The sequence below is a fragment of the Dermacentor silvarum genome, chromosome 2, assembly GCF_013339745.2.
Source record: "Dermacentor silvarum isolate Dsil-2018 chromosome 2, BIME_Dsil_1.4, whole genome shotgun sequence".
In the NCBI taxonomy this organism is placed as follows: domain Eukaryota; kingdom Metazoa; phylum Arthropoda; class Arachnida; order Ixodida; family Ixodidae; genus Dermacentor; species Dermacentor silvarum.
Genome location: NC_051155.1, coordinates 172494291 through 172546871, shown reverse-complemented (window position 1 = coordinate 172546871; position 52581 = coordinate 172494291). Strand labels below are relative to the sequence as shown.

Below are 52581 nucleotides of genomic sequence, written 5' to 3'. Positions count from 1 at the left end.
AATCCGATGTTTCTTAACAAGAGCCACAACCTTTGTACTGCGCCAATTAGCGCCTATCTTCTTTCTTTCTTTCTTTCTTTTCTTCTTTTTTTAATACTTGGCCCAAGTTAGCTGAAACACCTTGTATATAGACCGGCCACTAGCGCGGTCTGTCACTGCGACCACGTGACTTTTTGTACCATCTCCCTCCGTCGAAGGTTCGTCAATAGGAGCGCACGACAGAACTCGCCGAAATCGCCGCACCGACTGGCAGTGGGCGATTGCCGCTTAAGCCTTCGCAGACGGAGGGGCAGTATGGGAACTCTGGCAAGATGAGTGGCATCAGATCCAGCTGTGGAAGAAGACGACGATGAACGCGCGAGCAGTGGCTCGAGCGCGTCTCTGTGACCACGTGACTTTTTGTACCATCCCCGGCCACGCCACCGGATTTTCCGCTCCATTAGCCATATTATGCTTTCGCATTAATTATAACCTTGTTATAGTGTGTAACCGGCCAAACATTCTGCGTTCCATGGCAGCATGATGCGCCCTGTCTCAACTAGTTAACACCCTCATTTGCTTCATTTAGAAGCAGCTCCTTTTAACCACCTTTCATCTATTGCAGAACGTAAATGAAATTTTCGCTATTCTTTCTTTTACGTTTGTTTTATACTCCTTCAAAAATTATACAAAACATTTACGGCATTGGATGCGCAATTTGAAGCCGGCTTATTCATTAGTTTAATTCACGAAGTTCGAAAATTTCACTGTAAGCGATACCGTACTGTTTTGATTTAATTTTCTGTTACTATTATGTAATGTTTGAAAAGGAGGTGTGATGTATGTTTTGCTGTGGTATTACACAACGCCTATGCTGGGGAATTCATGTCACGAGGGCATGTCTATCTTAAAGCCCCCGAAAAATTATACATATTTCTTCTCACACACACGAGTGCTTTCGATCGCTATCTCAGTTGTTTTAAATGTCCCCTGATCGGGACGTGGTTATTGTGCCAAATAATTCTTTCAACGCTTTCTTCAACGACTCGATAAGATGCCGTTCTTAAGAAACCACGTCACGTAAGGAGTATTCTATAAATGATGCAATCTGTTTTCTGTCTGTAGAATTGCGGGGAAAGCAAAAGCTTTATTTCATCTCGTCTGCGGAACTTCACGGGTGAGGGCAATGCTGCACGTCATTTCGGGTGACTGACAGAAGTACAGCGTGATACGTTGGCCTTATCCTTCCTTTTCTCATATCCCGTGAGCCCATGTAGAGACCGGTTGCAGCCGGTTTGAGGCGCTCAGATCGCCGCGCTCTCTCTGTTCGCTTTCATCAACGCTGTTCCCTGTTTATAGCCTTTTGCTTCCTCCGCCGCTACTCTTGTTGTTCCTGAATCCAGCTCTTTGCAAGCTGGTTGCGATTCGTGGCCACAACAAAGTCATCAGGCTCTTCCGGCCCATGTCCTGTTTCATGTGGAGTGATAGGAAACATGAACGATGGCTTCTCGACACCGTCTGAAACTATTGACCTTTTGAGCAATATTGGTGTTGCGCAATATTGCGCATCTGTGGCCATGTACGTGTTCATACGCACTCAACATGCGCGAACGCTTGACTATTCGTGCACGTTGGCTCCGGTTTGAAACGTTCCTCGTTCACGCGCACTTTATCAATTGATTCGTTCATGTGACCCTGTCAATTAAAGTGCTCTATTTTGCCTGTCATACTTGCAATGTTTATATAATGAAACTTAGACATTTGAGTGGATGACATTTGAGTGGATTTATGGCAGCCACGTCCATAGAATATAGCGCGCAGTTCGTTTATCCTATCCTTCTGGCGGTTTTGTGACGCTATCGTACTTTCATGTGCTGAATTAATTTTACTGCGACAGCAGTTAAGTGCTCGAAAGTGAACTTGCCTTTTCCGTCTGTTCATACTGTTAGATAACGACGACAGCAGTTGTCATCAGATCGCCTTCTCATCCTGAGCAGCTTCACCACAGCCATTGGCCGAAAAAGAAAATCCACAACCACGGGGGCTTGACTCACGTCACTGCAGCAATGTGCACTTGGGGAGCCTGGCGTGCTAACAACTGCGCAATCGCGCAACATATAGAGCTAGGAAATTAGTGCGAGATGTTGCATGCGCTCCGCAAGGATGCTGAGAGCGAAGATGTCTGTGCATGTGTTTCGGAGACCACAGCGGGCAATACCGCGTGGACGAGGATGAAATTACGCGCATTGCTCAGAAGCTGTTCGTCACAAGATGGCGGTGTATACGGGAGCAATTCCAACGCATTTTTTATCCTCGTCCGTGTCTTACACCTGGGTTAGCTGGGCCGCACCACCCAAAGACCTGCGCCAGAAGACTCCGTGCCTGCTCCTGGTGCGCCACCTCGGCCGCATCCAGGGAGACGATGGCACCCGTCGCCAATCAGCCACCGATGATCCTGCATCGCTTATTGTCTAACCATAGCCTCCGAGATTAGACTATATTCTCCGAGATCGGACGGCATCTCGGAGGCTATGGTCAGACAATAAAGGCTTCTTCTTCCTCACGCTCGTAATAACCGCATCAACGACACAAAAAAGGCGCACGAAGACGAGAAAGTTACCGACATTTTTTTTTATCTACACGACATTTTACTTCCTCTATTATCGCAGAATCTATTATTACCCGGTGAATATTCTTTCAATTATATTATTTCTTCAATTCTCGTTTTAAAGTAATACATTATTCTTGGACCGCCCACTCCCAGTCAAGCACTTCTTGTTCGTTCCGCCGTAGTGAGCGAGTGCAAATATTTGAAGAAGAAAGCAAGCAAGTGAAATCGAGATGCGGGTCTCCCTGTGTGGAAAATGCTGATATCGCAGTTTTTATTTCAAAACCGAATGAGCCGCTAAAGTCGGCTGTTTATTTTTTTTATATTTGTTTCTATACGCAAATATGTAGGCTTTCTAGTCGTTCAGAAAGTAACGCTTGGCTCAGGTGTTCATCACCATTGTATCTGGCGATTGAACGGGTTTGTTAGAATTTCCAAGAACGGTGTTCCCCGGGCTTGAAAATATCTTGCACTTAATACCTCCAGTTATCAGCTTTTAGTTTGTGTTCATTCTTCCCTCTTCGTACCGGAAGTCCTAGTGATTCGTAATTTAAAGCTTAGTGAGGTAAGGTACCCCGTATCTTTACCCACCAAAAAGCAGTGTATGCTGAAGTTATTTCATGAAAATGTTTTTATACGAAGCGGCTACTAGTGGAAACGAAATCATCATAGTTTAAATCGATCAACGGCGAAAATGAGTTTGTGTAATTTACGTTAGATAATGGAAAGGTTTCCGTGGGAAACCTTGGCAATGCCTTTAGTGACTTCTTTTTTTTTTTTTTTTTTCTAGACCAGTGCGCTTGCAACCGGTCTCATGTGGATTGCCTTAGCAGTATCGAACAACTGAATAGGCGCTTTCGTTCCCAAAAGGTAGAAATTAAATCTAACGTTTCCTTTTCTCACAGAAAACTAGTAATTAAACCTCGTAATATTGACTTGCACGCCCATGCTACTAAGTACGTGACTGAGATAAGTTCCTTCTAAAAACATATACTTCAAGTTTGTGGAATCACTGACGTGTACCACTGGCTCAGGAGCATTACAGTTACGCAAATGTCAATTTTATTATTGGAAAAACATCCTACTAACACCATGGCAGCGTATCTTTGGCACGGGTTTTTCAATTGAAACTGGACCCCTGCACGAACCCATTCTGGCAAGCCCTTGACAATGAAAAAAAATTACGCTTGGAACTGTTCCTGATTTTCTCTAAGCCACCATTTCACTGCATAAAATACTAAATATGTATGGATAAATAATTTCTTATGGATTCCACGGAATTTCCTATAAATGAAAAAATCACATCCGAGTGAGAATATCAGAAAGTAATCATAGGCAATGAAATCTCCGAGCTTAATCTTCTACTTTCCGTGTCCCAGAGTGTAGCTTATTATAGCTACCCGTACATAAAGTATAGGTTCTTATTTTTCTTCTTTTTTTCTTATTTACAGTTAACAAAAAGTTTAAAAATCGGATGTGGCATGTAGGGAAATTCTGCTCCTTGAGCTGGACTACTTTAACGGTTGAACAGTATTTTTGTGAAAAATTAAAACGCGTAATTGACTGATCATGAAATTTTTGCATATTGCATGCTTTTAAACTGTAATTACTTAACGGTACATATTGTAAGTAACCAGTTGTAGCCGGTGAGTTCGCAAGGCATATCTTCTTTGAACGAATTGTGAGGATGACAGCAGTTTCGAGATGTTGGCGTTCCCAAAATATGCGATGAAATACATTGGGGTTCCAATTGTTTTTTAGCTTTAGTGTATAAAATACATTTTTTAAGTAAATGGAACACCTGTGCATATTTACCTCAAGTTTAACGGCATTTATGTCATAAGTGCTACTAGTTTAAAAATGTTTTCCAGGTATATGTGCTCTGAAAACTCACAGGTTTGCTCAAGTAATCAATAAAAGGGCGATTAGTGAAAGTATGTTAATTAGTGAATTATAAATATGTTCTTTGATTTATTTTGCAAGTAATGTGGTCCTCTAAGAGTAATCCAGCTTCGCGTAATCCAGCTTTGGGCGTCTTCGAGTGATCCGAAATTATATTAACGTTAAAAAAATTATCGGTATACTATATGTAGTCATCAAATTTAATTTTTCCGAAAATTTGAAAACTCGCCTGTAGCAGATAACATAATTCTAGTCCTTGAACTGGTTTATTCAGAGAGGCGAACTTTACTTGCACAAGAAATGAAAACACATATTCAAGTAATTAAAAAATCACCAATTAACTTTATATAATTCATTACTTCACGGCAAGTATTGCAATTCACGAATTGTAGCCAGTGAGTTCTCAAGGCGTATCCACTTATAATGAATTTCCTGATTGACACCGGTTTGAAAATATGCGATTATAATGTGTTTTTCCGAGCATGAAAGAAGCCCGCGAATAGACGCAAAGTGCCTCGAGCGGCCAGTCGTGCGGCAATTCTGCGTGTATTCGCGGGCTTCTTTCACAATCGGAAAAACACATTTATGTAGCACGTATTGAGCAACAGAAAGCTGTATCGGGAGTTTTTCATGTTGCTCTACAACTTTCTCATTGGCACTTTGATAATTAGGACGGTACTTCTCGAGTAAGATAATTAATTATAATTTATTAATTAAATCTCAGTAACGAAAAAATTACTGGCGGCTACTCCACTGTACTGGAAACAATACGCCCTAGGTTGGCTTCGCGAAACACAGTTCATCTTTTTTTAAATACTGCTGCGTGATAGCTGGGAAACCCTGTATATTTGATGTAGTGTTTTAGCCGCCTTTTAAATCTATTCATTTCGCACTAAGATCTATACAACATCTACCGTTTCCTTCTCTTTGGAAACAGCATAAATATATTTCGCGTATGTTATTAAAACATTTCCTTCAGCGTTTAGTTTTATAGACTTGTAGGTGCATCTCAAAACACGTAGCTACTGTTAACTTTGTACCCTTACTGTGACGCCAGTGCAAGGCGCAGTACGAGGGCACCAACATACCGGACACATCAAAATACATCAGGACACAAGAAACTGGTGAGGATTCTGAAAAAAACGAAACTAATTTATTTGAATGCCTAAAAGTCTGCAGCAAGAAACAGTTTAAGACTATGACAAGAATGAAGCCCTAGTACATATACTTGGCACAATAAGCGAGCCATAATTTTGCGAACGAGTACTGTGGCTGGAACTTGAAAAATAGACTCGAAGAAAACATCAACGTATAATATTATTGCGATAGCAATTATGTGGTCACTTCAACCGGATTTCTGCCGTCGGCGTCGCTGTCGCCGTCGCCGTGAGGTTCCGTATAAAGTCCAAGGGTGATAAAATCGTCGCCGCGTGGCGTATGCGCGAGCGAAAGCGCGCGGCGGACGCGCGCTATCACGGAGAGCGAACGCACGGCGGAAAGCAAACGCGACCGTCGCGCGAAAGGCTGTGGGGGTATGGGAGGGAGGTAAGCGGGGCGACGCTGTGCTCCGGCACCAAAGGCGTATCTTGCAACTGGGCGTAAGGGGAACTTTCCACTCAATCTCCCACGCGAAAGCAAGAAAGCGAGAAGGCAGTGCGGGAGAGAGGGGGGCGCAGCTTCTACTCTGCCAACTGCGCTCGTACTCTGCCCGCGGCTGTGGCGGTCGCCCGCACCGTCTGTTATCTCCACACGGCTCTGACCTTTGTATGCGCTGTGCATTCGCCGCTCAGTTTCCGTTGAAGCGATAGACCGCACGAACCTTCGCCCGCTGCGACGCTGCCAGGGTTTTGACAGTCGTTGTCTGCGGTCATTGAGTGTGATCTATTCATGTTTGCTTGTGCGCGCTGACACCACGCTTGTTAACTCAGTTAGTAAGCGAATGTGTTCAAGTTTATGCAGCCGATAAAACTACTATCCCTACTCCGAATAGCTCTCTACTAATTTGCTATCGCAATTGATGCTTCGCCTTTCGGGCGAAACTGCGACATTTTTCCTTTAAAAAGGTACATGAGGGCAAGTGTAAAAGTCTTTCCAACTAAGTAATAGCTTGATTCGCACCAAACACGCAACTTTTTGGAAGTAAAATGTCAGCCAATATTGCTTCCAGAACTAGTAAATTAAGCTCCCAGGATCTTCGCTGAGAGCGCATTTGTTGATAGACTCTGCCTGGCTAATCCACTGTCTTGGTTTTCTATACATCCTATACCAAAGCGTGCCCACCCCTTGGTCACACACCTTCCTCTTCTGCCCACCTGTGATCGTCCTCAGGATCAGTTTGTCCTACGACAACTTGTCAAACCGAATGATAATGTGCACCCTTCCACGCAATTAAGGCGGCGCCCTCCGAGAAATGCGCGAGCACTCGTAAAAATAAATTCATGACTTGACTAATTACGCTGCGCACAGGGCCACGTGATCAATATAGCACGCGCGATGAGTAGGGTCATATCACGCGGCTGTCGGACGAACGTCATGGCAGCACGTCAGTTGCGTGTCGTGCTGGTGCCCTGCCTGTTATCTTGGTCGCGTTGTTGTTCACCGTGTAAATATTAGTCCGGCACCAACTGCGACGTAAAGCATTTTCTTTATTATTATTACTCCAACGATTACTTGCTTATTTCACTTCAGAAGGTTCTATCCAATAAGTTCTCGTTGGTTTGGCTCTGATTTGTTGACGGAGGCTTGTTTATGATAGCGAAATGCTTGAGCCGTCGTGTTCTTCCGCATACATGAATCTTGGCGCGCTAGTGGTGAGTCAACCGGAGAATTCCCAGCTGTCCGTAGAAAGGCTAGCTAGTCAGATGTGTGTGAACATGGCAGCTTGTATAGAGAGCCACTAAAATGGTATATCCGTCGTTTATACGTTAAACTGACGAGTCCTCGGTCAGAGGAGTAGCTGCTGTTCCCAGCTCGTCTTCCCTGGAAATCCGTGCCTTTATCCTTGCCTGCTTCGCTAGCAACCTGCAAAGAAAAACGTTCGGCAGGTGTTACACTTTTGTAAAACGAGAAGGGGAAAGCCTGCTGCACATATGGTAATACATTAAGTTATACAATCGAAGTTAGACTTCTTTGTAAGACATATTGGTAATGCATTAAGTTATACAATCGGGGCTAGACTTCTTGCAAGACATAGCGAGCCGCAATGGGAAGTACACGTGTGGCACTAAGGCGACCTCCTGATCGTCACATATGAACACTTAGCGTAGTACCTGAAGTGCAGCATGTTAGTGCACGCACTAGGCCACACCTTTAGTCAGCGAGATGGCTGCGACGTGCGTGTGCAATCACGAACACACTAGACACACCTTTAGTAAGCCAGAACCGTGGAGCAGACGTGGCTTCAGCGAAGCGTGCTCGTCTCGCACCCTGGAGGCCCGGGTTCGATTTCCACCCAGATCGAAACGTACCAAATTTTCCTTTCAGAGCCACAATTTACTTTGTTTACAGGAAACTCCGTGAGAAATGTGACGTCAAGCCGAGCATTTCTGCAGCGTCGGCCATGTTTGGTCACGGTGCCGTTTCACCAAGGTCACTGCCAACATAGACACTTAAGGCTTTCGCCTTAAGCGTATCCATTTAAATATAAAAGAATCCTGTGTTTCTGCAAGAGCACACGACTCAAGAATGTTGCACAACCGTTCGGGAAAACATTTAGCACAATTGGGTCGTTACGGAAGGTTGCACCTAGGTCATGTGCACCGAAGATGAAGCAGCAAAGTACAGCGCAATGCAAGGCGATCTACATCCGCACTTCCATCGCCTGTCGGTTAAACTGCCTGTTTTGCCATCCTAAATGTGAATGCAAGGCGAACAAGGTATATATAGTTTTCACCGGATGTCACAGAAGCAGCTTCTCGCCATGCAAATATTATAAATAGGCGGCCGTGATGAAGTTAGTGTGCCGTATTATCACGCTTACATCGTTTTGCTTTTTGATGGTCAGCATTTTTCACTGGCGTAGGCTGGATAACCGGTAGACCATTAGAGTTACAAAATGGATACCAAGAGAAGGGAAGCGCAGTCGAGGACGGCTAGGTGGGATGATGAAGTTAATTTGCAGGCGCAAGTTGGAATCGCCTAGCGCAAGAATTGGAGATCACAGAGAGGCCTTCGTCCTACAGTGGACATAAATGTAGGCTTATGATGATGATAATTTTTCACTGGGCTATCACTGTCATCAGTTTGTCGTTCAGTGCAACATTTTGTTTGAAGCTGTGCACGCAGCTACTCGACGCGTTGTTCTCCGAAAGCAATTGCGTATTTCGCGACCGCGCGCATGAAGCAGCGACGTTCGCGGTTCAATCTCGCGCGCGCAGGGAGAGAAGCGTGGAGGCAACGCGAAGGGGGTGGGGGGGGGGGGGGGGGGGGCGTTCTCTGCGTACATTGCGCGCCTTATCTTGAAAGCGATCTGCAGGCCGCTCATACTATTGTGCGTGCGGTGTTCCCATCGCTCAGTTTGCGTAGAAGGAGTAGACAGCACGAAGGTCAATTAAATCGCTGCTACCACCGCGCTTCCTCACGCCAGCGTTTTGGCAGATAAGGTCCGCGACCATCGAATTTTATGTGTTCTTGTTTGCCTGTGCGCGCTGACACCATGCTTGTTAAATTAGTTAGTAAGCTAATATTTCCAAGTTTATACGGCCGATAAAGCTACTATTATTAATTCGTATATATGTCGGCTAATTTGCTATGGCAATCGATGCTTCGCCTTTCGGACGAAAATGATGCGTTTTTTTTATGCGTGGCACATTTCCGTTGCAGTTGGCTGAGCTCAGCACTTCCCGGGAATCCATGTTTTCACGTTACTGCTGTCTATTTTTGGGACAGCAGGCGGGACCTCTGACGTCGTTTGCGGGGTCTGTGATCTAGTAGACATGACCTGTGACATTGTCATTGCTGGTGCGGAGTGACTGCTCTGACATTAACACGCCGCGAACTTCCGTTTAATTGTTCAGCGTTTTGTCGTCGTTCATAAAGTGATATCTTCAACTACGATATTCACAGCATGACCTAGGCAACGGGCTTGTTTGTTTGCTGCACCCAAATCTCGTGATGGGCACTTTAAGAGAAGAGGCGCCTCAGAAACCTATTTCCATTAATAATAAAACTAAGTGGATGAATTTGTGTATTGTACATAGCTTAGTCTCCCGTTTTTGATTGTTTTAGTTTATGGAAACATGATTTGTTGTTTTTCTGAGCCCCCTCAAAGTCGAAAAGGTATGCACTCCTCTATAAGTTTAGAGCCTCGTATCATTTTATTTTATTTATTTATTTATTTTCAATACTGCCACTCTCAGTTGAGAGCATATCAGGTGGGTATTACAAAGAGACAATCACTGTTTAAAAGAAAAAAAAAAGAAAAAAAGAATCGACCTCTTGCAAACATGCGCTCTTATACAGGGAATTTAAAGCAAAGATCACGCACAAATTCAAATTAACATTTCAGAAACGTGCTTGCTGCGCACACGAAATGAAGCACAACCACGAGGACTAAGAAAGCGTTAAGAAATAACCTACATTTCATTTTTCGTTATTATTTAAAGAAAATCTGTAATCACAACCGCGATTTTCGAGAACATTGTCAGGTGGTTTCCCAAAATGCACATGACAAAAATTGCCGAATCACGCTATGTTGATCTGAGAAAAGGTGTCCAGCTAAGACAAGTTTACAGTTTCTGTCATCGGAAGCTGCTGTTTTAGATCTCCTGGATTTAACAGCACGGCTTATGCAAGGGTGAAACCTAAAAAAAATCCTGTCACGCTGCTTGAAGTATATGTTGCAGCTAAGGCCCAGAAAAGCGGAAGACGGAAGGGAGGGGGGGGGGGGGGGGGGGAGGGTGCTACATAAGTGCATGCTATAATTGGTGATTGGACGCAAAGACGCAAAATCCCAGTCAAGATTTGGCAGGCACTGCCAAATCTTAACTGGGAGCTTACTACTGCCGTTGCAAAGAAAAGTGCAATAATTGCATTCTACCGGTGCTAACATAAGGCGTAGAAACTTAGAGGTTAACAAAGAAGCTCGAGAACAAGTTAAGAACCGCACAAAGAGCGGTGGAACGAAAAATGTTAGGCCTAACGTTAAGAGACAGGAAGAGAGCAGTGTGGATCAGAGAACACACGGCGATAGCCGATATTCTAGTTGACATTAAGCGGAAAAAATGGAGCTGGGCAGGCCATGTAATGCGTAGCATGGATAACCGGTGGACCATTATAGTTACAGAATGGATAACGATAAAACGGAAGCGCATTGGAGGACGGCAGAAAACTAGATGAGGCGATGAATTTGCAGGCGCAATCAGCTAGCGCAAGACAGGGGTAATTGGACACAGGGAGAGGCCTTCGTCCTGCAGTGGACATAAATATAGGCTGATGATGATGATGATCAATATACTTAGGTATACACTCATCGTTAAGCCAGGTATAAAGTATAAGCCGACAAGTCTAAGCGTTTTGCGAGCCGAAGAGCTCGCTCTTCCTCACTCTCCGACGCTAGCTTCGCGCGCTTGGCATTCCGGACCCTCTCCTGTGAAGCAGCTCGCCGAGCGATACCCGCGGGGTGCTAAGACGCCGCTTGCGGGGTGGTCAGACGCCGGCGGAGCTCGGCGCGGCGAGTCACGTGATGCGTTGCCAAGTCTATGGCGCGGCTGCGGTCAAATGAAGGTCAAATTGCTGGCAACGGCGAAACTCGGCTCGACTAGGTTAGTAAAGCTTTCGCTTTAAAAATAACGCTAACCAGAAGAAACTAACCGTATTTAACCTAGTTAGGAATTAGAAATTCACGCCTACTGTGCAATATAAACACGATTGTATACGCGTACACACGAATGCCATTGTTGAAAAAGTCCCGAAAGCAAGCACTCAGTATAGGTTTAGAGTTCGCCAGAATGTACTATTCAATGAAAATTGTTAGCTTGCTGTCCACGAGAAGACCCCTCAGGGCTGTCAAAGCGCATCACTGTTTAGCTGGGTGTGACCATGCATGGACCAAATATTTTCGTTACAGGATTATAAAGTCTGCCCAAGTGGCTCACTTTAACACTCTAATCGACTCACTGTTAGTCGTATTCGTGGAAACGTTAAATTTTCTGAGAGACACTGATTTCAGTGTTATATTTTACTTAGCTTGTAGGATGTGTTACGGTGTTTTGTGTGAACCTTGCGCTTGGTCTGGAGTAGGTTGCCAGGCGTGCGGCCAGGCAAACGACACAAAGATGCATTAAAGAGCTTCTCTTTCTCTCTTCTCTCTCTCTCTCTCCTCTCTCTCTCTCTCTCTCCCTACACGAGAAAGTCCTCCAGAGAAGCGTTTGAATTTCAGCGGTTTCAACCGACTACGACTCGTCACACATTAGACTTGCTGTTGTGTTTTAATTTAATGGTCAAAACTAGAACACAGAAAAAGAAAGTGACAAGCGATACAACTTCATTATAACACACCTACAGGATCGTCGTGAAGACCTTTAATGATTTCTAGAAAGAGTGGGGGCAATCAGCCTCGCATTGGTTTGGACGCGGTCATATAAGGCAACACCCAAAGTTGCCTGGCAATGTAAATTGCATTATACCGTCTGTTACAATAGAGAACACCCGGCCATCTTTTTTACTCATTATTTACGTGCATCGCAACAATTGTCGTCAGGCTAACCAAAGCAAGAAATCAGTCCTGGTGGTCCGCTTTCCGTTTTTTCGATTTGTTTCATGTGTGGCAGACGCACGGCCAAGAAATTTTAATGATTAAAGCCAGATAGGACTCCCAGTATACCCATTAAAAAAGTGAGAAGAAACTATACCGGCTGCAGCTCGGTGTCGCGTTTGTCAAGTCATACTCGTTCCTAATTAGAGGAGGCGGTGCCCTTAACCTCGCAGCACACACTCGCTGTCAAAACGCTGAAGTGAGGAACCGCGGCAGCAGCAGCGAGCGGATTGACGTTCGTGGTGTCTCTCGCTTCAACGCGAACTATAAGCGGCGATAACACAGCGCACACGAAGCTATTAGCACTTAGCGCACTCTGTCCTTATCGTAGAGTGTTTTCAAGATAGGGCCCACGCGGCCGCGCCCGGTTGCGCCATACGAAGCCGCCGCCGGAGTATAACTCCCCCCTTCTTCCCCTCCTACCGGTGCCTTGCACATGACGGAAGACGGCGAGCTTCCTCCCGGCTTTCCCCCCTTGCGCGTGCCAGATTGAATCATCATCCCCAGCTCACCCTCGCACGCTTTTACTCGCGCATACCGCATACAGCGCGCGGTGACGATGTATCGCCCTTGGACTTTACACGGAACATCACGGCGACGCCGACGGTGACGGCAAAAATTCGCCTGGAGTGCCTACGCAATTGCTATCGCGATAAAAAGTACAGGTAGTAATCAGATAGCGCCAAGCTATGCGAGTACGCAACCAGAGCGCGAGCAGACGAATTAAATGCAGTTATCCTAGCCGGAGCGTACCAGACATACGCGAGTCTCCCGAGGTCCACCGGGCCCTAGTTCAACGGGCCCGTGCTGTCGCTGAGATCGTTCTAGGGACCCCGGACTAGGGGTCCCTCCCACACTCTTACTACCTTTTATTTTTGCAATAAAATGTTTACTCTCTCCCCCGGACGATGTCACTGGATCGTAGGGAGCCTACATGCAAGCGCGCTTACATGTAGGCTCCATACTGGATCGCCGTTCACAGCGCCGCCATCGGACGCGCACGAGGCCAATAGTCAGTTACAGTCTAAGAATGAAAAAGTTGGGCGCTTAATTTTTAAAAAAAATGTGCGCTCACTAACACAAACACAAAATTCCATAGATGTACCAGCACATTACATTATGCTTGTTTAGATACCTTACGTCGAACGAGGTCGTGTGCTTTGTCCGTACACAACTGTTTTGTCCGTACCGATTGGCCCTTCTGGCCCTGGTTTCCGGATGAACGCTCCACGTCTATGCAAAGTTTGTAGATGATGTTGACATTCACTGCTCAGCCAAAGGTAAAATTTTAGTTTGAAAGAATTATCTTTTACTTTCCAATTCGCCTAGCATTACGTTAGCGGAGCAAAGTCATTAAGCTGTGAACGGATTCCAGCTGGGTAGGCTCCCTTTCAGACGTGAAGGGCAGCTGCACTGTATTTTTGCGGGTGGAGCTCGTTTGTAATTAGGTTGTCGCCTACTATATGGAGGTCTGTTCTCTGACTGCGCTGCTGCTCGGTTCGAGCTAGGTCATGGCTGGATCTAGAACGTCGCTTATAGCACCTGTAGCTTTCACTACGCAGCTTGCGTCGGAGCCGCCACAAAGAACAGCCAGCCATGACCGCGCTCGAATGCAGTTCAGCAACGCTGCGTTGCAGTACGACGCCAGCTGTTTTCCCCGCCGCAGCATTGCAACATCTAAGCCGAGCTCCTACGCCAAGTCAGTAAACCGCGGCGTGCGAAACAGAATCTTACGGATTACGAGTAAAAAAAAGAGCGCGTCACTTAGGTGCTGCATGTCTATTCGAGTGAGGTATGCGCAAGGCAACATTGATTTTGTCGTTATTAATAAATACGTTTCAAAACGAATTGGCAGTCTCGCCCGAAAGGCGAAGCACTGACTGCGATAGAACGGTTTAGCCTTGCGCTTGAATTTATTAGGCGGTGTTCTAACAACACGTGCGTTCGACTAACGCGGACGCAACATACGCAGGTGCAGCAAAATTACTGGTACCCTTAAAAGCTTTACCACGCCGCGTAGACCCTGTAATGGAATCGCACAGGCGCTACTACACTGCCCGTAAAGAACCATGCCAGTAGAATTGTAAACCTTTCAGGTTAGAGCACTGATATTGTTTTGCAGATTTAATATTTAATACCCTGAAAATATTTAAGATAAAAGGCACGCTCTGTGTATGTTATGCTTCATGACATTTGTCTGTGGGTTGCCATTCTCAAAATTCTGAGGAATACTTTAGTCAAGAACGTAAGGCCTGGTATGAGCAACATTAGCGATTGAATAGTGCAGTAATATAACCCGCATATTCGGCATGGATAAGCCTATAGCATACCTCTATATAGTGTTCAATTTTAGCTGCACCAATTTTTTTTAAATTGCCTGTGGCAGATAGTGCTCAGAATTATAATCCTTGATCTTGAGTGTACGACGAAATCCATGAGTGTTCCAGTTAACTTTTAGGGGCGAAGCTCCTTATAGCGGCACCCGTTCGTCCCCGTCGTCGTCGTCGTAGTAGTAGTGTGTAACCAGTCTGAGAAAAATGAGAAAAAATATTCCGAAGTTGTGTCCGTAGTGCGGAATCGAACCAGGGACCCCTCGCTTCCGAGCGCGCGGCGTTAGCCCACTACGCCACGAAGCGGACATGGACACACGCACCACGATGGCAATAAATACCCAACATTAACGAAAGGCCGCGTTTCTAGCGCGTTTCTAACGCGTTTGTGCTAGCGCGTTACGGCCCGTGTAAGAAACTGGTGTAAGACGCTGTGGCCTCTCCGCCTTACCTTCAACGCGTTTCGTACGCGCTGCCCAAAGCGGTGGCAAGTCAAGTTCAAGTCGAGGAGCGTTTATGAATACGGGGGGTATACTCTCTCAGCAGTCATGTGATGGCGTCGGCAAACGCGGTGCACGTTCCGGCATGTGTAAATGGCTGCGTAAGACGCTATGGCCGCTCCCCCTTACTAGAGATCTAGTACACTGTACTAGAGAGTACTGCACGTTTCTAACGCGTTTGTGCTAGCGTCCCCTTAAGCGGGAGATCCGATGATTCCCTCCGGAGCTTCGTCCACTCATCATCATTCACCCCGTGGATATGCTGTGATTTTTTTTTCAAGCACAAAAGTAACTGGAACACGAATGCATTTCGTCGGGCACTTTGAAAATTAATATCTCGAAACTGGTTCAGTCCTGACAATTCGTTCCAAGTGGATACGCCTTGCGAACTCAGCAGCTATAATTCTTAGATTGAAAGATGTGCAATAAAATAATTATTTAAAAAGTTAATTAGCATAATTATGTTAATTATTCAATTAAGCGTTTTGATTTCTCGTGGAAGTAATGGCCGCCTCATAAAGTAGTTTAGATCAAGGATTATAATTGTGCTATCTGCCACAGGCAATTTTTAATAATTTGGTGCAGCTTAAATGAAACACCCAAAATACCGAAATATATGCGAAGCCCCATGGCAACGCCGACGACGAAAATTGGCTTTAAGTGTCGATATAGTTGCTATCGCAATAAAATTCGGCACTTTGGCTGCTCTTTTAACGTTTGACATATTTTACGCAGTCGCACGCCGCCGCACGAAAACGGCTGAACTCCCAGCTTCGCTGTAAGATACACGCCAGGCTAACCAAAGCATTTTGACAAATTAAACAAATTACGGTAAGATGACTGTCGATGGTAATGCGATTAGCATTCGAGTGACACACCGTATTTCTGAAGTTGCGTTCATTAAACTTCTGTAGTGGTCATTTCTGAGGCTTCCGTTGCCTCGGCTACATGCGACATAATTCAGTATCGTCCCACTTTGCTACGGCACTTACTTGCCTAGGTCGCCCACGAGAGAGAGAGAGAGAGAAAGAAAGGAAAAGAAAGACAAGGAGGTTAGCCAGTGTAAATACCGGCTTGCTACCCTGTACTGGGGAAAGGGGTAAAGGGCCAGCATGGCGGCATTACGATGACGCTGACGCAGTGATGAAGGTCAAACGAAAAAGAAAGAATGACGTTTGATGAAACGACAAAGGCGTTATGGCGATGACGGTATAATTAAATTACGATTCTGAAATGAAGATGCTATAACGACGACCGCGCGCCGATGAAGACATGATGACAGTGGGATCATGACGATGGCATAACGATATATAGTCGTATGACGAAGTCTGAGTGAAGACGATGGAACGGCGACAACGACATCACGATCGTGACCACGGTGTGACAACGAATGCATGACAACGACAATGTGACGACGGGGCAGTGCCATCCATGGCTTTACAACGCTGTGGGGGCAATTGGTTGAAGGTGAGTGTGTTACGACGCTGACATGACGACGACTGCATCAAAAGAGTCTTATGACAAATCTTGAACGACGACGGTGCAATTCGACTATGATGGCATCGATACCACGAGCGAAGTACCACGACTGCTACTTGGGTCACTGTGTGTCCGTAGAAGGCATGACGATGACAGCACGACGATAGTCAGGTCACGAAGATAGAATGGCGACGATGAATGACCACGATGACATTACGAGCACATACATGACCCAAGCCGGTAGACAACTTGTGTCGCTGAGTCGGCGTAAGAGGCATTACACTAACGGCATGGCGAGAGTCATATGATGAAGCTGGAATAACGACGATGGAACAACCACGACGGCCTCACGACTACATGCCTAGTGGCCCTACGAGGCGGACAACCTAGGTTTCTGGGTTGGCGCAAGCGGGCGGGCAGATGTGCGGGCGGACGGACGGACGGACGGACGGACGGACGGACGGACGGACGGAAAGACGGACGGAAAGACGGACGGACCGACAGACAGACAGACGGACCGACAGACAGACAGACGGACCGACGGATGGACGGAAAGACGGAGGGACCGACGGAGGGACCGACGGAGGGACAGACGGAGGGACAGACGGAGGGACAGACGGAGGGACAGACAGACAGACCGAAGGAGGGACCGACGGAGGGACAGACGGAGGGACCGACCGACCGACCGACCGACCGACCGACCGACCGACCGACCGACCGACCGACAGATATGCTCATAACACGTGAACTAGGCAAAGAATGCTAATCGCATTTAAAAGACGAGATGTTTCGGCCCCCGCAAGGGAGTATCGTTCACAAATACCAAGACGCTCAAGGGATTCCATTAGCGAGAGAGAGGAAAGGCAGGGAGGGAGGAACCAGATGCGAGTTTGCTACCCAGCACTGGGGTGGAGGAAATAGGGTTTGGAAAGAGGACAACGAAATATAAACACTCATTCCATGTAGACTGATACAGCGTTCGTTCACAACGTCATTCTTTTTAATTTCGTGGTAATATGTTGATTATTAGCTAATAAAATGGTCTAGGTCCTATTTTTGAATTGTAAGCCCAGACCCTAGCGCGGGCGCGCGAGTGTGACGTCTCTGACATCGAAATACTTTTTTCGTATTTGGGCCCATTGTGGCTCCCTAAAAGTTCTTTACACTTTCCAAGTTCGGTATTTGGTTCTTTTAGAATACCATGTAGTTCATCTATACAATTAAATAATTAACTAAGCCCGAGCAGACGCCGTCAAAATATGGGACGTCACGACTGGCTGGTACAGTCTTCAAGGTGGCGCCGCCCCCTGTCTTTTGTTGTTGCACCATTTCTAAGTTGCCGAGCCTGTTCTCACAATTAGGGTGACGCCCTTTTTTTTTTTTTTTTTGTAGCGGGGTCATTTACTAATGATGCCTTAATAGCTTTTTATCTTTAGTGTCCCTTTAAGCAGGTCCGAACACGTGACGCATGCGGCGATCATAAATAGCCACGGAGATAGCCGTCACTGCTATCGATAGTTCTTGTAGTTCTAGCGTTTTTAGCCCTGTACCTGGTTCGACGTAAGTGTTGGTCGTGTGTTGTTACTGGGTGTTGATTGTGAGCATGTGGGTGCACCACGAGCACTGACCGATTTTTCCTCGCACGCCTGGCCAGTGATACAGGGCAGAAGCAGAGCGTTTGGTCCTTTCCAAAGTTCTCGCCGTCTTCTATGCTCTGCGGTAGCGCCTGCTCCAGGGTTTCCGGGAGGAAAAACACCACCACAGTGGCAGCCAGGGACAGCGCTCCCATCACCAGCACAGGCGTGTACGTGTCACGCTCCACCTGCAGAAGCAGCAGTGCATGGCGCTTTCACAGTCTTGTCTCTGTTACACATTGTAATCATGGAAAATGGTATCATTCTTGACAGGACCACACGAAACAAACGGCGTTCACGGAAAATGAAATTGAGGAACAACGGGCGAACGAAAGAAACCTCAGCCAGGAGCCGAAGTTTCCGAGATACGTTGCCCTGACGAAGACAGTCCTCTCGGGCTGAGGCTTCTCTTGCTCGACCATTGCGAATAAAATGACTTTTAACACATGTGGCGCAGAGCTTCATTACCTATGCGTTAGAAATTTGTTGGGCTGATAAATGTTTTTCTTAATAAAGCATTTTTTTTTCTTTCTTTTTCTTTGTCGTTACCATGTGGGAATCTTCGTGTCCCAGGAAGGTTGCACGCGCGGCAAACGTCGCGTCGGGCGCAGGGCCAACAGGTTTAGGGGGAGGGGGAAGCCGTCGTTTCGCAGGCGGCGCACGGGAATGATGATCATGATGATTTATTAGTATCCCCATTGAAACGGGGTGGTGGCAAATGGTCACCGGCTAGCCTGTTTGATTTATTCAGGTATGCTGTACATGTTTTTCATTCTAGCGTTTTGGATACCTCTCCTTAATCTTTTATTTTCTTCCTCAAAGCTCATCCGTCGACATTGTACCGCTACCTATGTCTGTAACGGATTTGGCCGTATCAATCTCCTCCCTGATTTTTTTTTCACCAATACTCTAGGCGACTCTTGCTTATCTGGACTACTGACCGGTTGTTACTTCCGTCCACTTTAAATCCAAGCGCTTCGGGAAACTGTTCATTACGTACGGGTCACACTGGCAGAATCCCTTTGCATTCCATTAGGATGTGCTGTGTAGTCTCCGAATTTGTGATGCAGCACACGCATGCCTCGCACATACACGTGAATCGCAAGCGCTATCAGCCCCACCAGGCGTCTCACGTGAGATCCGTACGACATTGCCCGAGGCTCTTTGGCCACCAGCAAGTGACGCGTGCGGTAGGCACGCGCCACTTGCTGCCACCGCTCCAGTTTTCCCGCACGTGGTTAGTCAACCACATTCCGGCCATGGCAGTCGCCACAGCCACCCGTACCTCAGCTGGTAAGTCGAAAGCCCTTCTTTACCTAGCGTATTATTCTCTTCGAAGGAACCCACAGTGATGTAAACTATAGCTAGCTAGCCTGCTCAAAGTGTCAGTTGCAATCGTAATAAATGTTTTCCGAGTGTACGCGTGGTTGTCGTCCATTGTTAGTGATTGTACTGTGCAGCGGTTGATGGGCAGGCGCGCGCCAACGGCGATGCGCGGTGTGCCGAAGCCTATAACGCCGTTGGCACGCCCTTATCCCCACATTTTGGCGCTCCCTTCGGAAGGCATCTATTGCGATTGCATCCAACACTTCCGCAGTCGCCCGAGCAGTCGCCCAGTGGCGCTGATAGCGGTTGCGCTCCCGTGCGCAACCCGTGCGAATGAGGTTTTCCCCCGCTGACCGAACCTGCTTGGCACGCCCACCCAGCGTTTGCCGCGTGGGTGACCGTCTTAGGATAGGGATTCCCACAACCGTGGCCAGTGATATTTTTTTCGAGAGAGAGAGAGAGAGAGAGAGAGAGAGGGTGTGCGTTCGCGCAACCGTACATTATGTGCTTGCTCACCAGCGAGGCCACTTGAATGCTCGTGAGTCCACCGACGTCTCCGATGAGCTTTTGAAGAAGCACCGCCCTGCCCCGTATCACAGTGGGAAACGCCTCTGGCGCCAGCTGGTTGGTGATGTTGTACGCGCCAGCCATCGACATGATGGCGGCCACGGCTAGGATCAGCGTCCACGTGCTGGACTCTGGTAGAGAGCGTGAATAAATGATCCCGTTCGCCGGGGCTGTGTTTTGGTGGTGACGAAATGCAATGCAATAGCACTCGTGTGCTTGGATTTAATGCACGTGAAAAGCACACAGCTGGTCAAAATGTCCCACTTGCAATATTGAGCACGCACGGGCCGCACCCATTGTGTTGCAGCGGCGTTACCGTATATTCAGTCACATTGCTGGCTTTGTAATACCGAAATGAAACAAGTTATGCAACACGTATTTCAACGATTACATTAGTTCAAGTCAGAAGACATATCTTGCGAAATTGTTCTTTTCATCAACGAAGGCCTTTTTAAGAAGATTTTTAAAGTACCGGTTGATTGCTAGCATGCCTAAACGTAAGCCCTTTTCATAGATATTTAGTACCAACAAGGTCACAGATATCTGCCTATAATTTCGACGTCTTTTATGGCAGCAGGCAAAAAAAATCTTGAGAACCACGTTATTTACAGATTGGAAAAAAATCTGGACTTAAGACAATATTGTGCCGTCTTCCTTTTTCCTAATAGTTTTACCAACATAACATAGCGGAGATACTTCGTGGTAATTAGTCAGAATAAATGCTATTCAGGCACAGTCTATAATTAAATATTTTTAGAGCCGTAGCCAAAACAATTTTTTTTTCAGAAGCAACCAAAATGCGCATTTGGCAATACCAGCAAAAAAAAAAGCGCTTCTGACTGAAGGGACGCTTGCAGATTTTTTTAGATTTTTTCTGGGGACAAACTTTGGCACTCATGCAGCAAAATATAATGTTTCATCATAACTTGAACATGGTAAGTGAACACACCTTTAATTACATGTTCGGTATGGCAGGGAACATTTTTAAAAAATTATGCAGAAACTCCAATGGCGTTGTCTAAGTATGCGTAAGCTTTGTGCCACTTGCTCATTTCCACGCAGCCCGGTGTCATCATCAATCTTATGGAACTTGATCCGACCAGTATGAATTCTTATCAACCCTTATCAGTTGCTATCAACCTTATCGGAATTGATCCAATCCTTATCAACCCTTACCAGTCATTATCAACCTTATCGCAATCGATCCAATCTTTATCAGGCCTTATCTGTCCTTACCAACCTTATCGGGCTTGATCCGACCCTTCTCAACCCTTATCAGTCATTATCAAAATTGCTCCGACCATTATAAGCCCTTATCGCTCTTTAAGTGCACCTTATCCATGCGCGCCGAACCATTCTTAACTGTGATAAGACACATATAATCCCTCATTACTCCTTATCATCTCACTGACTGCTTATCTGTCTGTGTTGAGCGACGCGTATAAGCCCTCAGAGATCGGTGGCATTTCTGTCAGTGAAGGAACACCCAACGTAAGGCACATCCCGCGACCATTGAAACGCATCGGGCATGTACATTTTGGCAAAACCGGAATTTTTCTGATGTCTACAATGCTCCAAGACGGTTCCACATGTGGTCCTAGAGATGGCTTTTATTCCATAATCACCAAATCTTTCAATAAATCCTTTATAGAAACTGTTCTCCTTTGACATTTATTTTTTACCGCCGGTACAACACATTGATAAGTATCGGATATATTCACCAAAACTCGCAATAATACAGACACGCAAAGAAATTTCTAAAACGTCACAGAGGCGGTCAAGCTTTTTATTTATTTATTTATTTTACAGTGAAGCTCTTTATGGCTAGGCTTCCGTGAAATTTTCATGTGCGCGAGCAAAACCTTCGGTCTCGTATATAGGCCGATCCCGGAAATAGTACAATAAGGGGCCGTCGGCCATGCCTATACGCTCACACCACCCTCTCGTTGTCGTCGTTTCAAGCTGATGCGCACCTCGTTTCTTTCCGATTTCCCGGGACAGCGTCACCATTATGCGTGTCTCCTCTCCACCAGTGGGCGATCTCGCCGCGTTAGGAGGGTTCCGTGAAATTTTCATGCGTGCGAGCGAAAAAATACGGTCTCAAAATTCAAGTAAGAAATGTGTGTGCGCATGTGTTTGTGCCTTTCGTCGCGATGACAGCCGCCGCCGCTCAATGAGTTCGTACCTTTCATCAAAATTCTGTCATGTGTGCGAAACAGCTTCGCTAGTCATTCACCTTCACGCAGTGGAATGGCTCATAAATTGTTCTTAACGCTTTGAACTCACTGCTGTTAATTTGTGTAACTGGAACATTACTTCTTACCACACTGCTTGCCCTCAGAAAACATTCTCCGCAACGTGAAGTATCAGGCAAAATATGTTTCTATCAACGCTCCCGCGTTAAGAAAACTCCTGCGGGAAAGTAAATATTCCCATGAAGTACTGTATAGTCACACTGTATATGGATGAGGTTTTCGTAGACTGCCATATGTCGCGCCTAATCCTAGCAACCCATGCAATTGTTCTTTTTGGGTCTCTCAGAAAATGGAACAATTGCCAACGATTCCTGGAGTTGTTTGAGCAGAGCAGCACACAGCAGCCAGCCATATTGCGCGACAACGCTCAGCAAACTAACACCCGCAAGAAATTTATACCAACTGCCGGTACGTCCCGACACGCGAGCTAGGCGTGGAAATGGTGGTTTTGGCGGCGAGCGCCCCGTCAAAGAATGTTCCTATACGGAGCGACGAGCGAGAAGCACATCGAGGCCTTGCCGCCTTCCAATTATATTGGGTCGATCGCGTCCCGCAAGCAAGCGGAGAAGTGTATATGGTACTTGAAGAGTACACGACAACAACGTTCCCGGGGCACCGCCGACAGAGCCAATCATTTAGCTACACCAACAGATGAGTGTTTAGTTTCATCAACAGCAGTAGCACAAGGTACTTCTCTTAATTTTTCAAAGCAACTCATCTTAACTACAAATGGTTTCTCGCAATATGTAGTGATATTAGACTACTTCTTTATGTAAGCACCGAATCTTATTTTAACCTCTTGAATATAGTGAACAAAAGTTGGTCTAATGCTTAATTAACAAGAAACAAATTGTGACACCGGCTTTTCATGAAGTAGGGCGTTCGGCGGCTGGCAGCTTGGGCAGTTTTGCTTAGCGTGTAAACGCTCTAGTTTCGATCGAAGGGTGAAGTTTTGAAATTGAAAAGGATTGGCGTTGCGCTGAAGCTTCTCAGACAGAGTTCGAAGATTATGGCTCCCAAACTCAAGTTTTCCGACATACGGCAGTGCCACTCGTTTCCCTGGCGGAGAGAGACATCACCATGTATCAGGTCGACGGCACTGTGAAGCGCTCGCGATGCCCGCGATATTTGCAAAATTGCTTTTCGCCCCGTACAAAACACTAGGTGGGCTCCCCCTTACGGGAGCCCATTGGCGTCGACCGCGGCCCGGGCCCGCTCGACCAAGGCCCGCTGGGCCGTCGGGTCAGAGCAGCCGAGCAGGGCTGCCTCCCAGTCCTCCCGGGAAGGGTTCGGGGAGGTAGGTTTGGCGTTTTTTGGCACGCCCACACCATGTGAAAATCAGAGGAATTTTCCTCATAGTGCGGGCACTTCCTCGTGCAAGCGTAGTCGAAGTGTTTTAATATTGCCGGATCGGTAGCATTTCTCTAGTAGCAAGCTGCAAGCAGTGGAGCGCTTTAGCACAGGCGTGTACTATTAGCTAGCCCATTTGTAAAAATCATGCGACTCGGCGAGTTGTGTTGCCAGAGGAGGGCCGCGGCCGCTGGAATCGCTTTGGTTCTCGGTCGTTTTTTACTACTGGTGCAACACGGGTACTTTCAACCACGATCAAGCACTATACGAATCAAATTATTTAGGTCGCGATGAAGAATGGTAGCTGTTGCAAGGTCCAACAATTCTGATAAAAGTTGGTTGAAATAACTAAGCCTTACGGTGCAGACGATAGCCAGCGATCGCGATCTACTGCATCCGGATCGTGCAAAATCTTGCTTGAAAATGCCCGTGTATAGAAGTACCCGATCCGGATTAGACTCCGGTTCTTTCGCTCGAAGCACGGTTGAGAGCACTGCAATACGATAGCGCAGGAGCGCAGTCACGTGGTTTTATTTCATATTTCGCGGGCATTCTTTAAACGCCGAAAAAAGATCACCATGCAGTTTGTACGTACGATGCCACAAAAAGTCGGATCGGTAGCTCCTGAATCCGCTCTACAACGTAGCAAAACGTACTTGAACCTAAAGTAAATATTAAACATTCTTGCATAATTGATTTTAGTTAGCTAATTAAGCAAACTATAAAAAAATACTCTAAAGGCGCCACACGACGGCAAACCATCTGTTGGGATCAAACCAACTCCCACCAAAGGTCGTGGGTTCGAGTGCTATAATGAACTCTATCTTAATTAAACCTGCCTCAATTAACTTCTTAATTCACTCGGCCTTCAATTCATTTGGTCTTAATTAACTTTACCTTAATTGAAGTCATAAACTGCCTCGATTGGCTAACTTGGGCTCACTTGACTAGTGGCCACGCCAACGCAGGTTCTTGCTCCTCATGAGCCATATAATGCTTTGACATTAAAAGTTGGCAGTTTCGCCCAAAGGGCGAAGCATTGACAACGACAGAAAGGTTTAGCGTTGGGCTTGAAATCCTCGGACATCGTTGTAACTATATGCGGGCGCGACATGGCTCGAAGCAGCACGCAAGGCAACTTCTGCTGGGCAGTAGGAACATCGGCCTGGCAGCTATCAGGTGTCTGAGAAAGCTAGAGTTACTCTATATGCACCCTACGCCCTGCGGGAGCCATATATAGTAACTCTAGAGAAAGCTATAGATATAGTCAAGAGCGCCGCCAGTGGCGTTGTAGGGGTCGCACTTCGACGCTGCACAAGATTAGATTGGAGCCACGGGAAATCTGTCGACATTAGTCATGGCCGAGTGAAATATTACATCAGTAAAGAGCACTGGCTCTGGTACCCGTGAAATTGCATCCCTTCCCGGGTACCACAGCCATCCGGAGCTTATTAATCCGGAGCCCTCCACTACGGCGTGCCTCATAATCAGAACTGGTTTTGGCACGTAAAACCCCAGAAAGAAGAAGAATTGCATCCATTTGAGGTTGTGAGCCACAATATTGTTGTTTCGCATTTTAATTAGTTTAGGATAAAATGCAGACGCCGTGAATGCAATGCTTTATGACTTCTTTGCGCTCAGCAGTTGCCAAAATTCTGAAGAATAAATTAGTCAAGACTATGAAACCTGGTCAGAGCAACTTTTGTGTTTGAATAATATAGCCATCTCTATCTAACGCATCAACGAACCCATATGAATCGCCGCACCAACGCCGACGATGACACCGACAGCATAAATTTGTCAGGAGTGTCCATATAATTGCTCTCGCAATAATACAGAGTGGAACGCTTCGGCGAATTGTTAGATGTCTCATCTACCACGCGGTGCAATGCTGATTTTCAGGTTGATTGCATCGATGAGGCAGAAGTGTGAGGGAACGAGATAATTTCAAAGTATTTCACGAAAAATTGGTACAGGTTTTTGTTTTTCACCTATAGCTGTATTTGCTCCTTTTATAATGTTTTAAGTATTCGTTGTCTATATAAGCATTGACAGCTGGCTGCCTTACGGTAAACTTAAGACGTCGGGAACTTCGTGGGATCGGTAAATGTTACTCCCCATGAGGGGCGAAAGGTTTTGGCTGAACAAACAGAGGAATCAGAAACGAGCACAGTGTAGTGCACAAGGCCATTTAGAAAGTCTCGTAGAACTGTGGAGCCCTCGGAAAGGAGGAAAGCAATGCAAAGACTACGCAAACAATCGAAGTGTCTCTACCTGGACGCAGAAGGCCCAGGAGGAAACAGGCGACGGCCGAGAGGAACAGGAAGCCGGTGTTGGACCATCGACGACCCACCGAATCCATGAGCACGAGACTGAGGACGTTCACGGGCAGCTCGAAAGCGATGGCAATGGCGTAAGTCGAGTATATGTTCAGGTCGAGTCTGCCGAGCTGCAGCGTGATCACATTGTAGCACAGCGTAATCACGAACCTGTGCGTACAAGACCATGGTGCACACGTTCGTCTATGAGGGACGCACATACAATCGCACTAAACTTCAAGCTAATGATTCAATCCAGAAGGGTGAAGTTGTGATTGAAAACTGCCCGATTCAACAGTAAATTAACATAACCCTTCAAGATGCTGAGAGTCACTGATTTCTGAGAGTCACCCAGCCACACGTCACTAGTTGATTCATTTGTTTTTGTCATATTATATAACATTCCTTTGGAATTACATGATGGTTCTTGTAACATGGAATTTCCTGTCGTTCTTTTGCGTCGATATTATTGCTATATTACAACTAAGCTCGTGTCCTATATATGGAAGGTTTTTCACAATTGTACAACCCGTTAGAATCGTTCTTTGCTTACTGATCATTCCCCTCTTCCTAATGTAATGCCCAACCAATGTCGTTTAAGAGTTAGCGACCTAGGGTTATGAAGTATGAGCAGATGATAATCTTTATCCGACAGCAATGAGCTTAAGTGTTAGTGCGATTAGAAAATAATGGGAGAGGGAGGGATAGGGGGAAGTTGTGCTCTTTAACGAAAGGTGGTAAATCAAGCTCCTGTTCCTGATTACTCGCAGTAAATAAGAAATTGTGGGGACAGAGATGAGGACCAGGCTTGTTCGTTTGATTATTACTGTCGTGATTCCTAACACATTAAGCACCAAAACATTCCGTTTTACTTAGAGAGCACACGAGTCTTTCGTTCAAAATGTTAGTCGAACCGAAATTTTCATTACAGCAGCTGTTCAGCCATTCTCTACGGGCTATACAATATGTGCATAATGAATTAATTCTCCAAACGACATTGTCATTCAATCATGTTACAATGGTTCATTCAATTACTTCCCGCTATCTCGCATGCAACACCATTTTCGCACCATCGGCGCGCGAAATTACTTATATTCAAGCTCAACTTGTACTTAAGCAGGCCCTGACACACTTTTTGAACATAATTAATAAACGTTGCCGATCTGTTAACGAGGTTCGCCAAATATTATTTCCCTGCATGCAGCAGGTAAGTTACAATATCCCGTCAAAAGCAGTGAACAGTCGCTTGCTCTAGCATTCGCATCGTCGTAATCGAAAGTACTTGGCCCCATAGAGTTAATATACTGACTCTAGAGGACAAGCTGCCCATAGGGCTCATGCACTGAAATCGGTCACCGCAAGAGCGCCGCCATTATGATACGCTGATGTTGCCAGCTCCTGAAACGCTTGCTAGACTTGGCGCTAGTAATCAGTTTTAATCTGGCAACCTATAACTTGTAGTGTGTGTGCAGCCGTGTGCGCGTGGGTGTGGGATGTGTTGGCCGTGCAGCTGGCATTTACCCAACACAAGGATGACCCTGTTAAAATTTCCGCCGGTATGTGGTTTTCAACGGTCACGCACTAGCGAAAATACCGTATAGCTGTTAAAGCTTTCCTGTTTGCTGTCGCTAGTATCACTTGACGAGCAATAGGTAAAAAAAAATGCTGTACTGCGATGCTTTTCGAACGATTGCGATGAATCACGAAAGCTGTCGACTCGCGTGATATTCTGAACAAGTCGTTTACTTACGTTTGCTTACGAAAGAACGTTTACTTACGTGTGAAGGGAAATGCCAGAGCCATTTGGAGCTTTAGTCTTGCACAAAAGGCACGAAGGTGCCATCGCGTCAACCGATGTCGTCGCGCGATCACATGTCAGAGCTAAACTATACCAAACGAAACCATAGAACACCCATAACAAAACTACCACGCATCCGAAAACGCTAAACTATACCAAACGAAACCATAGAACACCCATAACGAAACTACCACGCATCCGAAAACACAAATAAAAAATATCCGAAACCGAAACTCGCGTTATTGAACGAATGAGTACATCGTGAATTGCATAAATTACGTTAGCAAACGCTTCCTGTAAGCTTAATATTCGCACATCACCTTCATAAAGCCATCAGGTATTCGTTTTTTATGACACAACTTAAGGCGATCTATAGTTGTTTTCAACTCTCAAAAGTAATTGCGCTGGCCACATTGACGCGTTACAAGATGGCGCCGACAAGATGACAGCGCCCTAGTGGTCCCCCCCTTTTCGGCCCAGCTTTGCCTCTAGAGTCAGTATATTAACTCTATGCTTGGCCCATTAACGCTACTGGCTCATTTCCTTATCGCGAGAACATTCTCAGTAATACGAAATTGCTAACATTCAATTAAATTATAGAAATATATTTATGTCTGCGATCTCAAAAAGACAGAAAAAATCATTTTATCTTTGCACTGCGCGTAGCTGCGTCTGCTGTGCATGGCCTCAGAGATGGCAGAGGCGTGCTGCGTAGCGTACTCTACCGCGACCGCCATGGGGTGCCGCAACGAGCCCTTTCACCACCGCGACACTTCAACTTTTCGCCGGGGCTTAGCCCTCTTGGCTTCTCCGCTGAGTAGCTTCCAGCGCGCTATAGCGGGGACGAAAAGAGAGGGAAAGCGGGGGAAAAATTTGTGGCACGAGATTAGTGGGACGGCGTACTTTAAAAGTGAGGCAATTCTATGATTAGTTACAAAAATGTTCCAGGGTCCCTTTAACTCTTTAACTGGCAAGATGAGAAAGATTTGACGTAGAATGGTTTTATTGTTTTAGGTTTTATTTACTTTGCTCAAATACATACCGATTGAAATATTGAACGGTTTCTCTAAAAACTAAGCGAGATAGAGTAGGTCAAAATTATTGTTGACCAGGTGGTGAAAGGTAAGTGTGTGGTGCAAAACTGGCCTCTGGCACTTGTTTTGGCAAGCTCGATGTGTGCTCTCGAGATGTACCCTTTTGGAGTTTGTTTAAACGTTCGCACACACATTTATACAAGGACGTGCAACCAGTCCATCGTGTACGTCTTGCGGTTGCTGCGAGACACTTCAACACCTGATATTGGAGTGTCCCGCTTTCAGTGCGCAGCGCATGTCACTAGTGAGGAACTATCATCTCCTGGGCCTGCGGTGTACCACACCAGACGAATGTTTGTACCCAAGTGGTTGTGCGTCTGGACGTGCGCAGGCTCATCGCGGTCTCCTTACTTTTCTAGAAGTAACGAACTTAGGGGCACGTTTGCAACCCAGGAACTATTTCTTCTATTTTACATTCTTTAGTAGCGTGACCTGCAGTGACGGGCCCTACTGTGTGTTTTACTTTATTCTTTGAGATTTGTAATCTGGCTCTTTCTTTCCTCTTTCCTCCCCTTCTTCCTATGTTCCATTTCTATGTTTGTCTCCCCCTTTCTGAAGAGTAGGCAGGCGTTGTGCCCTTTCCGGTGGCAGTTGCCAGCCTTGCTCCTCACTTTCCCTTTGTGTTTATGTTTACAAATCAAATAATAATAATAATAATAATAATAATAATAATAATAATAATAATAATAATAATAATAATAATAATAATAATAATAATAATAATAATATGGAGTTAAGAAATAAGACCTTGCTTAAAAACGGGAAAAAAATCACATTGGCGTGAATATGACCCCCCATGCGATAAGAAGATAACGACGAAGCCTTCAGGTTTTGTCACCAATGCATCTGCTGCTGCGCACGCTCGACATTTTATTGAATACCACTGTTGAGCAGGTACATAAATAAAGGTAAACTGAAAGGCGCAGACTAACATATGCATTTGTCTAGTTTTTTGCAAATGCGTTTGTTAGGTCAACAATATTGTTGACCTACAAGTTAAAGGGTTAATGGCGCTGCGGAAATTACAGTCTCAAGTTCTGTGGCGGAAATGTGCGAAACCCGCAACTTAGGCCCATAGCACGAAGGTTAGAGTACAGAAGATGTTTGTTGCCATACCATGCAAAATAAATAAATATTGTGAGTCGCCGGATTCTGGGTGATTTCACGAGCAGCAGCGTCGTCTGAAAGAAGCTTGGCAGTTTCCCCGACGGCATGAGTTCCTCGTCGTTCTCTTCGCTTGCTCCTTGTTGCTGCATTTAAGAATGTTTAAAAAAAAGCCTAAGTACCATTCATCGGTTCGACCTCGGATTCATGTGCACAGCCACTTGGACGTGTGTACGCAACACTCCGAACATAATTTACTGACAGTGCTGGCGAACTTTCCCAGTTCTGAGCAAGAAAAATTCGCGCAAACTTGATCTTACAACGATGGAACACTGAAAAAGCAGAACACATGCAGGAACTAAGGAACACGGAATACAGGAGTAAGAATGAAGACCCGAATTCTGCACTTCCGACTATCGAATCCTTGTCCGCCGTTACAGTGTAAGACCCATTCAAGCGGCAAGCCATAATATGATAGCGTCTGAGGTGCGCAAACACCGCAAAACACTTTGATGCCAAATTTAAAAACATGCATTTATAGCAGATTTTTTTTCCTCGCTTGACACACGCTCACGTATTGCTTACATGTACATCTTTTTTAGTGACCAAAGCAATTTTCTAGCGCACAATTAGAGTTAAAAGATAAGCTTAAACAAGCGTTGTCGATACGTTGATGTAAAAGTCTTCAAATGCAAGTCGTTATTATTGCGCAGTGGGCACAGCCTTCCTTCATCCATCTATACATATACTTAATGATCATACTGCTTCCTTAAGCCAAAAAGTTTTTGAACTGCTATTATAAAGCTGGGCAACCCCGCTCCAGTAAAGTAAAAGCAAGCATGCATTTGCAGGGAACGGCCGCCTGGCGCTAACTGCAATGCTACCTTTACTCAACGTTTCGGCAATAGGGCGTCCCGACCTCCCGTCTGCCTGAATGTGAGCTTATACCTTGAATAATTAAATAATAATAATTCAGATATGCTGTGCGGAAATCCGTACTTATAACTTACTCGAAACTTACTCTACGCTGCTCGTTTTCGTACACTTATTTGAATTATTTATTTGTTTTAGCTTGCTGGATGGGGAGGGTAGGGGAGGGGGGGGGGGGGGGGGGAGCTTCGAGTTGTTGTTTAATTCGGTCTCGCGTTGCCACCCGCTAGCCTACTGGTCAGCTCAAATGATACAAAACGACTATCCAGTCCAGAGTACGATCCCCGGAACAAGACGAACTTTTCTTCAACCGCGAAATTTGCTTTTAGGGGACACCGAATTTGATCCACTGGGGTATTGCGAGGGCTCAGATGGGCGGCAGTTTTTCCTAACGTGAAGCTTACTTCACTTGCGGAGTGCCCCCGAACCTGTTCGAATAATGGCACGTTTGATTCGTGGTGTGTCTATATGCTTGCAAGTTCACAGCAGGAAATGCGAGGCCACCTCGCACACCGCCAGACGTTGCGTAGGCATTGGCAATGTTCATCTTACGAGCAGCAGTTTGTTGAGGGTTTCCCTGGATAGTTTCTTTCCGTTAATGCGAGAAATCCGCTCCAGGGAGGCCAGCGCTTCCTCCTTGCGGCCAACAGATAGAAGCCACCTGGGGGATTCTGGTACCCAGAAGCTGCAGGACCAAAATAGTGGCGTAATTACACGTTTACGCATGGACATGTCATGGCAACTGGTAAGCAAAACGCATAATGAGGGCCAGCAGCTTGGCTATAGTCGGTCTGGTACGTTATAAGCAGTTGGGAATCAGCGCTAAATAGACGGTAAATAGATGGGATACAAATATGAGCGGTTGAGTTCGGCTCCTGCTCTGTGTGCGCGTCTATTTAGCACTGATTCGACAAGCAAAATGGTACTTAAAAACGTTCGGCCATTACTAGACTATAACAACAATGAGCACTTGGAACCGTGGCCTCTTCTTCTACCATCTAATTACGACAGCAGGTTTGTTTGTTTGTTTCTCTGTCGGTCTTGTTTGTATGTGTGTGTGTTTGCTTGTGTTGTTGTTTTGTTGTTGTTTTTTTGTTTGTCTGTTTGCTTGTTTTTTGTTTGCTTTTCTTTTGTTTGCTTTCTTGATTTCTTGTTGTTTTTTATTGTTTGCTTTGCTTTGCTTTGCTTTGCTTTGCTTGCTTGCTTCAAGCACGCCAGCTACGTAGACTCGGCTAACAGCCGTAAACAAAAGTTAACCATCAAAGAACTGATTATCGGCGTTTGTGGCCGGTTCCCTCCGGGTTGAAATAAAACGTCACTGCAACTGCGCCGAAGCACTATATTGTTAGGGCATTTAAGGCGGTTCTCATTAAGAAAGTGAGAACAAGCTAGGCACAAAGAATGATGACAGGACTGGCCCTGATACATTTGTACAAGAAAAGTAAGCCAATCACCGTTCCTGTTTTTAGCGAGCTTTACTTTCTCATTATTCGCGTAATTAATACATGTCAAATTATTTCCTGAAAATGCTACTAAGCAAAAAGCCTAAGGTTGGCGATGAAGTCGAAAAAAAGGCACAAGTGGTGCCGTACCTTCAGAGTTATCCACAACCTTAAGAAGGTGGCGAACATGTATGGAGTGCCTGTGGTTTTTTCCGCCCCTAACAAGCTTGCCCGTCTCTGCCCCGAAGCACAGGTGGCGCTACGAACACAGTCCAACTAAAGTCCCTATATAGTAAAAGTACCTCCATATAATCTTTCCTCCGTCGTCTCCTCTCGTAAAGCGCTTGCTTTTTTCTTTATTTTTTTGCTTGCGAAAGCAAGTCGACGGTGGCAGCCCTAGAAAGTCCACGTTGAAACTTTCAGGCCGGGCGCGCGCCGCCGCCGCCGTCGTAGACTGCGGCTGCGCATAGGTACTTTCAACATGGCTCTGAGGCGGAATAAAAAACAAAATACAAAGAAGTCAAAGCGCGCGCTATCATCGTCCAATCGGAGATACAGGATAGAGCGAAGCGGCGTTGATCAAAGGATGGCGGTACTTTTCTTATATAGGGACTTAGTACAACACGTTAAGCGTTACGTGCATTGCTCCACTGGAGTGGTTTATCTGATTCCAGCTCAGCTGTGGTAAGTTCTACATTGGGCAAACTGGGCGCTCCGTCAACGACCGAACGCGAATATTTTAAGGATGAATACGACTGCGCACTTGTCTGCTAACTTGTCTGCGCATTGCAGATCTTGTCCCCGCTGTGAGCCACCGTTTTTTTAATCTCAGGATCCCAGGCAGAAGCAAGAACAGAACCGCATGTGAACTGTTGGAGGCCTATCATATCCAAATCACTGGTCTAGCCTGCGTGATTCAAACTACTGTTACGCTTTATTATTCGGAATTGAGATAACTAAGCATTTAAAGGTCATAACACTGCCTTCGGCTGACCGGCGCCGTTTGTGTGTTTTTATGCGTTTGCGCATGTGTATGTTTGCGTATATATAGGATGCCAGCTGTTTCGGAATAAGCAGTTGTGAGTGTAGCGCTCGTCTTTCCTTTCCTCTCGCCTCTCACTGTTATCTTTTTTTTTCGAGTTTTTGCGCTACAAAGTACCATGTTCAGTTATATAAACCATAGCGTCCCGTTACCACGCTCCCTTAGTACCCCCTTTGTGCCCACATATTTATAGAAAACACTTTTTCGTGCCTGCTCACGCACTCACCAGACAAGTGCTGCGAGCAAGAAGTCGATGACCGTGGCGGATAGAAGCAGGGTCCTCCAGCTCTGCACCAGATAACCGTACCAGGGAAGCGCGGCTGATAGGCACGACCAACTCATGGCGAAGATCAGCGTAATCAGGGACCTTCGGTGGGACACCGTGAACTCGATCGCTGCGAGTGTGCGCGCGGTACATTAAATGCTTGTGCTTGTAGTACGCACCGCGCTAGCTAGAGAAGGCATTGCGACGCCTGTCTCGTGATCTATCGTGAAATCGACACTGAATTCCGGACAAGAGCTGGCGTCACCGCTTGTTTTACGCTAATAAAAAAATTATGGGGTTTTACGTGCCAGGAACACGATCTGATGATGAGGCACGCCGCAGTGGGGGACTCCGGAATAATTTGGACCACCTGGGGTTCTTTAATGTGCACCTAAATCTAAGTGCACGGATGATTTCGTCCCCATCGAAATGCGGCCGCTGTGGCCGGGATTCCATCCCGCGACCTCGTGTTTAGCAGCCCAACAACATAGCCACTAAGCAACCACGGCTGGTATGTTTTACACTAATAATTTCCCTTTCGGCGGCTGCTCTCAAATGTCCAGAGCGGAAATGTCCCGTCGTGAAGGGCACTGGTTGTACTGGTCCCCTTGGCGTCTTTGACGATGGACCATTATATTATCGGGAATAAGACGCGCTCACGCAAGTTAACTATAAATCAAACCAGAGTGTAAGGCTAAACGTGCTTGCCGTGAGACTGTCATTATCACACCAGGTATTAGCAATGGAGTAGGATACCTATGACGAATGTCGCGCTGCAAACGGTGCCGGCCCCAAGACCAGTAATGAAACGAAGAATCGTAAAGCCCACGAAGCTGGAAAACAGGGCGCTGAATGCGTTGCCGCTCCCACCTAGGGCAAGAAGTATCAGGATGGTCTTCTTCCTTCCCAGCCTGCGAGTATCAACTTGGTCTCAATTTCAGGCCGCACGAGTAGGCGCGGTCCCTTTTACATAAAAATATGCAAATACACTAACATATATATATATATATAGTTTATTTTGCACAACACACGTAGCTGAAAAGCAGAGCGCCACTCTTCAAATATAGCAAATTCTATACCGCTTGTGTATGCGTTTCCCCTATGTCTCGTTCATTGTTTCCGGGCTACGAAATTAGTTATGTACACCACTTTATATTGTTCATTTTATTTTATTTATTATGACTTTCTTTATTATTATAGACTGAATAGTTTACTTTCAGTGTTGTGGAACATATTCACCAAACTAACTTTAAGTGCAATCAGGGCAACATCAATTCAGTCAAGCCAGGAAGGGGTACTCTACAATTAATCACATCCATGTCATCAGTCAGGTAATTGAGAAAACTGCCGAGTGAAATAAACCTCCCTATATGACTTTCAGGGATTACGAAAAGCCGTTTGATTCAGTGGAGATACCAACAGTCAGTAAAGCATTGCGTAGTCAAGCAGTACAGGAAGCATACGTCCATATATTATCAAATATTTACCAAGACTGCACAGCTACATTAATTCTTCGCAGGAAAATACCGATCAAGAAAAGGGTAAGACAAGGAGCATAATCTCTCCATTGGTATTCACTGCAGGCTTAAGCCTGTTTCACGTGGTGCGATATTACACTGCGTTCCTCACAGGTACGATTTCCGCAAATGCGAACTTCGTTTTGCCGTTTCACATGCACTGAGCGCGGCAGCTGCGATTTTTGCATTTGCAACCACCTGGCGGGAAATTCAGTTATCCTTAGCCTCAGTTTGCTTCGGTGGAAACAAAGTAAAACTACTTAGAAATTGTTTTGTGTGTGTGTGTGTGTGTGTGTGTGTGTGTGTGTGTGTGTGTGTGTGTGTGTGTGTGTGTGTGTGTGTGTGTGTGTGTGTGTGTGTGTGTGTGTGTGTGTGTGTGTGTGTGTGTGTGGTGTGTGTGTGTGTGTGTGTGTGTGTGTGTGTGTGTGTGTGTGTGTGTGTGTGTGTGTGTGTGTGTGTGTGTGTGTGTGTGTGTGTGTGTGTGTGTGTGTGTGTGTGTGTGTGGTGTGTGTGTGTGTGTGTGTGTGTGTGTGTGTGTGTGTGTGTGTGTGTGTGTGTGTGTGTGTGTGTGTGTGTGTGTGTGTGTGTGTGTGTGTGTGTGTGTGTGTGTGTGTGTGTGTGTGTGTGTGTGTGTGTGTGTGTGTGTGTGTGTGTGTGTGTGTGTGTGTGTGTGTGTGTGTGTGTGTGTGTGTGTGTGTGTGTGTGTGTGTGTGTGTGTGTGTGTGTGGTGTGTGTGTGTGTGTGTGTGGTGTGTGTGTGTGTGTGTGTGTGTGTGTGTGTGTGTGTGTGTGTGTGTGTGTGGTGTGTGTGTGTGTGTGTGTGTGTGTGTGTGTGTGTGTGTGTGTGTGTGTGTGTGTGTGTGTGTGTGTGTGTGTGTGTGTGTGTGTTGTGTTTGTGTGTGTGTGTGTGTGGTGTGTGTGTGTGTGTGGTGTGTGTTGTGTGTGTGTGTGTGTGTGGTGTGTGTGTGTGTGTGTGTGTGTGTGTGTGTGTGTGTTTGTGTGTGTGTGTGTGTGTGTGTGTGGTGTGTGTGTGTGTGTGTGTGTGTGTGTGTGTGGTGTGTGCGTGCGTTCCTGCGGCGTGCGTGCGTGGCGTGCGTGCGTGCGTTCGTGCGTGTTGATAACCCCCCGCCCCTGGAGTCCCACTTAGCCCCTTACCCCCTTTTTGTTTAAACCCTTTTCTTTCATTACGCAATTGATTATGCAACTAAGATGTAAGGCGAAAATCGTCTGAAACTCGAAAAAGACGGCATTTTTTTACAATTTTTTTTCCGTGCAAGAAATATAAATTTTTCTGTTTAGATGGTAATTGGCAAAAATGTCAACCCCCCCCCCCCCCCCCCCTGGAGAAGATCCTGGGTACCTACTGAGCCAAGGTATCTACACTGTCCTACAAAAACCGAATTTACATCAACGCTCGTCGCCCCGTGTTCTACATATAGTTATCGAGAGATGCAATTGCGTATGGCGGAAGCATGCGACTTATGTCTATCGTAGGGCACAATCATATCTGCTTTGATTAATGCTAGCAGTCAACGCAATTCTTAAACTCCGCTTCTTTTGTCAGGTGACTTCTTCGTGGGCTTGGCTGACAGATCGGTGGCGCCATCTAGGGTGACAAGTGCTAGGTAAAACTCGACGCGGCATATGTGAGCAGTAACATTTTGCACGCTGCATTGGGCTCGGGAAAGTCGGGAACTAAATTCGAGGGTTTTTTCAAGGACTGTGTGTCATGGGGCGTCCGTCGTCAATATAATTTCGCCCCCTCTTTAGAAATGGTTTAACGTGGACATATTTTTCATTTAAACACAACTAGGCATGCGAATAAAAGCGTGCGCGAGCATTTGGCGAAAATTGCTTTGGCTACAGCAGCAACATAAAAATATACGGGTGCAAAAACCCATTACAATGCCTACCTGTCTGCCAGAAATCCGGAGATGAGGCATCCCACCATTGAGCCTATCCAATAGGCGGTGTGAGTGGCGTACATCTTCCAGTTGTCACCACATATCCACTCGTTCTGCGGTGCAAAATAATAAAGGCTGAAGACTAGCCGCGTCATAAATGCTGCTTAGAACAACAGGGATCGTATTCCTTAAAAAAAATATGGGGTTTTACGAGCCAAAACCACGATCTGATTGTGAGGCAGGCCGTAGTGCGGGACTCCGGAATAATTTCGACCACCTGGGGTTCCTTAACGTGCACCTAAATCTAAGTACACTGGTGCTTTTCGCATTTCGCCCCCATCGAAATGCGGCCGCCGTGGCCGGGATTCGATCCCACGACCTCGTGCTTAGCAGCCCAACACCATAGCCACTAAGCAACCACGGCAGGTAAAAGTTGGTATTCTCAAAACGTTATCATGCCAGAAATATCCGTAAGACCAGGTGCCAGCTAATTATGGTGCTCGACACATATCATTAGTGAAGGCGGGCAGCCAATGAGGAAGAGAACTTACAAAGGCCCCAGTCCGGGCTCAGGTCATCATGGCCATCAAGCACATGTTGAAGGCACGTGTGCACAAGAGAATGTTTTGGGCACATGGGTGCAGGAGGATCACTTCGGACACCGGAGACGGAACTCAACATCTAATTGATAGTATATTAATATCTAAGCGTCGATAGCTCACTATTACCAGGTATTACATTAGGTGGCTTCCTGGGCCAGCTCGTAGAAATGAATTAACATTATACACTACGAAGAGGAAAGGTCACTATATTGTGTCTTGTCATTCTTGGGCTGCTTAATTATGGACATCATTCGACAACACTGCATGTGTTTGGCTCCCGGAAATTTTAATCCATGCTTGTCAGTAAAGTTGACGACCATGACAACAGAAGTAGAAGGAACAATTTAAAGGGGCCCTGAACCACTTTTTATCGAAGTGGAGACAGACAATTGAAATGAAAATAGGCTATTTGAGAAATACTTTGCCGCAAAAAGTACTTCAACGCGTTCAGCAGAAGCGGAGTTATTGGCAATCAAACACGGCCTCCGCTGTGCTCTCCTTCCTCTTTCAAAGCCTTGCACTGCGAAGGCTACAGCGGAGTGGCGAGGGGTCACAACACTAAGCCTTCGCAATGTCACCGTGGCGCGCAGTTCAAATTTCGTTTTGGATGTTAACGTATACACCACTACCTCCGATTTTGCTGCCTACGACGCACTAAACGTAAGCCAAAAGCGGTTGTCCACAGTGAGCAGCCAGTAGACTCGTGGCGGCACCCAGCGGCGGCCGCGGTGTAGCCGACCACAGCGACCAATAGCAGCCGTGGAATGTGCTTTATTACGTACTAAAGCACACGGAAGAGAGTGAGGATCATGGCTTCTGTTGAAACGAGAGCATTCGAGAGAAAGGTGACTTTGCGCTCCACTTGCGAGCTCCACGCACCACCTACGACAGCAAAACTTGGCTCAGATGTTAAGAGCAGCGTATGCTACCCGCGGACTATTATTTCACTAAGCCCGAGGGATGGTTCAGGGCCCCTTTAATTCAGTATGGCGTTAAAAAATCAAGCGGCGAGCAGCCGAGTTTTCTCGAGGATGCGGTTTCTAGGGTTGTTCTTGAAGGATTAATAAAGGATTCAGACGTGAACATTGAACAGATTCATAGAATTGGTAGGCCATCTGAGAGTAAGTGTCGACCGGCAATATTTAAGTTATTAGACCGCAGACACAAGACCAGGATACTTAAAAGCTGTTCGGCGCTTAAGGGCACAGACTACAGTATTTCGGAAGACTTCTCTCCTAAGGGCAATCACTCCGAAAAAAGCTCTGGCGAGTACAGTAGAGAGCAGATCAAAGGGAGACAAAGTGTTCTTGTCCTTAGACAAAGTAAAAATCAACGGCAAATTCTTTCGATGGGATGATGCACTGAGCAAGGTGGTGCCCGCGGTGCTCACAAAATGAGCAAACTATACCACTCTAAAAATGGCAATACCGGTTCCAGTGACGAACGCAGGCCAAATATGTCTACAGTACCCACCGATTATATATAATTTTCTGTTATGAACGTTAATTCAAGAAGTATTGCGAATAAATGTGACGAACTTTAAACCCTTCTTTTGACTTATGATCCGGACGTAGTTGCGATTTAGGAAACGTGGCTGAACAAAAACATGCCTGATGCTGACGTTCTACCTAATACGCACAAAATTATTCGCCGAGATCGTGGCTGTAGGTATTGCAATCGTTTTAAAAAACGAAATTCCTTTCTCGCTTGTGCCCCACAATGCCAAAGTAGAAATGGCGTGAGTTTCTGTTCAGTTATATGTCGCTGCAACGTTCTTATCGGTGCATATTATAGGCCACCCAATGCTGCTATCACTGTCAAGCTCAATGGCACATACCAGGGACAAGAAAGAAAAGAAAGGAAGGAATGAAGACAGAAAGAATTAGAGAAAAAAATTAGCAGTGGCTTAGCTCGGCTATGCCAGGATATACGTAGCGTTCGGCCACATCGTTCAGAACCGGTAGACCTGGTGCCATGGGCGGGTAACGTTGCCCATTGGTAACGCTAAAGAGGGGAATCTTCTGTTTAACCAGAAAGTTCTTGCACGTTGTACGAACCCGCGCCACGGTTTCACCCCACTCAGGCGGCGCCGCTAAACTCAATGTTTCACGCATGGGACTACTTACCGGCGTCAAGTCTTTCATGTGCCACATTCTTTCACACACGTCACACACATATCCAAACGGATTGTTTATGAAGTCCGTCTCGAAGGTCCGAGTCGCACTGGCGCTTTCGCTAAGTTTCACAGTATAGTCCGTCAATCGGCGAGCCTTGACGTCATCGACGGCGTCTTGTTGCTGCTGCTGAGATGGTCGGGCACGTCGCTCAGCCTCCTGGTGACGCCGCTTTGCTAGACGTTCCTCCATTTGCTCCGATGTCTCCGCAGCACGTTTAGCCTTCTTCTGTTCGTTCTTCCTACGCTCAACCGCTAATTGTCAGGCAACTACTTCGGGATCCGATGAGTTAAGCTTCTCCGCTCTTCTGGGCCGCTGAGCAGCAATTTAGCTCTCCTTCTCCATGACTATAGACGATAAAACGATCACCGGAAGCTGCGCCTCCTGACAGCGCCCCCAATGTGGAAATTTCAAGCAGCGTGGTCGCACCGTGGTGCAGTCTCCGCTTTGTTTACATTGTTTCGCCCGCGCTTTCCTTCGCTGCTCGAGCTCACGGCGCTCCGTTTTCGACGGAGGCAGATCGCGTGCTTGCTGAACAGCGATGCAAAGACTGCAGTGCGGTCTCAAGAAGGTTGCCGACACCGACAGCTTTTTCGTGGCGGCAACCTCAAGAAAGGGGAGCGCCTGCTTCCACACGTGTATGGCGTTGAACAAATTGTGGGCGGTGATGTGACAGTGAAAGCCAAGTGCGTGTCGGAGTTGTCCAACAAGGTTGTATACGACATCGAGTTAGAGGTACACACCGAGTTCAGTAATTTAGTCACTTTTATTTCGCTATGGTGAAGTCACAAAGCGGTCGTGTATGCTTGCAGAGATGTGCAGAGACGGTGACGATTGCGGTTGGTTTCGTTGGTCGCTGGGCGCGCACACACGGCTGCTTTCATTTTGGCTCCCAGGGAGGGGCATCAGCACTGTCAGCACAGAAATAACACAAATTAGGCGCCAATAAGCCAATAAAATTAATTAACGATGTAAGTACTACATATGCGCATAATGCCTTATATCACGCTGTATAAATATCATGCCTTATTCAATGCAGATGTTAGAGTCATGGCAACTCATTGCATTATTGAGCAAGGTATCTTTTCACTGGTCATGAGAAATCACTCGTACAAACTGCTCCGCGACATGAACCCAGATCATGGTAACCAGCGATTACCTTGGGACCAGCAGCGCGAGCGCAAGAATTAGTGGTACATGCCTCATCAAAGAAAATCTACTTTCTCGTCAGGCGAATGTCCCGCCGCAGCTGAAGTAAGCTCACACCGATGGCAGGCTACTTACTACACCAACCAAGATTCTTGGCAGGAAGAGTGAAGCAGGAAGAATGTGCAAGGTGGCACTTACTTTAAAGCATGCTTGGATATTGTGAACCTCGAAAGCATGGCCAAGCAACAAACATGGCGTGAACGTCTCGGGCAGCTGGTTTCCGATCTGCCGCTTACCGACGCACGCGATGACCGCAGCTTGCATTAAATACGGATTGCCGCCACACCAAAGACAAGAAGTGCGCGGCCCCTTTTGTTGTCTGCACAACTACAAATTTAAGTTGCAGCGTTTGGAAAAGGTATATAATTCTCTTGAGCTCGTCTTTGCCAATCACGAGTGAACGAACAGTATACAATCAATTAACTTTCGGGGGGTTTTACGTGCAGAAACCACGATATCATTATGAGGCACGCTGTAATGGAGGGTCTCAGGAATAATTTTGACCACCGGGTATTCTTTAACGTGCACAAAAATCAAAGTACACGGTAACAAGTGTGTTCTTGCATTTCGCCCCCATCGAAATGCGGCCGCTATGGCTGGGAATCGAGCTTACCGGCGCAACACGTATGCATTTACCGCTAAGCTAACACGCGGATGTCACCGTAACATTCAACTACGCGACACGTCTAAAAACAAATGACCATGCGTTAATTACAGGCATATTACTATTGCGTTTTTATCGAGCGGCCGTGATATTGCATGCGAATGCGAAAGTACGTGACTTACTTGACTCGGCGCACTGCAGTTATCCACGCTTGTCGTCTGCCCATCTCGTACCACCTCCCCGGAATTCTGTAGGACTTCACGGGCAGCTTTCGGCCTTTCGAGCCTGTTGTGGCAATCAACACAGCGTGCCACCTTTCCTGGTTGATGAGGTCGCGCTCGCCATCGCGAAAAAGAACGCGCACGATCGCTCGCGCCGTAGAGAACACGGGCGCGCGCTGGCCCAGCGACGACCGTCGACGCTTCCATCCTTCCTCCAGGCGAGCATTTGGAGCTGGTGTCGCGCAGGCAAACTTTAGGTTGCCTCGTCTATAGACGTTTTCACGAGAGCGCTTCCGATGGTCTGGCGTGGAGAGTATGTGTCAGTGTGGCCTGTTCAGTCTGGACTGTGAGCTTGCTTTGCGCTTGCATTGCGGAGTGGTAGCTTTCCTTAGATGTTTCCGTTTATTTTTGTCACCAATGACTTACGCTCGTAAATAATGGCATATATACTCATCAAAGGGCTAGAGGCCAGCACTGTGCAGTTTATGGGTGCACAAACAACCAGCGGAAAATAACGATTTTGGGGTCTAAGTGTGTCCACAACACAGCCTAATGTGAACCAATGCACACATCAGTAAAATAATGCATTTTGGTAAACCATTTTCGGCATATTTCCAGGTTGCGAGAATTGTCAGCTCTTCGATGCAATATTTTCTGGTATGTAGTGGCAGAGGCTACATTTGTTATTCTTTCAAACACGACTTCATTCCAGTGCCTAATACGGGGGTCACACGGCGCACTTTTGATCTTGATCGAGCCTGATCTGGATCGAATTTCTCAGGCGCGATTAGCTTCTTTGCTCAATCTGCGGAAGGGAGCGAATTGTGGTCGAACATTTCGATCCAGATTGGGCTCGATCGCGATGAAAAGTGGCCGGGTGACACCGGTATGAGACAAATTTTGTACAAGTAAAGTTCCTCTGTGTAGACTAAATTGTGAAACTTCTGCAGTGCGGTGTTTAGATTAAAAATCAAACCAGGCTTTTATTTCTTGCTTGTTGAAAACGCTACAATCTTTATAGCGTTTTGACAGAAACATGCGAATAACAGGTTTACTGAAGCGATGCCATAGCCATTTTCCAAGGCTAAGTGAAACGTCACAGTACAGGTGGTTTCTAAGAATTTTTATAGACGTGCTGAGATTCCAGCTGATAACGCGATAACCAATGTTTGTTAATGCCACGCCGCTATTGGAAATTGCGAAAGAACCAAGCAATAAGCTGCATTTTATTGCAATTTCTGGTTGGTAACGCAGCGACATGAATTAAACAAAAACAAAAAGCACACGAACGAATCAGAGTCCTTGAAAGCTAACTAACAGATGATTACAAATCACATGCAATGAAGCGACAACCATCCCTATCACGATGAGGAGTGAATGAGATCGGCAAAACGCAACACTAGATAATACAACGTCGCTAACTGTTACCGTTACCCTGTATTTATTTTAATAAGCTACCAGTCTGCGCTCGTAAACAAAGCAATTTTCACACTTCACCCGAAAGTGAAAACGGTACAAGCACGAAAACAAACACTTGTCCTAGACCCGCGCACAGACGGAACCTTGATACAGGCGGTAATATCTATATGAATACAGGAACGATATTCATATGGAGCGAAGGACAGTTACATCGCATATTCTAGGTATTTTTGGAATCCACCTGTCATGACCTATGGGCAGCATCCACTGCAGTCGGCGGCGTATAGCAGATTTCGCTCGTGGCACTGCGAAAAATGCCTTGCTATTTTCGGTGTGGTTGCGACAGTTCGGGCCGCAACACCCCGTCATACTGCAAGCGCTGTCAATGCGTCACATGACATTAGTTCTACAATTCACCCGAGAATACACTTGTGATCACACGTCTCTCGACCAGCAGCATCGAAGAAATAGCACAAAGAATAATAACAGCGCCGATGTCAATTGTGTTTGGCCTGCAGGAACCCGCGGAGGGTTGGCGTCGCCTGCGAAGTGTTGGCTTCTCCGCAGCGCAGCGGAACCACTTTTGACCGCGTGATGGCGCTCGGCGAATAGTGGTGCTGTAATCACTGGAGGTGGAGCGAGCGGCGCGCGGAAAACAGTGGCGCAACTCTGGCTCCCTGAAGGGAACCTATACAGTAACTCTAGCGGCCGTCGACAACGCCCTGAAATTTCTCTTAATAAAGTTGTTTCCTTCTCCTCCATTCCAGCGCAGAATTTCACTTCTCTTCTGTCGTCGTAATGGGGAGGCCGCATTTACGGGTTTATGAGCCATTGCTTAAGGCAGTATGAGCCCATTAGCGGTGCATCACTGCATGCTTCGCACCTCCCCAGGTTTCACGTTAGTGGAGCTGCATTTCGCTCAATGGGTCATTTGACACTTACGCATAAAATTTAATTCACCGCTCAAACCGAGCCTACGACTTTACTCGTGCTAACTGTACATACAGCTCTAATGGCAGGCCTCCGAAAACAAATTTCGCGCCTTAGACAACCAAATGACGTCAAATGACGTCACTGACAAAACTAAAACAGTAAGAAAGGTGTCCATAATGGCCATATTGCTGAGGTAGTTAAAGAAAAGAATGATGGTGCCGCTAATACTTCATGGTAAAAGACATCATCAAGCTTGTCCTAAAATAATACTAGTGACGACTTGGCCGCATGGCGAATTTTTCGGCATGAAGGGGAGATGCTATTTGCCATAGAGCTAAGGTCATCTCTCGTTAATGAACTCCGTCTCCCCTCCCAACACCCCCACCCCACCGCCAGGATGAAGGATTAGAATATCAAAATATCCTGTCAGCAGGTCTCCACGATAACATTACCTAACAGACTCAGTACTTGAGTCAGTTGCATCTTCGAAACACTGTAGGTGCTAGATTTGTGCGCAATAATGATTAACAAGAGCACAATATAGGATTGACGACGGGCTCACCTCCATCGTGATGGACGTGAAGAACTCTGCATTGTCGTATCTCCACCCCGTCGGACAGGTGGCGCCGGTGTAGTGACGAGTCGTGAAGTTAGCATAGTTGCCGCTCTCGACGGCGTCCGACATTTCGTCTACGAACTGGCAGCGTCCTCTGGGCAGCGACGTCATGTCCAGCACTTCGCCACTGACCATCACACCCTTGCCGAAACACCACTGGCTAGGCGGCGCAACAAGGACGAGCACGTGACCCAAATAACATATCGCCGCGTGCCACGTGCCAAGCACTACTGCAGCGGCGATGATAGTCCTGCTGAACAGTCCGAAGCCACCGATTTCCTGCAGCACTCGCTCAAATTCCATAGCTCCCGGCCTGGGTGAGTGTCGTCGCGTAAACGCTCGTATATAAGCCGCCGGATGTCAGCAGGGCAGATCACACCTGTAACTAGGAAGATACACGGTACTTCAACACCTGCAGCATGGAATACTTTCTCAGTGCGTCAAACTGGCGTCGTGTCCTTTCGTTTCACGTACAACCGACCGCAAAAGTTTTCAAAGCACTAAATTTATAGAAAGAAAGAACAATGTGCTAAAGAAAGAAAGAAAGAAAGAAAGAAAGAAAGAAAGAAAGAAAGAAAGAAAGAAAGAAAGAAAGAAAGAAAGAAAGAAAGGATAGATAGATAGATAGATAGATAGATAGATAGATAGATAGATAGATAGATAGATAGATAGATAGATAGATAGATTTGCCACTGGAGCTGAAAATTCGGGATGTAATAAGATCGTCGCACGGCAAGTATAGCATTACTTTCTTTCCTCCGGGGGAGGATACGTTATCAGCGACGAAATTTATTTCTTGTCGCAAGAGCCGCGCAGCAAAATCTCTTGCGGTCAGGGCACGTCTCCCGCCATCACTATAGGAAATTCGTTGGTATGCCTAAACAGAGATGGCTTGTCAGAATGATAGTAAAATCTTTCATTAATTGCTTGTTTCGAGTAGATATTTTCACGAATTACCTTGGCGGAACTTGTGGCGTTCTTCCTCTGCACGTGGGTTGGGGAGGAGGAAGCGATTTGCGCAATATTTAGCGATAAGGTAGCCAAATAAAAAAAAATAATTTCTGACTTTCTTAGTGTGTACGCATATATTTGTGTTGCACTCAGTGAAGCAGCTTTGATGAAACATGCCACTTTGCGCATGCCTTCACGGAGGACTACAGCATCGCGTTTCGCGCACTGGAATGCTTTCAGCGACAGCTAAAAGGCCAAGGAGGTTTTAAAAAAAACCTTCAACCTCCTTGTAAAAGGCAAGATGCGAGGAGGCACGCCACGCTGCCGGCGTTGTATTACCGGAACGCTATGCGTGACAGTCAAAATGTATGCGTACGCAGCCAGAGTCCTCATGCGATCAAGGATAAACTTGAAACAAACGTCAAAGGGAATGCAGGTGAACGGGCAGTCTACATATTGTAATATTGTGTCAACGCACTGAAAATGACATAAACACGTTGCGATGTGCTTGTGTAAATGTACGTATTTATCAGAAGAAAAACCGTTTGTTCCCCTCGGCTATCGCAATTACATCTCGCTTATAAACAGAATCGCTGAAGGCAGACCACTGCTAGCGTGTTTCCTGATTGAGGAATTGAAGTACCGTAGGCAGGGCTGGAAGCCCGGCCATCGTCGATGGCAAATGTAATGTTTTGAATTTGATCTCGTTCGATTTAGCCGGGATGAATCCTACCGCTGCTGAAGTAGAGTGTGCGAATGGTTTAATGGTGCGAACATGCGAGCGGCCGTTGTGGACTAGTTGTGTTGCTCTCCCGATGTCAAGAGGAGATGCAGTGCAGTGGGATAGCTCCGCGTGTTCGCATGCGATCTTACACTGGCACAGTGGAATTTGGCTGAGTTCACAAACCAACGCCTTTGCGACCTGGATTCCAAATAAAGCTCCCCTTCTACGTGGCTTACCACGGCATGACGTAACTCTCACATGTCGCCTAAGGCTTGGAGTAGCCTTCACGGGTGCCTGCCCCTTCCTCATCGGAATTGTCAGCGGTCCCAAATGTAAAGTTTGTAGATGCAAACAGACGATTGTGCACCTTTTCTATGAACGTCCTTGTCTCAGTCTATGAAGAGGGCATGCAGGAACCCAACCCACTGTCAAGGACAGAGGCAGCGATGAAACGTCGGGTGCTTGCGAATGATGCCACACAGTCCTTATGAATCACACCAACTTTCTATGCACACACGCCTGCATTGACTTGATCCTTTTCTTCGCCTTCATTCTCCATCTGAACTATCCTGACCTGGGACAACAGTACTGTGCCAACTGAGCCTTGGCGTCGTTTCACAAAATCCTGCGCTTTCCGCATCGGAAAGGAAGACAGTGCTGCTTGTCTGAACTGCGGCAACGAGGAAGCTATCGAACATGTTATTTGCCATTTTTCTCGCTACAGCACACACAGGCAGTCGTTCGCGACCGCGTTGGCCCGTTTCGACGACCGGCCGCTTTCGGAGCAGACAATCCTGGAAGGCCGGCCAACATGGTCATCACACCAGAAGTCGGTCAAAGATATATGGAAGTTTCTGCGTTCGAGTGGCCTATTAATAATAGTTTGATACCCCCAGGTACTCGCCATCCCCTCTTCCTTCCGCGTTTTTGCATTCTTTCTCTGCTATTCTTTCCGTTTTTAATTTCCCCTTACACTCCCTCCAGTGTACGGTAGCAAACCACAACCTCCTTATCCGGTTAATCTCCCTGCATTTCCCAGCTCATTTCTCATTTTCTCTCTCTCTCTCTCTTCGCTTTTCAGTGCACAAAGAAGAGCGCTCTGCACCACGCTCGAAAAACTCGACTGTCGTCATGTTAACGAAATCACTATCCTTGACCCTTGGTCCAAGCCGACGTCAGCCCACGTTGCTTGATAAAACGCTGGCGGGTGCTTTTTTTTTTTTTTCTTTTCTTTTTTTGTCATGGTCTCTTGATAAGGCATCGGGGCTGTGTGAAAGACTGTTTTCATTGTCAGACGCATTCATTGTATTTATGCGAAGATATCATTTTCATAACCTACCCCTTCCTATCCTTTAGGGGGACACATAAGAATGTTTGCTCGCAAGTTCACAGTAAAATAATGTTTTCACAAAGGCTAACCATAAACAAACGCAGACTCACAGTAAGATATGCTCACAAAGAAAATTAAATATTTAGCAAACACACACATATGTCCAAAAGATGAAGCCACTCAGGAGGTGGTTTAATTGTGAGCAACTGCAACTACACGCATTTGGTCAGCTTGTTTTTGAAGCAGACACTTTCGCCAACCTTAGAGTCTTTCTGTTACGTGGTACCCGCACAGTGTCTGTATAAAAGAGCATACGAACAAGTCGTACTACCTTTCGCAAATATTAGGTTTTTCTATGTCATAACATGCTCAGTAGCAGCACCACCTTGTAAGTTCATACGCTCGTTACATGCAATGGTTCGCGAAAAAGAATTAACAAATAACTGACCATGAGTACAACCGACGAGTGTATGAAGACCAAGACAAACGGAGCCCAGAGGACCTTGGAGAGGCAGAGGCAGCGATGGCTATCGCAACTTCTAATTTTTCATTGACCCGGTCCAATTACCCACTCACGCAGTTTTCTTTCTGTTCCTTATTTTCTTTTTGCTACGTTGTTGTTTCTAGCCGGCATCTATATTTAACGTTTCTTTGCCCATCTATATTTAATTCTTCGCCCATCCTCTGTGCATGTATGTGCCACGTATCAGACATCGTCTTTCTCAAGTAGTAATCGCTACGTGCGTCCTCAGACCTGGTGCTCCACACGCATAAGTCTGCGCGCTGCAAGGACGCCATCGTATCTGTATATGAGTGGACTTAACGATTTAACCAACCATGAGCAATGGACGACGCACTTCAGAACTCACTCCTGCAGTATAGCGGCACAAAATGGGACAGCAGAATATTATTGAGTTGCCTCCCTTCATGACACCGCAATGCAACTAACGCCATATATATATATATATATATATATATATATATATATATATATATATATATATATATATGCGAGATTTTGGCTGAACTACCGCATACATGTTTACGCACATGGTCTCAGACATTGGATTTGCCATCGTCGTTGTCATTCACTCAAAGCTTCAGTATGTGCTGTCAAATGTCTATGCCATTCGGGATGACATTCTCCCTGCTATTGTTCTGTGTGGTTTCAGTTAGTATCGGCACATATATTACTCCTCACCGGCACTACACGCTGCATTGATACGTACCCTTTGTCTGAGCACTTAGACACATAAGTATTTTTTTTTTCTGATTCTTAAGTGTGCGGCTAAGATATGACCAGTATCGTAAAAAAAAATCAAGTTCGACTCACCTCGCGAGGGCTTGACTTGCACTTGGCTAGCTTAGATCTTTCACTGTCTCGACACGAGCTCAAGGTGCAGATTGCATGCGTCACTGATGAACACACAGGAATTCAAGAATCGGCTGTTACTAGCGGCTCCGTGATTTAACTGTGTGACTTTTTGTCATCTGCTTGTAATAGCGGTCCACACGACTGGCAACTAACGAGGTGTCACACGTGACGTCGGAGCGTTCTGCAAAAAAGAAGGCGCGCATTCTTCGCTGCAACACGTGCCTACTTTCAACTAAAACAGCGGCTTCGGTATGCTTGAGCACGTTTCTCTACTGATTCCAGAGGCCAGCACAATCGCTGTCGCTGCTTATGTTCTACCATCGGTGCGCAGCTGCGCCTTACAGGGCAAGCGACGGAGAGTTAAGGGGTAAGGGGAGGAACGCGAGAAGGGGAATGGACGTCCACGCAGCCGGCGAAGTCCAGCCACACACGTGTTTCAGCCGCGAAGGGCTCCTCTGTAACATGACTCTTCTGAACTAACAGCAAAAAAAAAATAATAAAAAGAAGGAACATATCGGACGAGATACCCGACTCACTGCGCAGACGCTCAAGTCTCAGTCTTCCTCGGTTGTCGCTGGCCGACGACGCCTCTTGAAGGACCCGGCTTCAGAGTGTCGACAGCGGCTGAGAACGCTGCTGCCTGGTGCGCGGCAAGGCGAAAGGGTTGTGACTACTTGGGCGCCATTTATTGGGGAAAATTGAAACTAATGACTCGGCCGCATTTCAACGCACGCTTAGTGTGACGACCGCGTGGAGTAACAAACAAAGCCCACAGACACCGAGCGATGGCACATTGAGGCCCACCAAGTTCTAAGGCTTTCGCTGTCTTGCGGCGAAATGTCTGCGGGCCAAAACGGCCGGTTGCGTTAACACGAGACTGCGGGAGTACGCATTATCATGGAAAAACGCTAGATATCAGCACATGTCTGCTGCTCATCGTCGCGTTTGCATGTGCACGCCAAAGTTTTAAAGGCACCAAGGCAAGATTCTTTACTCACGAAGAATGGGAAACACGTGGCCTTATGGAAGCATCGGTTCATCGCTCGGAGTGGTCACACGTGCGTTAGCCAGCCACCTGTCGAATGCGCGCGCGCGCGTGTGTGTGTGTGTGCATACTGGCGCGCACAAACACACGTGATTCGCGTCGAATGACAGCTTGAGTTCTGAGCCTGTCTAAATGTTGTTCTGCGCTTTGCGCTACGCTTTTCGCGCTGCTTCCTTCGTGATACAACTGTAACAATTAACCCGCCCAGTTGTCTATTTATAGTTTAAGCTGTTACGTTTGCAGTTATCATTATTTTCTGCAGTTTTTGCCTTCGGTCACTGAATCTCAGTGCACCTTGTCCACCGTCCATTGTTAATAATATCACGTGACTGTCTATGGGCACGTTGGTCGGCGCACGTCACTGAGCGCACCTGCGAAAGTAAGAGCTCGCGCATGCGCGCGGAGCATCCTCCTACCAGAGCATCGTCTGCTAGTTTATTCAACCGTTCATCCCGACAAAACCCCTGCTGCTTATCAGTTCATCTGTGGCGTGAAATTAGAGGTGGGCGAATATCAGCTTTTTAGAAATACGAATTGACTACGAATAGTATGTATTGTATATCGAATCCAATATCGAATAGTCAAACGCCGACGCTTATGATTGAAGAAGAAAGTGGTTATTTACTTATAGCTAGGTACCACGCCTAAACTGACTAGTACAATAAAGATGGCTAGCTATCAGGGACAAAGGATCATTTTTATATACAAAATCAATAATTGTTATTAAAAAAAGCTGCAAGAATAGGCTCTCAACATATTTAGAGCCTGGTTGCAGACAAGCTTTCTAAGAATGAATAACTGCTGTATGGCTAGCTTTCCAAAAGAACAAATAAAAGCTTCTGAAGGCCTTGTGTGGCTTATATAAATGTAAGCGTACGTCTTGCAATGAAAACATAACTGGTGATAGCTTAAAAGATAAAACTGCTACATGAGTAAACTTAGAAAAAAAAGAACTAAGCGACAGACTACACAAGGAGAAATCACATTTGTCAGGTATGCTTCCACCGGGAAACCGAAAACAAAGCTTACATTACTCATGTTGTATCTGCATTGCTTCTAAAACTTTGGTCTTTGTTTCCTTTCTGCTAATTTGCGATACTTTGTTCACCTGACACAGAACAGTAGCAAGACTCTAATAGTCGAAATATTTGGTTACGAAATATTTGGTTAGTTTCCAATATTCGAAACTACCGAATAGTTCTTTTTTTTTGCATGCGAATACGAATTCTATTTGTAATCGTTTATTTTAACCATTGTGTGCGTGCGAGAGCCGCCGAAGAAGACAATCAAGATCGTCAACGGTTAAACATAAATGATATGTCGCTTGGGGCTATACATAAAGCGGCGCGTTACTGATGCCGGTTTGTATTCGACGAATCAAGGAATTTTAATAGTCGCTGGGAGATAAAGTTAACAAAGGGCCGCCGGAATCGGTCCCGTAGTAACCCTGCTCGCGTTATAGCAAATTTAGGTCCCCTCAGTCAGAACCCCTTGGCCACTGCTCGCTCGGAGTTCCAAGCACTCTCTTTTTGCCTATCTCTTACATCTTTCCGTCCCGTATTCTCCTCTTTCTCCACACGGCTGACCGTTGTTCAGGTGTCAGCCGCACTCTAGACAGTCACGGTGCGGCCAGCAGCTTTCCTTGCCTATATATGCCAACCAATCTCTCCATCACTCGGTTGGGTATTGGCGGGTGCAGCTTGGTATCAGTGCTTTCGCTAAATGATGTGACTGTGCTTAGAAAACTGAGGATCAAGAAATGCAATAATGTACTACAAAGGGTCGATGTACGAACCAAAAAAATTAGGTCTAGACCCTCAACAATCATGTAGATTCTTGGTTGGCAGAAAAATGATCATGGCTTAAAGTATTGGTTTATTCAAGTGGAAATGAGGCTGTGTTGCTTCTCAAGCACCACCAGAAAGGGTATAGCGCCGCTTAGGAAACCGCCAGCATAACGCCAATTTTTCATGTGGCATTTCAGATCAAATCTGTCATGCTTACTAAGGGGCTCAAATATTATGCGGATCAAGATTATGCGGCCCAACGGGACATTCTCATGAAAAAATAATAATTTATTCATTATAAACAGACGCTGCCCAGTCATTTTGCTCGCGGTTTCATACACACAGCGTAGAACCACATTAAAGGAAATTCATAACACACATCACACAAACACTGGGAATCTAATACGGGTACATCGCGTGACAGAAACGCTATAACCACTACAGCACATCACAACGCTTGCACTCGGGACTTGCATAGCTATTTGTAGATACTCT

The 52581-nt window shown here is 46.2% G+C and overlaps 1 protein-coding gene across 1 annotated transcript; it reads right to left on the bottom strand.

The window, feature by feature from the left end:
- Window positions 1–6050: 6050 nt before the first annotated feature.
- LOC119442125 (solute carrier family 22 member 7) lies at window positions 6051–49555 on the bottom strand. Its single transcript, XM_049661908.1, has 11 exons — window positions 49213–49555; window positions 44821–45259; window positions 37106–37209; window positions 34433–34587; window positions 33638–33806; window positions 31480–31612; window positions 30010–30143; window positions 25958–26172; window positions 20028–20209; window positions 18180–18373; window positions 6051–7510 (listed from the first exon to the last, which is right to left on the bottom strand). The coding sequence occupies exons 2-11, from the start codon at window positions 45175–45177 to the stop codon at window positions 7414–7416; spliced, it is 1740 nt and encodes a 579-aa protein (XP_049517865.1). The 5' UTR covers window positions 45178–45259; window positions 49213–49555; the 3' UTR covers window positions 6051–7413.
- Between the last annotated feature and the right edge of the window lie 3026 nt (window positions 49556–52581).

Excerpts from the sequence above, each read along its gene's own strand:
- LOC119442125 (XM_049661908.1), bottom strand. The coding sequence starts at position 45,177 with ATGGAATTTGAGCGAGTGCTGCAGGAAATCGGTGGCTTCGGACTGTTC. Across the intron at positions 33,807-34,432 it reads CAGCGCGACATTCGTCATAG|CGATCGAGTTCACGGTGTCC; the intron begins GTATCCTACTCC and ends GCACACTCGCAG. Across the intron at positions 30,144-31,479 it reads CCCTCAACAAACTGCTGCTC|CAACAAGGAGCAAGCGAAGA; the intron begins GTAAGATGAACA and ends TCTTAAATGCAG.